Source organism: Ostrea edulis, chromosome 10 (genome assembly GCF_947568905.1).
Source record: "Ostrea edulis chromosome 10, xbOstEdul1.1, whole genome shotgun sequence".
Taxonomy (NCBI): Eukaryota; Metazoa; Mollusca; class Bivalvia; order Ostreida; family Ostreidae; genus Ostrea; species Ostrea edulis.
Genome location: NC_079173.1, coordinates 7,936,805 through 8,008,893, shown reverse-complemented (window position 1 = coordinate 8,008,893; position 72,089 = coordinate 7,936,805). Strand labels below are relative to the sequence as shown.

General features: G+C 35.9%; 2 protein-coding genes across 4 annotated transcripts; both read left to right on the top strand.

Moving 5' to 3' along the window:
- The first annotated feature begins 27,402 nt into the window (after positions 1 to 27,402).
- LOC125666703 (uncharacterized) lies at positions 27,403 to 37,052 on the top strand. 3 transcript variants are annotated; one of them, XM_048899927.2, is made up of 7 exons: positions 27,403 to 30,973; positions 32,675 to 32,823; positions 33,871 to 34,020; positions 34,111 to 34,206; positions 34,826 to 35,029; positions 35,407 to 35,578; positions 36,706 to 37,052. In XM_048899927.2, the coding sequence occupies exons 1-7, from the start codon at positions 30,807 to 30,809 to the stop codon at positions 36,713 to 36,715; spliced, it is 948 nt and encodes a 315-aa protein (XP_048755884.1). In that variant the 5' UTR covers positions 27,403 to 30,806; the 3' UTR covers positions 36,716 to 37,052. The 3 variants fall into 3 exon arrangements, with proteins under 3 accessions (XP_048755884.1, XP_048755882.1, XP_048755883.1); XM_048899925.2 differs by having other exon boundaries at positions 32,660 to 32,823; XM_048899926.2 differs by having other exon boundaries at positions 27,403 to 30,982.
- Positions 37,053 to 37,123: 71 nt separating this feature from the next.
- LOC130051104 (putative uncharacterized protein FLJ46204) lies at positions 37,124 to 38,745 on the top strand (the record flags this gene model as incomplete). The annotated part of the gene is made up of 2 exons (XM_056152457.1): positions 37,124 to 37,281; positions 38,320 to 38,745. Coding segments are annotated over exons 1-2 (504 nt in total), but the record flags the coding sequence as incomplete, so codon positions are not given.
- Positions 38,746 to 72,089: the final 33,344 nt, after the last annotated feature.

Below are 72,089 nucleotides of genomic sequence, written 5' to 3'. Positions count from 1 at the left end.
AATCAATCCTGCACCCCCAGAGCCTTATGGGTGGAGCAAAAATTGATCAAAGTTAAAGCATCTTCCCTATAACCTCACAGGGCTCACGGCGGGTGTGACCGGTCAACAGGGGATGCTTACTCCTCCTAGGCACCTGACCCCACCTCTGGTGTGTCCATGTTTGCCCAACTATCTATTTTGTATTGCTTATAGGAGTTGAGATTGATCACTGTTCGTTATCTTCACCTTTCATCTGTAAGAAAAAACTAAATGCTCTACCGAAATTGTAAATTTTATTATATCCGAGGTAGACGTATTGAATCCAAGACGGGGCCAAACTTGGTATATATGTTTATGTGTTAACCATTTTTGAATATTATTGATAGCATATATCTTCTTTAATGCTTTGCCGTGGACCTCTTGTTAGTTAGATGTTTTAGATGAAATAATTCCAGTTCCATCCCTGCTAAGTTCTGTTTTTATATGTCACTATTGAAAAGATTAATCGGGGACGTGGACCAGAGTGATGACTTTCATAACGCACTAGGATTACTTTTCAATATTTACATCCGATATTCGTGTTTATTATAAATGAAGACCGAATACGTATTTTATATTGGAAAGAATAAATAGATATAGAAATCAACGGGGTTCGAATTGACTGCTACGTAACATGGCTATCTTTAAAAACGAAATTATTTGAAGTTGCGAGTTTTCGGTTCACATGGGGATTTGATAAATGTTTGAACAAAAATATACTGGGGGAATATGCTAGGTCGAATTTTTTGATATTATGATGCAAGAATACAGCGACCTGCGCCGTAAATCGAAGGTTCTTATAAGGGGTGGATCTGTAGCTCTCTGGTATGACGAAATATTTTCTAAGAGAGCTACAGATCTGCGTTAGTGCAGATGTACATGTATTTCCGAATTGTCGGTACGCTTAGCATGCACTGCGTTGTATCTGTGTGTGTTTGATTAAATAAAGCTGTATAACGACTTCATACATTTTTATGATAAAAGAAAACACAAAGCTCCTGCATAATAAACTTACATGTACGTTCGATTTATCATGTTTCGATGACTTTTTGTAAAGTTTGAACATGGATCAATTTATCTGTGCGAGTTAGTATTTTACACCTACAATGTATGTATTCATGCAAAAATTAAATGAATTGTTTTTATTTTTTGATAATTGTCAGAAAATGAAGTTCAGGTAAATGAAGTTCAGGTGGTTTAAAACCTAGCAGGCGTACTATCATAATATTGTAAACGTACAGTGATCTGAACACGCTCACCGTTGCTTAGAGAAATATTACCATATCACTAATAACACTACATGTGGCTCTCTAGCCAAGCTGTAGAAATTCCTTACAAACTGTTCGCTACACTTCCTACGCTCAGGAAAGCTTCGTTCCGAAGCTTAACATTGATATTCTCTGACTTTTTGGCACCTCTTCGGCAAAGGCATCCGCCCTTCACGACGACAACCGCCGTCGTCCCCGGACGAAACCCCGTTCGTACATGGACACAAAGTCCCAGAGATACTCTATCTGAAGCAGGTCTCCCACCAAACATCAGTCACTACCCTGCCACGATTTTGTAACGTGCAGTGGTTTGAACACGCTCGCCTTTGCTTTTGCGTGATCAAGGAGAAATCAGCAAAAAAAAAAAAAAAAAAAAAAAAAAAAAAAAAAGAAAAAGGAAAGAAAACAAGCCAGCTCAAGAGTGAGGCAGTAGAAGTTCCTTGTATAAATGCTAACAAGTGTTGATTGTGAAAGTCGGCCCTTCTCGCTGAGAAATAAATTGACAGTCAATACATTTACTTCTTAGTAATTCCTATATATCTTCGTTGTTTTACGCTCTTCCAAATCTAAATTTAGACAGTTGTGTCTGAGTTATGTACGTCATGTTGGGATTTCCCTCATGCAAGTGGGGTATTTATAGACGCATAGTAGACATAGCTTCAAATCGGCGAGAAATGACATTAATCCTAATAGGACAGTTAAAAAACGAAGAAAGAGAAAAATTAGATAACAGAATTATTTAGACTTTATGCTTCACTATATGATTCGAATATGATGTGCACATGCGCAAACGTTCCTACCACGAAAGGTACATAACCAGAAATCAATCGTTAGTATTCTGCTATTTCCTTAACCACAAATAAACCTCGTATGAAGATCGACGATATCAGAGTCGGTTGCTATGTGTACACAAATATAACTATGATGTCAAAATCGTACGTTAAAATATAAAACGAAAGCTTTCAAATGCATAGATCTATAAAAGATAACATACATATCTGAAGTATTCTATCACTATCAATTTCCACTTGTATGTTTATATATTAGAGTGAGTAAGACGTTAAAGCAAAACAAGCTGTAACTGGCGGCATTTTTTCAATTATCCAATTATGCATCAATTAACTCCTATCGGTATAACTGATATAATTCCCAAGATCTGAAGAAAAAAATCAGCAAAATAAACAAGGGAATATTGTTTGAGAGCATACCTACAATGAGCGTTTCGTATAAACCGCCATTGCGTCGTATACACTGACATGGGAACGATGATTGCCGAACATAATCGGGTTGCTGAGACCGACGTCATATTAAAAGATGAAAACTGACGTGAGTAACTACACGTTTCGTTTGTTTAAAATATTACATCGTTTCATGAATGACAAGAGGTACTATAAGTGTAAAAAAAAAAAGTAATATAAATATGCAAATGTGCAACTCAAATGAAATTTTGATAGTGAATTTTCTATGGAGTTGGCATGTCACTCACACACTGGACTCTGATTCTATTAAGTTGTATGTACATGTATTTAATCACAAATATTTTAAATATTTGTTCTTTTATTTTTCAATTTATTTACCGTCAGTTACAGCTTGTATTGCTTTAATGATAAAATCTAAATAACGCACTATACCGGGATTCGGTTCTAGCCACTTGCGCGCTTCCGGCGAAGAAATACATGAATTTGATGCAATCTTTGCGTCGATCTATGTCCGGTTACGGAAAATGACGAGCGTGATTTGATTGAACCAGAACTATGTTCAAAATTATTATTCATGAGCTCTGACGTCATAATTGATATTGCTTTCAATGAGGTCTGAATGCGCATGTGACGACATCATGAATACAAGTTATTTAGATGCATGTAGCTATGAGAAAGAAAACCGAAACCAAAGAAACAAGGAGAATGAATAATTCAATATCAATCACTGGTATGTAGATTCACCTCTTAAATTATTGTTCAGAATTAGATAAATTACTTGAGACATTGTCTTAATTTGTGAGGTTCATTATTACAACTGTATTTTAAACGAAATTGGCATTAATTCCACATTTGGTAATCGTACTTATATTCCAACTGCCATTTGAAAAGGCGAAATTCTTCGAAATCATGCTTCCATTTTAGACACATTCAATATCCCAGTCTATGGGAAGGATGAATATGAGTTACCATACCTATACTGAATTCATAAACTTCACAATAACCCTTATAAACATAGATACATCGCTGGATCCAGTAAGTGTTCTACAAAGCCCCTATCTTTGCTCCTCACGAAAACATTAACAGCTGTGAAGGAGAAAATGCCACAACATATGCCAGAAGTGGTGTAAATTAAATGTGGATTCTAAACAACTTATAGTCAATTTGAAATCTCAAAACTTTTCTCAAATCAACAACATCAAAACTTATGGCATTTCAACACTTTACACGACCATTCCTAACGATGAATTAAAGACTAGAGTTTTTGACATCATATACAGTTGCTTCGTCAACAAAACTGGAAAACGGAATTATTCATATTAAGTGATCAGTCATCCAAAAAAAATTACTTTGTTAAACACCACTATGATTCCACACACAAGTACACTGAAGTTGAAATTTTAAAAAAAATATGCTGGAGTTCCTCATTGACAATATCTACGTAGTATTTGGTGATCAGGTCTTCCAACTCTCTGTTGGAATTCCCATGGAAAGGAATTGTGTTCCTTTGTAAGCTGACCCATTTTTATATTCCAATGAAGCAGAGTTTGTTCAAAACCTTCTACACAGAACAAAAAAAAAAATTCTTACTGTGGTCTTCAACTCGACATTTAGATCGATCGACGACGTTTTATCTATTATCAATGATTATTTAAATTCATATGTCGATTCGATGTATACCTGTGAACTCGAAGCAAAAGATCATAGAGTCCACATCTGCTTCATACATAGATCTTTTATTGACAGTAATGGTAAACTAACAACTAAACTTTTTGACAAAGGGGCTGATACAGCTTCTCCATCGTCAACTTCCCATATTTCTGTAGAAATATTCCATTATCACCTGCATGAAAGGTGAAGAAAACGAACATTGTTCAATTTCATAACTCTTATAAGGAATACAAAATAAACAGTTTTTGAAACACGGACCCCTGGACACACCAGAGGTGGGATCAAATGTCTAGGTGGAGTAAGCATCCCCTGTCGACCGGTCGCACCCGCCATGAGCCCTATATCTTGATCAGGTAAGCGGAATAATCCGTAGTCAAAATCAGTGTGTAAAGAACGGCCTAACAATCTATGGAACAAGTCGGACAACATTTGATCCAATGATTTAATTTAAGTTAATTTTTGGCAATATGCTGTGAATTTTTTTTTCATTGCCTGTGTGTTGTTCATAATGTCCAATCCTGTTTCTAAATTGAACTGAGAAACACCAAACATTAAATATATACAGTGTACCTATATGATACGTACATCAGATTGCATCTGAGAAGATTATAAAGATCAGCATACGATTTGAAGATGACACGTTTCCTTACATGGGCTTTACTGTATTGATGTGACAGGTAGACGTATGGGCAGACGCCAGACATATTGTCTGCAATGTATTACAGATGACACAAAACATTCACTGGATATGTCATTGTCGCAAACCACACCTATTGTCTCCGTTCACAGGAAGTCAGTGACAGTTTGATGTAGGGTAGGTACTCCCGATCTCAGTAAGCGACGATATGAATAACTAGGTCACCTGTTTACTTCTCAGGTTACAACGTACCTACTGCGATCACCTTTTTCGTATAACATCTCAAGCCTATATATATATACACACTAAACTGACTATGTTAGGCCGACCTTTCAATCTGACTTTAGGGGTCTCCGTGACCGAGTGGTTAGAGCATCGCGCTCTAAATCACAAGGCCTCTCACCTCTGTCGGCGTGGGTTTGAATCCCACTCGCGCCGGTAAGTGAGAAAGTTTCCCAGTTTACTTTCTGAAGGTCGGTGGTCTCTTCCCAGGTACATTGTATCTGGGTTCTCTCTTCCACCAATAAAAACTGGGCGCCACCAGATAACTGAAAAATTGTTGAGTGTGGCGGAAAACATCAATTAATCAATCTGACTTTGACCTCGGATTGCTCCGTTTACCTGCTCACGATTTTGACTACGGATAAATCCGTTGACCTGATCAAGATATAGGGCTCACGGCGGTTGTCACCAGTCATCAGGGGGTGTATACTACTCTAGGCTCCTGATCCTACCTCTGGTATATCCAGGGGTCCGTGATTGCGCTTTTCTTAATTTTCAATTCCTAATTGGAGTTATGAGATTGATCACTGATCGTTATCTTCACCTTTTTCATTGTAAACGTATACTTCTATTATAAATTATGACACAATACTATTTTGTTCTTCTGTCCTAGATGATTAAATGAGAGATTATTGCCTGCAGTACTGCGGGAGGGTTTCATGTATTAACGCTGTGCCAAATTACGTCTACATGAGAATGAATCGGAGAATCTCGGAGACAAATCCGCTTTGAATATATTTGATTTTCAACATTATTTGAAGGCCCCAAGTGAAGGTGAAATTTGCAAGTCGTTAATTTTATTTGATTCTGAAAATCGTCACGTCAACCTTATCGAAAGAATGGATGTAATCATTCTTTTGGATGAGACCGCAAAAACCAAGGCCCCGTATCACAGTAGGTGTGGCACGATAAAGATTCCTCCCTGCTCAAAGGCCGTAAGCGCCAAAGCACAGACCTAAATTTTGCAGCCCGGTGACGTCTCCATATGAGTGAAAAGTTCTTGAGAGGGACTTTAAACAATCACCAGAAACAAGGACTGGGCAATCGGAATTGTAATTCTGCATTTAATTAAGTTTTAATTTTTCTACAATTAGATGCCTCGTAAAGAAAGATTTTTTTTTTCTAACAGACGTCAAATAACAATAGTGTTTTTGTTTCATTTTTGTTGCGTAGTAATCAAACATGTATGCAAATACGGAATAGTTTGACCATTTGTCTTCATAAGACTTTACCTGATTGCATTTTGAATTCCTTTTGTCTTTTTAAGAAATATTTATTAATGAAGAAAACGCATGTAATAATATAACTATGGTACATATCTTACACTTGAATGATTAGTAACTTGCATAATTAATATGCATAATCAATATACATAATTGATATACATAATTAATATGCATAACATATGTTGTATAGAGGCAAGCGGGTTCATTTTGGAAGGAAATGTACCAAAAGTATCGTTACTTAGCAACTAACCATACGTATTTATTAGTGAAATTAGATTCAAATATTTATTCAATTTGTAGATTTTTAGTAGTCAAATATGCACATGCAAGAGGAATTTCTTAATTTGGATTCTGATCAAGTGAGAATGGCCACAACTATACATATGCTTTCTTAAAGTGTCGGATCTAAAATGATACAAGGCCAAAAAATAAAAATTGTAAACGAAATGAAAAGGCAACGACAATTTTGGTTATTTGATCCTAAAATTTTCTACGCAACCCGCATCTTTGATCAAGAGACATATATTATATAAACCAATATCACACACTAGTTACGTCCCCTGATTCCTTTCATTAGTATTTCTGTGCATGAGATGCATTAAAACGTTTTCTAGGTTAATCTTCATCACAGACTATTAAGAGCATCCCCCGAAGCTGTGTTAACGGTTTAGAAAAGTCGGGCAATGGGGGGAACACAATGCTTAGATGGTTTCACGAGATCATACTGAGCCGAACTCGAAAATTGTAGATGATAATTTAATCGTGAATGATATATAGCTCACATCATAAAACAGAACATCAGGGGTTGAGTTAATAAGAGCATCAAACTCGACGTCACCATCTCTAAAACAATTTTAGATAGACATTAAAATAGAAGATTCAAAATCCACCAATGATTTACCTCATAATTTTTGTCCTACATTTGTAAACAATAAATAAAAAAAAAAACACCCAGCAATTTTATCTTACAGCCCATCCTGTGTTTATGTGATTGTACCGTGAGGAAAAAAGATTTTAGGGCGGAGAATATGACGTTTATTTTTCAGCAACAACTTCAATTTCCAAAGAACGGTATGTCTTGATAAAATCTCAGCGTGTGTTGTGTTCTACGAGTATTCTGAGCTTATCGGAAAATATTTACGATATAATGCAGGTAATGATATACGAGTCGTTAATAAATTACAGTATGAAATAAATCTATATTTCATGTTTTGTAAATAACAGACGCAAAAAGATACAGTATCTAAAGAAAAATACTGCGTCACGTTCCATTTTTTTTTTTATTGCAGAACCCAGTGTCTAGGGCTGAACCTCTAAGGTGTACAGTCATCGCAAAATGTCCTTTATTATTATAGTAAAAAGTTCTCCGTCAATGCTAAATTTCCAAAGATCAGTTAACTTTACCGGTAGAAAGAGATTAAGGATGTACTCTACATCGTCATAATGGCTGCCTTCCTTTAAAAACATTGAGGAAAAAATCAATATCAGCAATATTTGATTTTCCCTTTTCAATTTAAATAACTAGCCGAGTAGGTTAGGTTAGCTTACCGACTGCTGAACTGAAGGTCGCAGGTTCGAGTCCAGCAGGGGTTTTAATTTTTCCCCCAGATTATCTTCTACTAAAACTTTATTTTTTGACAATATAAAGTAAATTTGAAAATTTCAACTTCAAAATATTGTTGTACATATCCTCCTCTTTTCATCTACATCAAATTTCTCTGGTGTAGCATACCTCCTTAAGTGTGACTAATCCTCCCTCTAATTTTACACATCGTATTGTTGCAGTCTGATTAAAATCAGACCCCATACTCATTATCATGAGGTCTGATTTTAATCAGACTGGTATTGTTGTTACATTGTCCGCTTTTAAACTTCTAGACTGACTTTTACATGATAAATAGAACGCCTTCTGGAAAGTATGGGAAAACACAACCAGACATAAACTCTTATTTTGCCTATCACTCATGATACCTGTATTCATATATCGACATTCTATTTAAATATACACATTTCATTACAATGAAATGTGGAAATAACGATCAATTCTCATAAATCCAATAAAGGAATACAGAATTAAGAGTGGACTAGACACTAGAGGTGAGACCGTGTGCACGAAAAGGTGAAGATAACGAACTACGATCACTTTCATCACTCCTATAATTAGGAATACAAAGTTGAAAATTGGGCAAACACGGACCCCTGGACATACCAGAGGTGGGACCAAGTGCATAGGAGGAGTAAGCATCCCCTGTCGACCGGTCACGCCCACCGTTAGCCTTAGGTTTTGATCAGGAAAACAAGACAAATGATTAATAAATACAATAAAACGCTTCTTGAAAAGTAAGGAAACACACAACCAGAAATGAAATCTGCATACGAATATAGACATTTCATTAAAAGAGAGACATTGAATTACAATGAAAAGTGGAAATAACGAACAATGAATAATCTCACAAATCCTATAAAGAATACAAAATTAAGACATTTGCAAATACTGATCCCTGGACACACTTGAGGTGAGACCATGTGCATTAGAAAACCTACACCTCTGTTAATGCGTCAACCCCGCCCTGAACGCCAAATCTTGTTCAGATAAACAGAGTAATCCATAGTCAAAATCAATATGTAAAAAAACCGGACTAATACATCAGACAGTATTCGACCTAACGACAGGTTGTATTTGTAAATTAGATCGACACAACAACCGCAGAATACTGACTTCAAACAATACTGTTGAAACCCCAATAGCATCAACTTCTTTATCAGTAGATTGACTCGATTTGGAAATTGATCATACGCAGAACAAAACTTCGCGTATTAAAGTTGCGAGACATAAACACCATATACAGGTGATAATGGAATATTGCTACTGTACAAATATGGGATGATGACGATGGAGAAGCTGAAATCATCCTGTTTGTCATGAAGTTATAATAAGTTGACAGTTCGCTGTTGACATCTATGTTCAATAAAATAGATGTCAAAAAGCCTAGTATTTAATTTACCGTGAGAAATGGCCGTGAACAGTTTTGAAAAGCCATAAATTTTGATGCTGTTGATTTGGGAAAAGTGTTGTGGTTTAAAATTTAGAATGTTTTAGAATCCACAATTGATTTACACCACTTCTCGCATATGTTGTGGTACAATACGTCTGAAATTTCTCATCCAAAGCAGTTAATTTTGTTATGAAGTGGAAAGACATGGGCATGAAAGAACATTTACCGGATCCAATCATTCATCTCTGTTTGTAAGGCTTTTTGTGAAGTTTTGAAATCCAATATAGATACGATATAGATACGTCCGATTGACTGGGATATTAAATGTGGTTAAAACTGAAGCGTGATTTTGAGGAATTTCGTCTTTTGAAAGGGAACTTGGTTGAAGTAGAATTACCAAATGTGAAAATTGTATTGATTGATTGTATCTTGTTTAACGTCTCTCTCGAGAATTTTTCACTCATATGGAGACGTCACCAAGACCGGCGAGGGGTTTCAAATTTAGGCCTTTGCTCGGCGCTTGCGGCCATTGAGCTGTGACGCGGGACATCCGTTTTTAAGGTCATCTCCGACATTCACACCTGATGCCGAGCGTATGGCGATGGAACTGTCACGACATAGATCTGTTGCGGCCGGGATTCGAACCCCGGCCTTCCGCATGCGGGGCGAACGCTCTAACCTCTAAGCCACCGGCGACGGTACCAAGCTCGTTTACAATACAGTTGTAATCATGGGCCTTACAAAGAAAATGTTGTGACAAGCTTTGTCAGCTGGAATGCTCCTTATGTAACCTATCTAATTCTTTGATCATTTCTGGTTTACTAAACGCAGAAGGATAGATGGTACCACTTTTGTTTTGATACGTCTTATTCGATATTTTAATATTCCTCTTATACTTTTTATCCATTCTAACACAGTATGAGGTTCTTCCCATTGTCTGACATAATCCTCAACAGAATTCGTTATAGACAAATAAAATATAGACATTTCATTAAAATATTGACATTTCGTAAGGTGAATATTCTTTTGAAAACAAAATGTAAAGTAATTTCTTTAAACTTTGACTTTCATAACTATGATAAATTTAAAGTGATCGAAATGCAGCAGACATAATTTAATATGCCATAACAGAGGGAAGGCGTGATATCTTGAACTCTATTAGCATTTTATTGAATAAAATATGTACATTGAAATATTACCAAATCAAAGACCTTATTGTAAAGGCAGGTATCGGAAAATACACAAGAACATCCACCATGTCTTGTCCTGTAGGGTTGTTAGCAATGTGTAAAGACTTGTCACTCAGAAAATGCATATAAATTGCAGCATTTAACGTGTATATAATCAAAGTATTTGGTCGGAAAATGAGTTGACATATTATTCACTTGACGAGAAAGGGATAGAGATACTTACAAATGAATAGGAATTAAAGTTGGAGAGTGCAAATTAGTTCATGTGTACTAATAACGATTGTCTGATTTTAATTGGACTGCCTCGTAAAGAAAGACAAAAAAAATCTAGCATTGTTTCTAAAGTCTGAACAAAACAAAGCTTACATTAAAAACAAAAATAAACCCAGCCGACCATCTGCATCCCAGACAGCGGTATATTCGTTTAATGATCTCTTCTTACTTCAAAGCATGCAAACTCGTGTTTGTTGAGTGATAACTGATTATCACTGGTGGTCTTATCGAAATCCTAACGATCAAAAACTGAGCGCCCCGTCACAGCCAATCAGAAAACAATTTTGCTTTCATAAATTGTGCTCACCTCCAGCGATGCGCGTGTTAACAGGTTCTCTTCATAGAGTGTCGTCTGCTACTGATAAAGTCACGTGGGAGGTGGTCGGTCGCTGTTTGTCTGATGCTCGCGGCAATTTACCTCCCGCTCAGGTAACAATGATTTAGATATTATCGCTGTGAGTATATTTCACGTATTCATCTTCCCGCGGTTTTTACGATACTCTATGATAAAATATACTCAACATATATATTTTATCGATTGTCTGCACTGGTTTACCGGGGGGTGTGAGGGTTAATTCCGATCGCTTGTAAAGTATCAGAGAAATCTACACAGCGTAAATTATATAAACAATAGGAAATCATTTACCTAATGGAAACCAACAAAAACGACCTTGCAAGACAAGGCATGCTGTAGGCGTTGTTTTTATTTCATCAACCGGCATTGATCAGGACTGACCCTGACTGGACAAACATCTGTATCTAATCTGGGGATCTCAGACTGCCCGATGTTGTTATTGTGTACGGTTCCCTTTCCTATAAACAATGGGGATCTAAACTTCAAAATCAAGGATCGCCGTCCTTCACAGATTTTGAAACATGCATCTTTCGAATAAGGGTTAATCAATTTCTGGCCTAAGAATCTACTCTAGCAGAAACAGTGTAGTAAAGAGTTTTCTTGCTAAGTATCATAGAGAGCTCCATTATGATCACTGGAAGAGTGACAGGGAAAACTAAAGTATGTTCGAGAGGTTCCGAACGAATCTCACACAATGCCCTGTCCAATCACTGGTGACATGTTAAAGAAATTATATTACGTGTAAAACAGCGTTACGGTCTCTCTTTTCCTGAAAGCACTGTTGAACACTTATTTTCGTGGGTCGAACGTTTCGTGGTAGGAGTGTTGTCGTTCGTCTTGATAAGTATTAATTTAGTGTCTATGCAAACACATTTATGATTCACGTGACGAAAAATGTGTTCCTTCGCTTAGCGAGTGACATTAGAAGGGTCTTTCGGATGACCTTCAAACTGATTTCCCGTGTTACGATAGACATGACACGATACAAAAACCCACTTCACTCCTACAAACTTAAAGTAATTCCACCTTCCTGTGATGTCATCAGATTTTGCAAAATCAATGATTTATTTAGATTTATGCATGATAGGAACATAAATTTTGTTGGAGTCTTTTCCGATAGTTATTGTAAAAAATCCTGTTAAAAATAAATTATTTTAAAATCTAAGTTATAGATGAATAATCAACGATAAGTTTCAAAATATTGAATCAAAGGGCAATAACTCTGTTTTTATTGATTTCTTTATCAAGTCTATTACGCGGTAGATTTCCTATATTTTTAGGTCACCTGAGTAAACTCAGGTGACCTATTGCAATTGGTTTTCGTCCGTCGTCGTCCGTCGTGCGTTAACAATTGAACATTTTTAACTTCTTCTTAATAACTACCAGTCCAATTCTTTTCAAATTCGGTATGAAGCATCAATGGGACAAGGGGGGAATAAATTGTAAATTTTAGGACTCCAGCACCCCTGGGGCCCTAGGGGTGGGGCAAAAATTGCCCAAAATTGACAAATTTTCTTCTCAAGAACCACACACATGTAAGAAAAACTAAATGCATGGTGATGTAGAGCAGGAAGGCCTCTACCAAAATTGAAAAATTCATGATCCCCGGAGTAGGGGTTCTGACCCCAGGGCGGGGCAAATCTTGTTATATAGTGTTTATGTGTAAAACACTTAAATTACATCTTCTTTAACGCTATTGACACTAAATTGAAAGTAAATAGATATTTAGAAAGAACAGGTAGTCCTTTACCAAAATTCTAAATTTGATTATTCCAGGGGTAGAGGTTTTGGTATCAGGGTGGGGCCACAATGGTCAGTTATTTAGTGTGTGAACAATAGACAATTTTTAACTTCTTGATAACTATCATTCCAATTTTTTTCAAATTTGGTATGAAAAATCTTTGGAACAAGGGAAACATAATCTGTAAATTTCAGGATTCTTGCACCCTTGGGGCCTTAGGGGCGGGGCAAAAACTGCCCCAAAATGACAATTTTTCAAAAATCTTCTCAAGAAACACACATATGTAAGAAAAACTAAATGCATAGTAATGTAGAGCAGGAAAGCCTCTACCAAAATTGTAAATATCATGATCCCCGGGGTAGGGGTTCTGACCCCAAGGGCGGGGCCAAACTTGGTATATAGTGTTTATGTGTAAAACACTTAAATAACATTTTCTTTAGTTCTATTGATACTAAATTGAAAGTAAATAGATATTTAGAAAGAACAGGCAGTCCTTTACCAAAATTGTAAATTTGATGATCCCAAGGATAGGGGTTTTAGTATCAGGGTGGGGCCAAAATGTTCAGGAAGACCTCTTACCAAACTTGTAAATTTCATGATCCCCGGGGTAGCGGTTATGACCCCAGGGCAGGGCCTAACTTGTTATATAGTGTTATGTGTAAAACACTTAAATAACATTTTCTTTAGTGCTTTTGATACTAAATTGAAACTAAATGGATAGAGCAGGTAGTCTTTTACCAAACTTGTAAATTTGATTCCCCCCAGAGTAAGGGTTTTGACCCCAGGGTGGGGCCAAACTTAGTATATAGTATTCATGTGTAAGTTTGCTGATACTGTATAAAATCTAAATGCATACTTAGGAATATCAGAAAAGGATGTACAAAAAATGATGAATTTCACAACCCAGTGTTATGACTTTAAGATGAGTCCAAATTAGTCATATCTTTTGATGTTTTAATGCTAATACACCTATTATTTAAAGCCTTTCATCAGTGTATGCACTTTTGAGGGCAGTGAAGTATTAAGAACATCTTGTTTTATACTGTTGCTGAACATTAGAATTTAGCTTAGATATTCAGAACAGGAAATTTTTCTAGATTTCATAGCCCATGGAAGTATTGATACTTTTTCACTAGTATTCAGGTGACCGATAAGGCCTGTGGGCCTCTTGTTTACAGCCATCTTGTATATTTTTGTGAAGAAACAGTTTCATGCAATTGTTATGAATACTTTTATATGGTCACAACCAGGTTGTTTTTTTTTTAAAATTTTGATAACACTGTTTAAGGAAAGTAGCAATTTTCTGACGGTAATATATGATTCTGTATATGTATGTCTCTTATCTTAAAAGTGTGATGACCTACATGTATATATCTTATTTGATAATTTGTTAGTTTTAACTCTAATAAATGGAAATAGATAAACTTATTTCAGATAAAACCGCGAGTATGGAGTTACTTTAAGCGCCATACATTTACATGTCTAGGCCAACACATGACATTTCACCTGCAGCACGTGACTTGAAAATTACTTGAATGGAAGATACAACATTAATACAAACACTAGAACTTTTAATGCAATAGGTCTATCAGAAACATGGAATGAAATTTTTGATACACTCTGCAGCACTCACTTTATCCACGCTCAATCAATGCAATTCTATTTCATTAGAATTAGAATAAAGAAAGATTAATTAAAATGAATTAATTAAGTACGACTGTTGAGCACAGATCTAAAACTTCTTCAACAAAGCTGCCCCTTCATAAAATAAAGTAACTCTTGATTTAACAGAAATTGAAATTCATTTTAGGCTCATACCGTGGTAAATTCTTTATTCAGCCCCAATCTTATACCGGTATTCATAAGTTGGACTTTAAGCAAATACAATTGATATAGAAAAAAAGAACACTGTTAAAAAGTTAACCTGAATAGGAACTTGGTTGGTCACGTGATCAAATCCCGTGACGCCTGAATATTTGATGACGTACTAACCACCAAGTTCATATTCCAGTGAGCGTTGTATACTATTCTTTATTTCGTACATGTATATGAAAGGTGAAGATAACGAACAGTGATCAATCTCATAACTCCTATAAGCAATACAAAATAGAGAGTTGGCCAAACATGGACCCCTGGATATACCAGAGGTGGGATCAGGTACCTAGGAGGAGTAAACATCCCCTGTCGACCGGTCATACCCGCCGTGAGCCCAATATCTTGATCAGGTAAACGGAGTTATCCGTAGTCAAAATCAGTGTGTCAAGAATGGCCTAACAATCGGTATGAAACACGTCAGACAGCATTTGACCCAATGATAGGTTGTATTGGCAAACTAGATCGTTATAACGAACATTAAATTTGCGCGTTTGTCAGTAGCCTGCTTCGATTTAAAAACTGGCCATAAGCAGAACAAGCTCTTGGGTATCGAATCAGTTGAGATATATAAATACCATATGCAGGTGATAATGGAATATTGCTATATAAATATGGGAAGTTGACGATGGAGAAGCTGAAATCATCCCGTTTGTCATACAGTAGAGTTGTTAGTTATCTATCGAATTACGATTCTAACTACCCTTTTAGCTTATATGGATGACCTCTTAACCCTTTTGAAAGTTCGCATTGAAATGATATGGTTTCACATTTAGTAGGTTCACCCAAGGGAAACTATTTATAAAAGTAAACACAGCTGCGCGATATATTATACATTATGTATGGTATTCCTCAACAAATACCGCGAGCATGTCAATATTTTGCAGGACCCAATTAGGCATAGAAAACGTCAAATCGAAATGTATATGTATATTAATAGCGACACATGTTGGCTATTTACAATTTCAAAAGTTTGACAGGCTAGGGAACCCAACACAATTCAAGTCATTTTCACTATCATACTGTGGAATCATTTAAATTTGCGGGAATCAATTTTCAAGGATTTTTTAAATCTTACAGTTTTGTTGGGATGTAACTTCGTGGATGTGGTTTTTGTAATTTGAGAAAAATATACATATATAAATTGTGTATTTGTGTTGCGATTTGAAATTCGCGAGAATGGGGTGTATCCATGAAAAGTGAGCCCCCACGAATTTTAATAATCCTACAGTATGCATGTATGTTTCAATAATTTATTTCGTTTTCCAAGCACTACAGAAACATACTGTAAATCGAGGACAAGCATGAACGGTGAAAATACCGAGCACAGTGATCAATCTCATAACTCCCACAAGGAATCAGGGATGTGACTGAATTCCTCAGAAATCAGAGGAAAACTGGTCAAAAAGGGAGGAAAACACCTCACCCTACCAGGAAAAATATCAATTTCTGCCACTTTAGATCAAATCCAGAGTGTTTCATTTTTTTTCGAAAATTGAGCAAATCGGAGGATTTCCTCTGAAAAGAGGAAACATCACACCCCTGAGGAATGCAAATTAGAGAGTTGGACAAACATGGACCTCTGGACATACCAGAGGTGGGATCAGGTGCCTAGGAGGGGTAAGCATAAAAAAAAAACAAGAGGCCCAGGGGCCTTATAGGTCACCTGAGTATCATGTAACAACCTTCCAATGTTTGAATTAGGTTTGTGTTTAAATATAAGAATTTTACTTTTGGATGGAAGAAACATTGAATAGCTATGTGGTCAGCCCCGCCTTTGCACCAGAACCCCTGACCCAGGGGCCATAAAATTTCAGTTTTGAAAGAAGCATCCTTGATCATCATTATCATACTATTAGTTTGTCTACTTAATACCCAGCAGCAGAGGAGAAGATTTTCAAAGAAATAAAATGCATTTTCACTATATGATCAATAGGGCCCCACCCTAATACCAGAACCCCTGACCCAGGGGCCATGAATTTCACAATTTTGAAAGAGGCATCCTTGCTCATCATAACCATGCTATTGGTTTGTCTACTTAATACCCAAGGACAGAGAAGAAGATTTTCAAAGAAATAATGCATTTTCACTATATGACTTATAGAGCCCCACCCTAGCACCAGAACTCCTGATCCAGGGGCCATGAATTTCACAATTTTTAACAAGAGGTACTGTGAGCAATGCTCACTAAGAATACCCCCCGCTTACCCCAATCTCCCAAAGGGTGTTGGTAATAGGTATAAACTACCTCTTTTCTGAGTGTTGCTACTTCGAAGTCCAGTGCGCATGACCTTTGACCTTTTGACCCCAAAATCGATAGGGAACATCTTCATCCCATGGGTAGTCCATATGTATGATATGGTGACTGTAGGTGGAAAGGATAACGCTTTAGAGCCCGGAAACCATATTGATACTTCAATGTCCAGTGCGCTTGACCTTTGACCTTTTGACCCCAAACTCGATAGGGAACATCTTCATCCCATGGGTAGTCCATATGTTTGATATGGTGACTGTAGGTGGAAAGGATAACACTTTAGAGCCCGGAAACCATATTGCTACTTCAATGTCCAGTGCGCTTGACCTTTGACCTCAAAATCGATAGGGAACATCTTCATCCTATGGGTAGTCCACATGTATGATATGGTGACTGTAGGTGGAAAGGATAACACTTTAGAGCCCGGAAACCATATTGCTACTTCGATGTCCAGAGTGCTTGACCTTTGACCCCAAAATCGATAGGGAACATCTTCATCCCATGGGTAGTCCATATATATGATATGGTGACGGTAGGTGGAAAGGATAATGCTTTAGAGCCCGGAAACCATTGCGTCTACAGACGGACGGACGGACAACCCGATTCCAGTATACCCCCCCCCCCATAACTTGTTGCGGGGGGTATAAAGAGGCATCCTTGCTCATCATTACCATGCTATTAGTTTGTCTACTTAATACCCAGAGACAGAGAAGAAGATTTTCAAAGAATTTCTACATTTTCACTATATGACCAATAGAGCCCCACCCTAACACAAGAACCCCTGCCCCAGGGGCCATGAATTTCACAATTTTGGTAGAAGGCTCAACGCTCATTATAATTATGCCCACAGTTTGGCTTCTTGATGTCCAGGACTAAAGAAGATTTTTTAAAATTACACTCATTTTGATGGTTTTTGCCCCACCCCTCAGGCCCCAGGGGGGACAGGGACCACGAATTTCACAATTTTTGTTCCCCTCCACCCACAGATGCTATATGCCAAAATTAGTTGAAATTGGTTCAGGGGTTTCAGAGAAGAAGTTGAAAATGTTCAAATGTTAACGCACGACGACGGACAAAAACAGATAGCAATAAGTCACCTGAATGAATTCAGGTGACCTAAAAAACCCTGCAAGTGTGTAATGGGAGAGACGGGTCCCATGAAAGACGAAAATAACGAACATTGATCAATCTCATAACTCCTATAAGGAATACACAATAGAGAATTGGACAAACACGGACCCCTGGACATACCAGAGGTGGGATCATGTGCTTTTGGAGGAGTACGCATCCCTTGTCGACCGGTCACACCCGCCATGAGCCCTATTCCTTAATCAGGTAAACGGAGTAATCCGTAGTCAAAATCAGCGTGTCAAGAACGGCCTAACAATCGGTATGGAACACGTCAGACAACATTGGAGCCAATGGAAGGTTGACATGAATTGGTATTGTACTTTTTGGTTTTCTCACACTCTCGTTCTTTAATATTTTTTTTTGAATTTTCAAGAGACACTCGGCAAGCCTCTTGCCTCTTGGAAATTTGTAATATTTCAAAAATATTCGAGTTTGAGAGAGAAATTCGAGAGAAAAATCTATTACTAATTCGCACTTTTTATGAAACCTATATTCCTTTTGATACACAAAAGTCTGGGTGCTGTGTTTCTACTTATCGAGTGAAGCTTACTTCAAAGTCAATTCTTTTCAAGCATGTCCTCTACCGGCGCCCCCATTGATTGAAGTATTCAAGTCGAGACCATGTACATTTAATATTGTTTGACCTTTAGCTGTGACCTTAGATATTGGTGCAGTCACAACACCCTTAGCAGATACCCTAAATGTCACATGGTAAATTTGAGATTGATAACTAAAATTACAAAAACAACCAAGAAAATTCTGTCATGTTTACTAGTGCCGAATTAGTTTGATGATATTTGAAAAATGTAGTTTTTATCCGGGATGCAATAATCTTATCGAACGTTACAAAATTCAAATTTGATCTGTAGTTTGTCACTATGAAACTACAGTGCAAGCTTCTTGTAAGCATTATGACAAAGGGACAGGTGTAAGGTAAACCGAATTTCCTCTATGAATTTTAGAATGATTGTTCGTATCATATGGAGACATCACCAAGACCGGTGAAGGCCTTTACTCGGCGCTAACGACCATTGAGCAGTGAGGGTTATTTAGCGTGCCACACCTACTGTGACACGGGACATCCGTTTTTAAGGTCATCTCCGAGGACCCGTGGTTTTGAACATCTGATGCTGAGCGTTTGGCAATGGAACTGAGACTACCTGTTTTAACGAGTAAGATCTGTCGCGGCCGGATTCGAACCCCGGAGTCCCGTGGGGATCCGGGTTAGGAGTAGGTCCTCAGTACCCCTTGCTCGTCGTAAGAGGTGACTAAATGGGGCGGTCCTTCGAATGAGACCGCAAAAACCGAGGTCCCGCGTCACCGCAGGTTTGGCACGATAAAGATCCCTCCCTGCTCAAGGGACGTTAAACAATATACGAACCCCGACCTTCCACATACGGGGCAAACGGTCTAACTTCTAAACCACCGCGGCGGTAAATTTTATTGTTTGATTGTCTTTTATACTTCTTTCGGACTTGTAATAAAACTATTGTAATAAAGTTTTTCTCCGTCCCATTAGAGAATAGAATACTCATGCAGAGAGGCAACGTTTTTACCTATACATGGCGCTAAAAGCCTTCCCAGTGAGAAGTTGTTTTCATCTTACCAACGCCCACTGTGACCTGGGACTTCCGTGTTATCAGAAAGGCGCGTAAAAAGTTTAACATGCATTTATTTTACGCCATTGAAGTGAAAATCCAGCTTAGTGATTCTGTTGTGTATGATTTCAACATCGGAAGAGTGATACAAGCTCTCAATTATTTTATATGAATCTTTTGTGACTTTTCCTGGAATGATAAAAATGTTGTTTTGTTTGCAAATAAGAGATACTTGAGTCCAAATTTCGCTGTGATTTGGTGCATGATATGAATAGCTAATAAAACATGCCTAAAAGTTTCAGATATGAACTTTCTAGAAAAATATATTTATGAAAATTTAAAACGTTTATTTATTAATATTTTTTAAATCTACGGATAAAATCTTCTCTCAGTTATAAAAGAGATATATCGACGAAATATATTATAAATAAAAATTGAAAATAAAAAAATGACCAAATTTAAGATACTTTAGATATAATCACTATGTTCAAACTGAAGAAAAAAGTACCCATCCCGATCAGAATTTATAGAAATTACTAAAATAATCATATTGTTGCTAATTGTATGCACTGTTCATCAAGAAATTAGTTTCCATTATAAAGTCGTTTAATTTGTAAACCATTTTACATCAAGGGAATGTGGCTTTCTGACTACAATGTTATCTATGACTACTTTTTTATAATTCCGATCGGGTTTGGTTCAAATTAGAAAATTCATAATATTTCTGAATGTTGACCATTTCATTTTAATTTCTTTTCAAAATATGTTTCTCTGATATATCTTTTTTCTAACTGACACTTTTTTTTTGAAGATTTTATTCGTAGAATTAAAAAAATATTAGCAAATAGCGTTTTCAATTTTCATAAATATTTTTTTATTTAAAAAATTGGAACGTCTATCTGAGTCGTTTAGGCATGTTTGCTAACATATTCATATTATGCATCGAATCACAGCGTCTCTAGGAACGAGTACTAACATCTAAAATACATTTTTTTTTATCACTCTGGGATAAATCACAAAAACAAATTCGTATAAAATACTTGAGAGCTTACATCACTTTTTCGATGGTGAAATCATACTTCACAAGGTGTTTGAACGAGCCATTAAATAAAAATTTAGTGTAATGAGCTGCCTTGATTTGAAATCAATTTTAAATTGATGATCGTACGTAGATTTGAATACAATTAACATAAGATTAACAAATGATCAAAGATATCTGAACAAAACTGAAGCGAATTCATGTCCTGTTTCTCGCTTTCTTTTAAATCCGCCGGATAATTATCACGCACTGCGACTGTGTAGATGTCACGTGATCAATACAGTACATCAGAACTTATCATAGATGGACTTCGCCGCGAGTTAAAAAGAAACAGGTCTAACAATTAAGAAAATTAGGGTCATTTTTCCCTTTCTTTCTTCCTACACAAGTATTTTACTAAGAAATTATCAACGTGCCACTATACAAATTTAAAAGAAGAAAATCTGTCCTTGCATCAGTGCTAATACAAATAGGAAATTGATTTCTATTTGCAAGAGAGAGTATGCAAAACAGAATGAGTTTGTATCAACGCAAGCACCCTCGTCTGTAGGGCGCCTTCCGCCCACGTTCGCTACGAGAGTGGCATTTTCTTCAGTAGTAATTCGTTATCAGTACTGATAGGTATCTATTGTTGACACATAACCGGTAGTTGACGGACGATGCCCGGAAGTTAATGACTTTCTATGACCTCTAGCGGTAAGGGTGGAAACTCAGATAGTGTGGGGGTATATATACGTGTTTATTCATGAGATGACAAGGAGAACCTGTCAAGGTCACATCATGCTTTCAGTACCTGCATCTTTGTGAAATGTACAAATTATTTTGTGATAAAACAAAACGCTTGCATAAACAGAAATGAGTGTCACACATTAATAAATCTTGGCAATAAATGCTCCAGAGTTACTTCTTGCACCTTTGATATTGTTTCATATGTGAGACGAAGTTCGTAAGATATAACAGAATCTTACTTGATTAGTAAATATCGAAAATTTGATTAACAAACCTACTTTCGTTTTCTATGAACTACTCTGAAAAAGCAAAAATAAAAATAAAAAAGAGAGTAGAGTGGTGGACACAACTTTTGCGGATCAAAGCCAGTGCAATGTCATTTTATATCTATTGTGATTTCCCGCGGTTGTGCAGGTGATGATCTGATAGCACGAAGAAGAAAAAAACCAAAATTATTTTTCATATGAATAATGTTGGTATAGCATTCGGGCTTGAGTGTTTATTGAATTAATCGCATAGGGTTAAATGATATTGTGGGGAGTGGGGGGGGGGGGGGCGTTGAATTGTATTTGCGATGGGGAGGGGGTCAAATTTCGTGACCTGAGGGGTTTGTTGGGATTAAAAATCGTTAAAATTGTTTTAGAATACATGCCATGGCATGGAACAACGAGACGGTACGAAAGGTAACGTTATGTAACAATTAATGTAAAACTTATACGGTACCAATTTTGATGCACCAGATGCGCATTTCGACAAATAATGTCTCTTTAGTGATGCCCAACCGAAATGTTTGAAATCCGAAATAACAATGAAGTTTTAGAGCTATTTTAGGGGAAAACTGTGTGCCCAAAAAGTGGAGTCAAATTCGTCTAAGGATAAGAGCTATGCGTGAGGGAGATAATCCTTCATTTTGAAATGAATTTCTAAATTTTATAACAGCAATTAAATATACATATACGTATTTTCAAGCTAGTAACGAAGTACTTAGCTACTGGGCTTTAGAGACCGTCGGGGACTAACAGTCCACCAGCAGAAGCCTCAACCCAGGGGTCATAATGTAAAACTTATACGGTACCAATTTTGATGCACCAGATGCGCATTTCGACAAATAATGTCTCTTCAGTGATGCTCAATCGAAATGTTTGAAATCCGAAATAACAATGAAGTTTTAGAGCTATTTTAGGGGAAAACGGTGTGCCCAAAAAGTGGAGTCAAATTTTTTTTGTTAAATAGTGCTGCGCTTTGTAACAAATTATTCCATACTGCGCGGGGACTGCACCTTTTTGGGGATGATTCCGGGAGAGAGAAAACCCAGTCATACCGTGCCATATCAGGTACGTACGAAATGCTTGACGCCCCCACGAAATTAGATTTATTGTACATGTATATAGTACGCGTTAGTTAATTGTCACTTTCTGAGTGGTTTATTTTGTATTTATCGAAATAATTCACCACAAGCCCGGCATTAGAACAAAGTTCAGTAATGTTTCTTTGTTTTGTTTGACGTCCTTACGATAATTTTTCACCCATATTGATACATGTACGTTGTACAACACTAGCTGTAGGTAAGGGTAGCAATAAGGATTATTTAACGTGTCAATGCCTACCGCCACGAGATATGCCATTTTTGAGGAGGTATGCTATACCAGAGAAATTTAATATGGATGAAAAGTGGAGGATATATACAACATTTTAAACCCCTGTTGGTCTCGAACCCGTGATCTACAATTTACATTCGACGTGCTAACCTACTGAGCTACTCAGCTAGGCAATGAAATAGGAAATGAATAGAGAAATATTGCTGATATTTACATGTTTTAAAAGGAAGTCAGTCATTATGACGATGTAGGGTACCTCCTTAAGGACCAGCAACGGAATTTAAACACGCTAAATGGACATATACAGTAAACGTATTTAATTTTCGCGAATTATCAGTTTTGGTTTGGTCCGCTGGAACAAAGTGTTGCTGAGTTGCACATGGCTTGCAGGATATTAGCTTACATGATTTAAGTACGCTGGTAAGAAATTCAACGAATTTAATTTGACCGCGGACATAGCGGAAATAAGTACCGCGTGTAATATTGTATGTTTATAGCAGTTCCGTAGTTTTTGTCAAATCTGCATTAATTTTCGTTGGCACGTACTTTAATGGACGCATGCATGGTCTTCTATCACTACCTCTTTCAGAAAACTTCTGTGATCACTTGATTGCCTGGTATATAGCTTTAGATCAACCTAGAATCGACAAATATTTGACGAATAGTATTGATGTGGTAGTGTGAGTGATATGGCATTCTTACTAGCTCTGGCTAGTGTGTTAACCCTTTAGCTCGATGGGTAGAGCGTTGGACTTGTGTGCCAAAGACCCGGGTTCAAATCCCATCAAAGGCATAAAACTGTCTTTGTTACATTAAGACCATTTCATATCTGACACAAAAATATGCTATATCCTGAAATGTTGTCTTGATTTGCAAAGACTTTGGTTCCTAAAGAATATATGCTTTTCTCTGTTCTTGTTTATATCCAGGGAAGAGGTAAGGATGGACGGAGTCAGGAGTTAAATACTCAAGACACGAAACAAGGATGACGTGTCTCGTTATTTGGTGAAGCCCAGTTGTACCTTTCGTGACTGAGCAAGAGGATTAACTAAGCACAATTTTATATAAAACAAAATATCAAAACAAAACTACAAATTTGATGCAGTCCCGTGGGGATCGGGCTAGAATAGGTCCTCATTACCCCTTGCATGTCGTAAGAGGCGGCTAAATGGGGCGGTCCTTTGGATGAGGCCCCAAAAACCGAGGTCACATGTCACAGCAGGTGTGGCAAGATAAAGACCCCTCCCTGCTCAAAGGCCATAAGCGCCGAGCATAGGTTTAAATTTTGTAGCCTTCACCGGCAGTGGTGACGTCTCCATATAAGTGGAAGATTCTCAAGAGGGACGTTAAACAATATTAAATCAATCAATCAATCTGATGCCCTCGAAAATATATGAAATCACAGCATATCGCAATCCGTACTATACTTCAGATAACATCCTCGACAAATGATTATAGCGATGAAAGATGACGAAGTTTAAAGAACATCATCTTAAAACACGGAATACTTTCAGCAGAAGTATACTTAACAAAATAATTCACTTACGTGTTTATGAATATTTGTACCGCGGTACTTGTAAACATCAAAGGAAACCTACCGGTGATTATTCTGCTATAAACTACTGTTTAATGTAGGACTATTTACTGTTTCATCACCTCGTCCTGTGGTTTTCTTCCTTAACTTGAGGTTTCTTTGCGTTCATGACGCAATGCACATTCTTTGGCAGATAAATGGTGACTTTTAAGATTTTACCCTTCTCTTTGCCATACACTAGGCCTAGAATTGTTTTTATCTTTTCCGTTTGTGTCGCATAATTTTGGCTTGTGAATATGGGCAAGGAAACATTTTGCATTCTAGAGACAAATGGATTTCAATACTTATATATTTTTACTAAAAAAAAAAATTAAAAAAAAAAAACAAAACAAAAAACTTTACAACTCAATTGCTTACTTATGAAAATGGGAAATCTACAATTTTTTTATTTAGGTTTTAATCCTGGACGAACTTGGCGTATATCCCCTTTACTGATATGGCCGGTTATGACGTCATGAAGTCCAGTTGATAGACAATCGAGGAACAACGGAAGCACCCCAAGTTCCCCTTTATCGACTCGCTGAATTTGTCGAACTGGGAAAAATCTGTCATAATAGCTGATATGCCGTCTTATGCTTCGTGGACTCACATGCATTGCTTTCATCTGATTGATTTAAACTGACGAGTCCACGACTGTTGACTCATTAAATTTCATGGGGGATCAATTTTCATGGATATCTTGGATACCTCTTATCCCACGAATTTAAAACCACAACGAAATATACTATCTATTTAATTCATAATATCAATATATAGACTTACGTACATCCCATCGAAACTGAATTGTCGCGAATCCGTGAAAATTGAGAAACCCAAATTTAAATGATTCCACAGTATTGTGATGTCTCTTCGGCCGTGAAATTCTGGGAGGAATGCTACGGGATAATTACGGAAATTCTGGAATTGATTAACTGTTTCACTATAACATGAGCACTGCGTAACCTCGTTTTCCACTCTCAATGGCGAGTTATTTCTTACATAGACGTTTAAAAATGCCATGTCTTTATGACCCGGCGTACACATAAAATCTGTTTATCGCATATTCAAGAGAAGTTTTAATCTTGATGTTACAATAACTTAAGAAAGAATAATTCAACTTCTTTGAAACATTTATAAAGATATTTAGAGAATAATTATTTATCAAAGAAAATTTAAGTTTTAGAAAGAGGATTTGATGGCACGTCACCTTTTTAATTGACGATCTGCAATGCTTTTTCACATATTCCGTTTGTATTGATTAAAAGTAAGTAATCAAGCACCATAAGAATATGAATTTGATTTAATCTTGTCGTAAGAGGCGACTAAATGGGGCGATCCTTCGGATGAGACCGCAAAAACCGAGGCCCCGTGTCACAGCAGGTGTTGCACGATAAATATCCCTCCCTGCTCAATGGCCATAAGCGCCGAGCATAGGCCTAAATTTTGCAGCGCTTCACCGGCAGTGGTGACGTCTTCATATGAGTGAAATATTCTCGAGAGGGACGTTAAACAATATTCAATCAATCAATCAATATAACTCCTATAAAGAATACAAAATTAAGAGTACGACAAACACGGACCCCTGGACACACCAGAGGTGTGGGATCAGATGCCTAGGAGGAATAAGCATCCACCGTTAACCGGCCACACCCGCCGTGAGCCCTAATTTTAATTCACAAATGAACATATTAGTTAATTGTACCATGATAGTAGATCAGAGTATCAAACTCTTTACTTTTGTAAATCTAAGTATCAAAGTTTTCACTATAATAAAAACAGTACAAAAAAAGTTCTTTTTCTACGATAATTCAAAGTACCATGTGTTTTAATGTATAAAATGAACTAGTAATTCACAATTTACTGATAGATGGAGTATATCACATAGACAATAACATGATCAACCAGAACAGCAAAATATAGTATTTCTTCCAAAACCTTGAAAAAAAAACACGAAAAAAAACAACAACCAATGAATAGAAAATAAACAAAGAGACGGATATGGAATTTATGCCATAGTAACCTTCGCTTACCTGCTCAGTTACATTTGATATTTACAATGTCACGAAAATCTGTACAGTAGTGTGGATTTACATTTTAAAAAAATTCAGTAATTTTCTTAGCAATTTCAAATGTATATTGTGAATGGCCGGGCGGGGGTGGAGGACGATAGGAGTCTAACCCTCCACCCACCCACCCTTTGTCAGCTGAATGGCCGGGCGGGGGTGGAGGACGATAGGAGTGTGACCCTCCACCCACCCACCCCTTGTTAGCTGTATCCTCTGATGCCCAACTCATTCAACTTTGTTACAAATTCTAAATCATCTTGTTGACTTTGATTATTAGTTGTAGGTGAGAAACAGAAGCATCATTTTATTATCTGAAACCGCATTAATTTGACTTCGCGCGGGCATAAGCGTGTTGTGAACGGATGAAGATTTTCGACCGTGCGAGCACTGCATTCTAGTCGACCTTCATGACTTCTTAACCTCTGCTATGTCTAACGGTCAATCAGATCGATTAGAGAATCCAAACAAGAGATCTACTACTCTTACAAACATCGTGTAGACTTAATCAAAGTTCTGGGAATTCGCCAGCGATCAGCAGAGTAAGTGCCAAATCGCACACCATTAGGGGAGACTGACGACAGGTTTACGAACATACGCATTATATCTTGTGATATTTTCTTTTCAAAAAAAAAAAAAAAAAAAAAAAAAAAAAAAGAATGATTGTATATTCAAAGGAATATGAAAAATGCAAATATTCTTACCATTCTTGCAAAGTCGTAACATTTATGTAAAATGTATTATAAATTGAGAATATTGTGGATTTACCAAAGTTCGTGAGCATCAGAGTCGTGGAATTGTCAAGTACGTATGTAGCGACTTCGTAGTCGTGGTTTGGACAATCATCGAAAATTGGTAACGAACAAAAAGTGATAAAACCACAGTACTACCTATGACGAATGTATCAAAAACAATAGATCGAAAACTGTACTACATGAATCTATGACGAATGTATAAAAAACAAAGACTATTCCTAGATCGAAAACTACTACAAGAATCTATGCCGAATGTATCAAAAAAAAAAAACTATTTCCAGATCCAAACAACTTTAAAAAGAGGCTCCCTATTTCCCTTACTTGTTCTCACAGAGCACAGATAAGTCATTTTGATATTCGACAATTTCAACACAAATGCACTGAATGTAGTAACCCGATAGTTAAATTCAGTTTACCCCAGTGGTGTTGTCTAGCTATTCATATTTATTTGATAGGAGATTCCTGCACTACTACTTGACGACAAAAGCCGTTAAAGATGAACTGTTAAGTGCTGTCTACGTCTAGAACATTTAGTTCAAGATCGAGACGTTCGATCGAGTATACACAGCAGACACAACAAACATTAAAACGAAAATAGGAGATAGGGTGAATTTTCTGGGAATTTGGAACATAGTAATGGTTTACTAACCTTTCTGCGTCATAGCTTGTGCAGTTGTCTGTGCTGCTTTTATCAATTAAGGGGTGCACGTAATCACTAAAGACTTCGATTCTCAGCCACTAAGTGATTTACAATGTATAAATTATTTTGACATTGGAGAAAACGATCTGGTGTAAGTTTGAATTGTTTTGTCTTGGGAAGAAAATTGTATTTGTACATGTCATTTGCGCCGACGCGAATTTACGCTCTACATCGACGTATCGCTAAATTAAGGGTCACGAAATACATCTATACGGATGGTACAGTGTCGTTTGAACGTTGACTCTTTGGATAATTTTAAGAATATACAAAATTGATGAAAATTGAGCTGTCTTGAATTTTAGTGATTTAACAGCATGTGTTTGTAAGATTTGGTATATTTTAATTTAGAAAAGGATTAATTTAGTGTAACCCCCCCCCCCAACCCATTAGTCCGGATTTGGTTTTTATCTTTACAATAAGCTCACCCATAATCGTTCTAGTTTGTCACCTAAGGCTGAATAAATGTAATTGATTGTTTTGTCAATGCCTTAGACGTAAACTTTTGATAGACCTCTTACAACGATGTACTATCATGATGCATGTACTGTTTATATTTCATAATTTTATAATGGTATGTATCCTGTCTTAATTACTTATAACCCCCTACTTCATATACATTTATTTCACAAGACTTTTATTTTTGGCAACAATAAAACTAGTCACTGATGCATGGTACATGGATTTGAATTATAAATATGGAAATGCGGATATAGTATTGGATGTGTGTCGTTAAAACAATTAGTAACTGTTTCATCGTCGGACGGTCGGCGTTAAATTTGAAAGTCATGGGTCTTTAAGGAGGTATGCTACACCAGGGAAATTTGACATGGCTGAAAAGTGGGGAATATGTAAAACAATATTTTGAAATTGAAAACTTTCAAATTTACTTTATTTAGTCAAAAAATGCAGTTTTAGTAGAAAGCAATCTGAAAAAAAAATTCAATTTTTTTTTACGGATACGACCTTCAAAATGGAGGTGTCTTGTTGCAGTAGGTGTTGCATGTTAAAGAATCAGACCGGTTCCTGAAAACAGTGAGCATGAAGCAGGAATGCACAATTTCTGGATTTTAATTGCTGTTGGTAATTAATAGACTACTAGTATATAATGAGAAATGTGTGTATATTACGATGGAAAGGATAAATGGTATTTTATTGGTGCGTGTCAACGTTGAGCAATGATATATTCCTGTAGGCCATGTTTTTTGTTTTCGTCGCACATGTGCTTCCGTCTAGTAGCGCAGAATGAATGATCATTGTCCTTGGAATAAAATCGACCACGGCGAGGATAGCTCTGTAGACCTATATATAAAGAACGGACGTGCAGTTTAAGTCCATTATTGAAGGAAAATATACACATACATGTAATTATGTCAGATATACAAAGGTGTTGAAACTGCGAAATAAAAAAAAGTTAAAGTGTGGTGTTATGGGGATTCGAACCATGGCCAAACTGCCAGCGGTGCAACTGACTGAGCTATTCTAAGCAAAAGTATTACTATTGTAAAGGTTCCCCTAAATATTTGTCGGTTTTTCGTGAATTTCGACCCCAAGGCAAGGGTGTCCCTAGACATACTATTGTAAATTGTTCCTAAGATTGTAACCTATCAAAATATCAAAACAAATCTTAGGAGCAAGCCAGTCTTGAAGGACTTCAAAGCCAAAATTCATGTCAAAATCGGTGCTTAAATGGGGAAAAAGCTGTTACGGCCAACTTTGAAGATTACTTTAAACATTGTTGACAATAACTTATAGGTTCGAAATGAAAATATGAAAAAGTCATTTATATGTACGACAGAAAATAATTAAACTTATTTAACAATGTGAGTTTTCCCGGAAAAATTATTCTCCCCTACAGGTCTTTTCTTTAGTTACCCTGAATATTGATCCTTTGTTAATTTACTCCGAATTGATCCTTTCTTAATTTTTTGCATGTTTTAAAAAACTACAATCATCACACACATGTTTACACGACTACCAAATAATTTGGGACAAGGAAAGACGCTGCTGCAATAAATCAAAAGATTATAAACACGAAAACAGACAGGCAACCATTTATTTTTAATCTAATGAAACTTTCAATCCTACACTATTTTCTAAGAGTAAATATATGTAATTTTCCTCCACTCAACGGTGATAAGAAATTATGCTGACAGAGTTTGTTTTTTTTGATATATCTATTGATTTTGTAATTCATTTGCAGCACCATTCTAGGTGCACCAGTCGCCCCCGTCACCGACCGCCAAGGTCATATTTATCGGTGTTATTTTCCCCCATAACAAAACCAGACAAACCAATACATCTTCATTGACTAATCCTGCTGAGGCGTGGATAGGCGGAACATTTCATTAATGACCTTTAACCTTTCATTCGTACGTGTGGTAGAATAAAGGCGCGGTAATTATAACGCTATTTCACTTTGCGATTTGAGCTGCAGTATTGTACGCGAACCATGTGTCCATCATTGACAGGCACATCATAATTTACACGACAGAGTGAAAAGTGACATTTTGTTTTCCAAACTTGACTGTGGATCCACTGGTACAGGTGTGCTCTGTCATTTGAAAATTTACATTGACTATCAGTTCGTTTTGGAAATAGAAATATCAATAGACAAATTCCTGGTACTCTGTATTGAGTAATGATGTGCTGTTCAAGACTTTGTAAGTTTTTGGTTGTCGTGATTGTGAGTTGTGTGACAATGCACCAGTTTGTGACTGGAAGTACCACTGAACTTCCACGGGATTCGGATACTACGACTATGTTCTCTTTTCTAACAAGAGACCATATTTCTAGAATGCACCAAAGGTACATCACGTGCGTGTCGTTTTCTTTTCTTTTATTTTCCTATTTTTATATAGCACAATGAAAGAGAATCCATGAGTCGGAATCTGTAGGCAAAATACACGTTTATTCAAATATATTGAATTTTTGTTTTTTTAGATTTATACATTATTTTTATCTACGTTTTTTTTTAAAAAATTCTATTCATAATGGTAAATTTCCGATCTGTCAAATATTAAAATTTGAGATAGTTTTCGTGTTGAAATCATCGGCTTATGGATTCTTACTCGATATCTATTGTATTCTCTAAAAAAAAAAAAGAAGTTAAGTTTGAAACTACATATTACCATGAAACGGACTGAATAATTATGAACCCAGTTACGTGAAAGTCAATGAAATTCAGCTGACAGTAAGACCCAGTCCTGCTATGTGAACGTCTGTGTTCACAGTAAATTAATTGTCAGCTAAATTTCACAAGCTTAGACGGAACTGGATCCAGGTCTATAAAATTCAGACCACATTTTTTCAAATATTTCCGAAATGCTTTACAACCACCTATCCGGTATTGTATTAAGTTGATTTATGGAGATACAATAGATTCTATATTTATGATGCATGTTCTTTAGAATATTTTCCCTCATTTCACAAGAAAATAAGTTTGATTTATTTTTAATACTTTATAATAATTTTCTCACTTTTTCATATTATCTTCATTTTCTTGTCTCTTTGTTGTAATATTATTTGTTGTTATATTTATGCTATTTAATAACATGAAATGCGTGCTGTGGTCTAAACACGTCAAGTCAAACCCTTTTATCTATATTTTCTACTTACCTAACTAATAATAAGATTAACAATAAAAACTATGATATTTCATAATTCTAACTTAAAAGAAATTTTGAAACAGGGGGATATTTTTCTTGAAAAAGCTAACATGCACTCTAACAGAAAACCGTGCACTTTTGGGCAATATGTTTGTTGACGGTATGTTTGTTGTAAATAAAAGCCGCTTGATTATTAACAACTGTTGAAATACCCAAGAGTACAAATGTTTCTACCCCCTTCATTAAACGAAAATTCAGGTCAGAGAAAGACAACGACTAACTACGAATACGGCATCTGTGTGATCTAAATATCCGGATTATCCTCCTATTTCACTAACTACAAAATCCCCACGAAACAGAGGGATGCCTGTCACTACAGATAATTTTGACGCATTCTGTCCTAACATTCAATTTCAATACAACAGCGTTTTTGTTGTTGTTTTAATGTAAAAATTTATAATTAGACTAAGTTTTTGTAAACATTAACTGTATTCCCGGACGACCAATAAAAAAGTTTAACTTGAAACTAATGATGCAACCCATCCCACTAACATTTTTAGGTCGATTTAAATTGTGGGGATTCCCCGAGTTTTACCATGTTGGATGCTTTCCATACATCTGTGATTTAATGTTTCTAACTCAATTTAATAGCCAAGAGATGGGTATCTAATATACAACCCTTCCTTAGTCCTTGGTGTTGTAATTATATTAATTAGCATAACATATTGTAATAATTAAAATAAAGGAATAAATATCGACATAATTGCATTTTTTCTTTTAATTCTTTGATAAATTTTTCCACAATTATACCTAGAGATGATAAATACAAGGGGCGGGGGGAATAAAATCTTACAGTCCCAGACACAGCCTCAATTTCATGTTACAGATCACGTGCTTACAGGAGACAGGAGATCCGGAACAAAGTCCTGGAGTTCTTCGGCTGGACCTCAGTTCCCCAGATTCGTCCCGGAGATCGAGCAAGAATAAACTCAACCCTCGCCAACATTTCATCCTTCCGGGTGACCGAGCGCCAGTGCTTCTACGCTTCTTGTGAGTATAACGAAAATCCATGCAAGCACGTACCATCGATTTTTTTAAAGGACATGGGGCAGCCGGAAGAAAAATTGAAAGTTGGTTTCTCAAAATCTTGATAAGCAAAATGAAATTTAAAAAAAACCAAAACCTAAATTGTCCAAAAATCTTCTACTATACAAGCGCTTAAAAAATTTCCCCAGACATCATTTTCTTAAATCGTTGGGAGCGAGGGTTGGGGGTTGGGAGCGAGGGTTGGGGTTGGGGTTGAAATCTTTTACTCATACTTCGCTTACTAGTATCTATTCTTTCAAGCTTACATTACTCTCCTTATTCTGTTAAGAATATTAAAACTTGTGGGGGGGAAGTTACCCAAAATATCTTTAAGTTTCATCGCAAAATAACAAATATTGGTCATTGTAAAAAAAGTGGGACCCCCCCCCCCCCATTCTACTTGCCTGATACAAAGCAGAGTAGACGGTAAGATAATTTCATTTTAAAAATCTAGTCTTCATATCATGATGAAATGAAGAAGACAGTGATCAATCTCATAACTCCTGTAAGGAATACAAAATTAAGAGTTGGACAAACACGGATCCCTGGACACACTAGAGGTGAGATCAGGTGCCTAGGAGGAACAAACATCCCCTGTCAACCGGTTACATCCGCCGTGAGAACTATATCTTGATTAGGTAAACGGAGTAATCCGTAGCCTTAATCAGTGTGTAAAAGACAAACTAACACGTCAGACTGCATTTGACCCAATGGCAGGTTGTATTGGCAAACTACATCGTTATAACGACCCCAGAATTTTCGAAATGCTGATTTTAAACGAGATTGTTGAACCATTGTAACATCAAATTATTTGTCAGTAGCCTACCTCAATTTAAAAACTGATTATACGCAAAGCAAGTTCTTGAGTATCGAATCAGTTGAGAGACAGAAACACCTTTAACTGTTGTTCGGTTTAAATATTCTTACACGTATCGAAATCTCTTCACGTCCTCCATTCAGGAACCGTATATTTCTCTCTTTACGTGTTACTAACCGAATATAATCTTGTAGGCGATCTACCCAACAGAATAGATGAAAACATGTGGAACGATTCTACCTCCGGAAGTCTTCGACTCAGATTTGACGTTCTTCCTTCCGAGAGCTCAGCATCACCAGAAATAGTCAATGCAACGCTGATGCTGCATTTAAAAGAAAGAGATTGTGAGTGTCTTTCTTGTGTCATCATCTTTTTTCTGTCTGTAATGCGCTGTGCAAGTTTTTATTTTGACCCTTTGACTGCGTTTCTTTCAGTGCGCAACACGGAGAGGATATTAATCAAAGTGTTGCAGTACCTCAAACCTCTGAGAAGAAGAAACAGATCACGTGGACAACCAAACAGACGGAATAGTAAGTGTAACTATGTTCAGGTACAACTTGTTTACAATCTCTTAATAAGTGCTGCGATACCATTTATTTCTGCGGGTTGAAATATCCGTGGTATGAGAAATATAAGTCCGCGGGGACTCAACAATGCAAATGACGCTATCTCAATTTATGATTTTATTTGCGTTTCCTATAGGATTTTTTTTTAATCATGGAAACTGTTTTCACGGAACATGCTGTGAAATATTTATTTGACGGCATCCTATTTTATACTTTAAGAATCAGTAGCATATTCGTGGATTTGATTTCGTTGTATGAGAGTTATCACCCTTTATGGTAGTTTTGTACAGTGTATGAGATTTATCGGCCTTTATGGTAGTTCTGTACACTGTATGAGAGTTATCGGCGTTTGTGGTAGTTCTGTACAGTGTATGAGAGTTATCGTCCTTTATGGTAATTCTGTGCAGTGTATGAGTTATTGCCACTTACGGTAGTTGTGTAAAGTGTATGAGAGTCATCACCCTTTACGGTAGTTCTGTACAGTGTATGAGAGTTATCGCTCTTTATGGTAGTTCTGCACAGTGTATGAGAGTTATCGTCCTTTGTAGTAGTTCTGTACAGTGATGTTTTAAATGCATTGTAGGTATCCGCCAGCGGATACTGTGGACATCACTAGTGGACTGGACCCCTGGGGCTTGGGTGTCCATCCCTGTCCAGCAGGCAGCCAATGATTGGATAGCTCTAAACAAGCGGAACCATGGATTTGAAGTCTTGGTTTTTGACGAGTTTGATAACCCAATCAATACAAGTTCCGTATTCTCTAGTATAGATTGCGATCGACCAGCAGGTTAGATTATTCTTAACTGCTCTAATGATTAGATATTAGTATACCTTTGTAATAATAGTTGATTTTCCTATCAGTCAATTCGGAAGTACATGTACGAATGACAAACATTTATGTATCCCAGATTTAGATATTTAAAAATCCACCAATCTTCGTCATTTTGCGTAGAAATCTAAAACATCCATAGAGATAACACAATCCTTCAAACATCTGAGTGTATTTCTAGAGCCTTTGGTTGCATCTGTTTTCTCCATTTATCGAAAAATAAGTGAAGATGAAAAGTTGTAGTGAAAGTAAGACAAGCGTCAGTGGAACATAGATTTATAATGAATTTATGCGTTTTAACAACTAATTTACACATTTGTATTAATCCTTTTCAGAGGTGGATTGTATGGAGATAACTCATTCACTACCTTTATACAGAAGTGCGACACCGGTTCTACAGGTCTATAAGACAGAAGCACCATTTAGTGGCCATAGACGGAAGCGGGATGTTTATAAAGAGGCCATGTCATTGAGACAACCCGAGAAATCACGGCAGCGGATTGCTGGGTAATTTGCATATTAAATGTCCTCTATTTTTTTAAGTGCTATGAGAATAATGTGCATATCCAGACACCCTTGCAATTTTTTTTCAGGATGGGTACAACTCAAAATGGGTGTTATGTTTAATTTTGATTACAACAGGATCTGCATAGAAATAAGCAAAAATATATCTTTTTAACCAATCTTTCAAAATCTGGACCTCAGAATCTGCGCATGGGCAAACAATTGGTTGTCTCTAAATAAAACATACATCTGATGTACATATTGTGCCTATTTCATCCTATTGACATTTTTTTAAATGATGCCATATTCGGAGCGGTCATTTGTTTGTTTTATTTCCCGTCGAGAATTTTTCATTCATATTGAGCCATCACCAGCTGTAGGTGAAGTAATACACTTAGTACTCAGGGCCGTAGCAGTATGGGTTCTTTATTGTGCTGACGCAACATGGTACCTCAGTTTTAAGACATATCCGAAAGACCCGTGATTCTCACTTCTGAATACCGAGCGTTTGGCGAAGGAGCAGTCACTAGCCTTTGGTTTGACGAGGTCATGACATGAGCTGGGCCCTCCCTGCTCAAAGACTGTAAGCGCCAAGCATATGTCTTAATCATGCAGCCCTTCACCGGCAATGGTGACGTTTCCATATGAGTAAAAAATTCTCGAGAGGGACGTTAAACAATATAAAATTAATCATACGGAATTCCGCTGAGTTCATAGTATACACAATATTTACCTGTGTAACTTGTGTCGCTTACAAGCAAAGGGAGATAACTCAATTTCAAAAACCAACTTTGTTAGCAAATTTACGCTACTTTATTTTTCGGAATTAGGAAAATGTGCACACGAAAGCGGAAATAGGATATACGCAGGAAAAACCTGATATACAATATGCTTAACACGCTATTCTGATTAAAAAACATTCTGCAGGAGTTGATTATAGCACATTTAAGAAATGGGACTCCTTAACGTTTTTTTTATGTTGATTATAATCACACATGATATGAAATTGTATAAACTCAAAATGCGTTGAAATTAAAACGCTATTTGATAAATTCAGTGTATTTGTGAGGGGCCCGTTTTGCGAGGTAGACACAAATTTATATCATTAACTTTATTATCCTCTGTTGCAGATTACATTAAGAAGAAAATTCAACAAAGGTTCCAGAGAGAAAAGTGAGGACACTACTCATTACGATTCGTGATAATGATAAAGAGAAGATAATGCGAAGGTCAAGGACGAATCTTTATCATGTATCGATAAAAATATCAAAAGAGCTTTTAAATTATTGAGATGGCAGTTTCTTTGATGTCTGCTAAAGTCTTTATTGTCAATATATAGGATTATAGAAGATAACATCCAATACATATTAGGTTCTACAAGGAACCGTTTTTGAGGCAGCTAAATTACATTCATGCCTATGATATTGATATATATATATATATATAGTTACATTAAATTGATTAGCCCAAACGCAAACGTTTTCATAAGATATCACTGATTCCCTCATTTTTTCCTATATCAGTTTATCTGTATATCAGAATATCTGTGTATCAGAATATTTGTGCATCAGAATATCTGTGTATCAGAATAACTGTATATCAGAATAGCTTTATATCAGAATATCTGTATGTTAGATTATTTGTATATCAGAATATCTGTATATAAGTATATCTGTGCATCAGAATATCTGTGTATCAGGATATCTGTATGTTAGATTATCTGTATCAGAATATCTGTATATAAGTATATCAGAATACATGTATCTGTATATCAGCATATCTGTATCAGGAGATATCTGTATATCAGAATATCTCTGTATCACAATATCTGTGTATTAGATTATATCAGGATATCTGTGAATCAGAATATCTTTATATTGGTATATCTGAATATTTGTGCATCAATATGTCAGTATATCAAATTCTCTGTATATTAGAACATCATGCTTTTACTAGTACTCTGTATATCAGAATATCATGCTTTTACTAGTACTTTGTATATCAGAATATCATGCTTTTACTAGTACTTTGTATATCAGAATATCATGCTTTTACTAGTACTCTACCTCGACTCATGTCATTGTTTTATTTACTCTGTTGGTCATTTCTAATTCTTAGTCTTTAGGCACCTGTTACACGAGAACAAGTTGAATTTCATTGACAATTACCATCCAGTTATCTTCAGTCATTAATTGTTAGTTGAAGTAACGGTATGTTCAGCTGGGCCCATGTTAGAGTGATTATATGTGGGGTCCATGTTATAGTGGTTATGCGTGGACCCATATTGTGGTGATCATATGTGGGACCCATATTATGGTGATCATATGTGGGACCCATATTATAGTGATCATATGTGTGACCCATATTATAGTGATCATATGTGTGGCCCATCTTATGGTGATCATATGTGTGACCCATATTATAGTGATCATATGTGTGACCCATATTATAGTGATCATATGTGTGACCCATATTATGGTGATCATATGTGTGACCCATATTATAGTGATCATATGTGGGACCCATATTATGGTGATCATATGTGGGCCCATACATTGGCTTTGTCTGGACCCACAGTGAAATTTAATGGAAACATTGCATTTTAAGTAAAAGAAGTGGAAATAAAATCTGATTTATTAAATCAAATTAATAATTCGTTTACTTTGCGTTACCCTTATTCAGGTCCTGTAAATTACAAAATCCGTACATTACATAGAATGTCTCTGCAAAACAAGATACTCTGATTGACTTCATTCCCCAAATTGAAATTTTCATTGCATACATACCTACCTACCTACCTACCTACAAACATACATGTACATAAATACATACATAAACATACATACATTATTTGTCGAAATGCGCATCTGGTGCATCAAAATTGGTACCGTATAAGTTTTACATACATACATGTACATACATACATACATACCTACATACCTAGCTACATACATACATACATGTGCATACATACATACATACATACATGTGCATACATACATACATACATACATGTGCATACATACATACATACATACATGTGCATACATACATACATGTGCATACATACATACATTCATACATGTGCATACATACATACATTCATACATGTGCATACATACATACATTCATACATGTACATACATACATACATACATACATGTATATATATATATATATATATATATATATATATATATATATATATATATATATATGAAAAATATGCATTTCCAAGATCTACTCAAATATTTGTATATTTTGGAAGTACATATTTTCCTGCTTTATATATATATATATATATATATATATATATATATATACTCTTTGTAAATACACATTATTTATTGTAGGATATTGTTATAGAACTATCAACAAGTGGTTTTAGAACTTACATCATACTTGTGAACACAGCCGAATATCAATAATGTTTTCATCATTTTGATATTTCTTTCATCACTCTGTCTTTTGTGAGATTGTAGATGTGAACTGACATTTCAAACTATTTCTTATGATTCTGAAGCCTCTTTATTGAATCGTATACCTGTAAAGTGAAAACGTTTTTAATATTTCAGCTTGTTAAGAATTGATATTGTATGAAGATGTATTTGCTTTCTGCAAAAATAAATGGAAATAAAACCATTGTGATTTTTGTTTTTATTCATTGTTGTAATGCATGTATAGCACTGCAAATTGATCGGATGCAAATTCACACCTGTTCTGTGACGTCACTCATCACAATGCCTGTGTAATTGAGATATAATGGCACTTGTCACTTAATAAATACATGCTTGTAATCCATGGGCAGACGAGACAACTTTTCCGTTCTTTTTAAGGTTCAAACCTACTAAAGATCAAGGGTTATTAAACCATTTTAATTGTATTCGACCAATAATTTTAAGTCATCCCAACGGTAGAACATTTAGCATTTCCATTCCACTATTATATAAATCACGAACCATTTCTTTAAAAAAGTCGAGGAGGTAGATACTAGACCCATTACCAGCTAACAAGGATCGTATCAGTGAGTTTCGAGTTCATGGGGATCACGGGTATTGTACAACGAAAGGTGAAGATAAGGAACAGTGATCAATCTCATAACTCCTATAAACAATACAAATTAGACATTTGGGCAAAAACGGACCCTTAGATGTATCAGAGGTTAGATCGGGTGCCTAGGAGGAGGAAGCATCTTCTGTCGACCGGTCACACTAGCCGTGAGTCCTAATCTGCGAGCTTCCAATATCATTCCGACCCAAACCAATCTATTTAGTTAAAATATAATAAACATCCACTTCGTCTGTAATCCAAGGCGTATACATCAGGTGCTGATTATATACAACATCTGCAGTTTGAGGGAGTTGAGTTTTTTGTCCGGGATCAGGTACCAGCTTAAGTTAAGCGTACATGACTGGAAATCTATGGACCATCATCTGCCTCAGGCAATTCGAGACAAGATATGGACGGGACATGCATTGGTTTGACTTGTATTTTAGAATAAGGGGATTTACACACTGACACTCATTCACAGGAGATTCGCACTGTTAAAAAGTAATTTAAAATGGATAAAGTTTTATTGAAAACAATAACCCAGTCTTTATACATGGACGGTAATATTCATTAATCACATGCCCATCTATTTTAGGAGATTTGGTGGTAGATGCAGTTGCAGAAATTGAGAATTAATGTTTAGGTAACACTATATATATATATATATATATATATATATACTTTTATTATTGGATATATATATATATATATATATATATATATATATATATATATATATCCAATAATAAAAGTCAAGAAACACAAAACTCGAATAACGTTTCACTGTTAGCGCTTTCGGCTTTAATGCCTCTTCAGACAGTTATAAAATGAAAATTATAAAATGAATATGACTTTTATTATTGGATGTATTTACTGTATCAAATACCGAATTCTTTATTTACAAACTATATATATATATATATATATATATATATATATATATATATATATATATATATATATGTAACTGTAAACGATAATTGATATTCCTTCAGCAGTTATTAATTTGGACAACTATGCTTGATCCAAAGACGTCGAAAAATACCGCCCTCAAAAGAAGGATATAATCATTCACTACACAACAGAAGGATATAATCATTCATTACACAACAGAAGGATATAATCATTCACTACACAACAGAAGGATATAATCAATCACTACACAACAGAAGGATATAATCATTCACTACACAACAGAAGGATATAATCATTCACTACACAACAGAACTCATTTAGACTCGACGTTTACCCTACTACCGCGGAAGATTGTCTTAGGTCCTCATCAAGATACTTCTAAGCTGCAAAAAGGATTGTCCACTACCTTATGAGGCAGAATTTATTAAAAAAGTTTGTACATAAGAAGATCTCTTGCAATGGCCTTCAACTCGACATATATAAATATATCAACAACGTTTGATCTATTAACAAAGTAAACAATTTCATTCATACGTCGATTCGATAGATACAAGTGAACTCGAAACAGAAGACACCATAGAGTCCTCCACATCTGCTTCGTACTTAGATATCTTATTGAAAATAGATACTAACGGTAAAATAACAAACTTAAAAGTAATTCCACCCTCCTGTGATGTCATCAGATTTTGCAAAGTCAATGGTTTATTTAAATTTATGCATGATAGGAGCGTACCTTTTGTTGGAGTCTTTTTCGATAGTTATTGTAAAAAATCTTGTTAAAAATAAAATATTTCAAAAGTTTAAGTTATCGATGAATAATCAATGACAAGTTTCAAAATATTGAATCCAAGGATAATAACTCTGTTTTTATTGATTTCTCTATCAAGTCTATTATGCGACAGATTTCCTTTATTTTCACAGACATTTTGTATATTTTTTTGAAGAAACAGTTTTATGAAATTGTTATAAATGCTATTACATCGTCATAACCAGTTTTTATTGAATTTTGATAACGTTGTTTAAGGGAAATTACAATTTTCTGACAGTGATATATAATTTCATATATGTATGTCTCGCAACTTAAAAAGTGTGATGACCTATATATTTTATTTGATAATTTGTTAGTTTGAACTCTAATAAATGGATATAAGTACACTTTCTAAACTTGTATCAGATAAAACTGCGAGTGTGGAGTTACCTTAATGAAAGGTGAAAATAACGAACAGTAATCAATCTCATAACTCCTATAAACAATACAAAATAGCAAGTTGGGCAAACAAGGACCCCTGGATACACCATAGGTGGGATCAGGTGCCTAGGAGTAGTAAGCATCCCCTGTCGACCGGTTACACCTGCATTGAGCCCTATATCTCGATCAGGCAAACGGAGTTATTCGTAGTCAAAATCAGTGTGCCAAGAACTGCCTAACAATCGATATGAAACACATCAGACAGCATTTGACGCAATGAAAGGCTGTATTGGCAAGATAGATCTTTTAACAACCATAGAATTTGCGAAATGCTGTATTGGCAAGATAGATCTTTTAACAACCATAGAATTTGCGAAATGCTGACTTTAAACGAGACTTTTGGAACTCCTGCATCATCAACTTTTTTGGCAGTAGCCTGCCTCGATTTCAAAACTGATCGTACGCAGAACAAACTCTTGCGTATTGAATCATTTGAGAGATATAAACACCATATGCAGGTTATAATGAAAAATATTGCTACATAAATATGTGAAGTTGACGATGGAGAAGGTGAAATGATCCCGTTTGTAGTTGAGTTTTTAGTTTGCCGTTAATATCTACTTTCAATAAAATATTTAAGTATGAAACAAAAGTGGACGACTCTGTGGTGTATTTTATTTCGAGTTCACTGGGATATATCGAATCGATATATGAATTAAAATCATCATTGTTGATAGATGAAACGTCGTGGATATATCTAAATGTCAAATTAAAGGCCACAGCAAGAGATTTTTTCTTCTCATGTAGAAATTTTGGAATAAAATTTGCTTCAGAGAAATATAAAAACAGGTCAGCTAGCAAAGGAGGACAATTAGTGCCCATGGGAATTCCAAGAGACTGTTGGAAGACCTGATCACCTAAGACCACGAAAATATTTTCAATCGGGAACTCCAGCATATTTTTATTTGAACTTCAGAGAACTTGTGCGTGGAATCAGAGTGGTGTTTAACAAAGTAATTGTTTGGATGACTGATCATTAGATATGAATATTTCCGGGTTTTTTTTATTTTTGTTGAAGAAGCAACTGTCTATAATGTCGTATTATATATCACATTTATGTATGTGTTTTATTAAATCAAAACTTTTGCATAATTTTAAGGGTCTCGAGATACTTATAAAAAATTCAAAAAATTCGAAAATCGTTCAATCTTCGTTGTCTTAGTTTTTATGTTTATGTAGAAAACAAAACGACAATAGAATACTCGGTATTCCAAATCCCAATGTTTCTCCAATTCAATCCTTAGTATGTATTTAACTTAAACAAAACGAATCACCGTTAACAAGAAAAATACAAGAATCTGAATGCACAAGAAAACAACAGTAATTCTAAAAAGAAATTGATTGGTAGATTGTGTCACGTCACCCCACGTGACAGGTACTACTTCAATAGTGCCGCCTTCCGTTATTACGTCATCTACCTCTTTGAGTTCGAAGTCCTTCTCTGATTGGGGACTTATTTGTCGTACTTTACTATTCAATCTCCGGAAACATACACAATGCGTGATCCACATAAACGTTTGCCAACACCTTGGTACAGGCTGGTCTCCTTGCTGTTTATTGTACATCCAGACAGTTAAGATGGTCATTAAAACGACAAAGCAGCTAGTGTTGTACTGAATAATGATATTTATGTTGATAAGGCTGACCGGTACAGTATTCGGTAGGCGATCAGCTATCATGTTGAGATACAGAGTTAAAGTCAACAGCATGGTGACTGAGTATGATATTCGCTCTCCTGAAGACTCTGGAAGAAGAAACACAAGGATATTCAGAATACACAGATACACCAGAGGAGCCACAAAATTCATTAAGAGAAACATAGGACGTCTGCAAATATTGAAGGAAAGTGTAATGGTTGGATATGTATAGTACATTCCTGTTTTGCTCATTACGTGTTTTATATCCCATTCATCGTTTTCGATCAGAGCAGACGACCTGTCAGTGAATGTTTGGGAAAACGTCTGTATCTTAACATTTTCGAATGATTCAGCACTCATGAAAATTATTTCGCATTTTTGTTCATCCATTGGGTAATACAACATATTTGCTTTACACTTTGTTACAGTCAAACCCATAACGGTCCATTCCATTGTTCCGTTAGGAGTAAGAAAAACTGTTTGAAATTTGCTATCACCCATCTTTATCCCCGTGTCCTCTGTAACGGTATTGTAAATACGCAAAACAGGACTCCACACTAGAGAGGTGGGAATAGGGATATTGGTAACAACATCCTCTGAGAAGTTTGTCTTCACCAATTCGTCATTCCATCGTTTGTGTAGAATAACTAGAGATGAAAGGGTCCCAGTTGTTTCTTCATACGAAACGACGGAGTGAAGTGCAATATCTATGGAAACTGTAATCGGAGCACTCTGGTTCTTCACAGGTCTTATAAATGGCACGTGATCACTCATCAAGGATTTGTAAAATTCCACGAGATTGTCTACATCGATGGATGTTGACAGTGCCACACAAACAATAAGAATATAAATTAGTACCTGGGGTTTATGAAAACGCTTCATGTGTCTCATTATAACAGATATGGACAATAGTTCTTAATTTGTTTTTTTAAAAAGCCGGGATGAAATTCGGAGGTAGATGTACAAAATAAATGTGTCGCTGGAAACCTGTCTTTAAATGTGTACCTCCGACAAAAGCAGTTGTGTTTACATTATCGGATCAAAGGTATTTAAACAGATAGTTCATTGTATGTTTGATAAGGGAAATGCATTAAAAAATCAATTATACCCGGTAATGTTAATCGAAATAACTCAGAAATACGGGTTGGCTAATAAAACGATTGTTCTTCATCTAATGGATATACTTGAGTTTGTACATAATAATCCCCAGACTCCCGATGAGTGTCTCTATAGATAAAAGAGGTTTTTTAAACAAGCAGTACGTCTTTTTTTATTTAGTATCATCACATTGTATTCGATTGTATTTGTGTTAAGTTTGTACATAATAAATCCAACACTCCTGATGAATGCCTGACAACCAAATCCATAGATAGGAGAGATTTGTCAAACATGCATTACCTCTTTTGTATTTACGTATAATCACATTGTATTCGATTGCAGAGAAATGTTTCATTAGAACAAACATCCACAAGGAAGAATAGAACCTTAATGTCACAGACTGTATTCTTTTTTGTATACTGTTTAATTCACTGCAGTGTCAATACTGAATCATTAAAATGATTCAATATTTCATTGGAAAGAGTAATGGTAAAGAAATTCAGTCTACAGTTTGGTTGCTGCTATGATAATACTGCTATACAAGTTTTACCTACTGAAAAAGACAATTTAAAAAAAAATAATTCTACTTGTACAAATGCTAGCAGGATAGTGTGCGTGTTCAAGCGAAGGAAAATGTAAAAAACAAAATCTCTTTAAAGCACAGCATACTAGATTTATAGCAAAGAAAAATGTTTAGATCTTCATTCTTATATTTCCAATACATAACCTCAAAAGTACAATGTACATTATGGTTGAATGTACATGTAATTACAAACCATTGTCACGCACAATAAACAAGAAATCTCATACCGGTTTTTAGGCCGTTCTTGGGATTCTGATTTTGATTATGGATAACTCCGTTTACCTGATCAACATATAGGGCTCACGGAGGATATGACCGGTCGACAGGGGATATATATATATATGATAAAAAACATTGAAACACTTTTCGAAATATTTCAACCGTGCTACAGGCCTTCATCAGTCGTGTTTATTAAAATGCATAGCAACTAACGATGAACAACGTATTATGACGTCACAATGTACATACTCCTGAAAGGCAACGTCAAAATTGCGCCAAAAACATCCGAAAAATTGCGAGAGTTACTATAATAACCTATTCAAATCATAAATGTAAGTGGACTCTAATTGGTGTAAAGTAAATTTGGAAGTTCTTTTGAATAGCTAAGTACGTTGTTCCTCGTTAGTTGCTATGCACGTTAATAAACACGACTGATGAAGGCCTGTAGCACGGCTGAGATATTTCGAAAAGTGTTTTAATGTTTTTTTAAATTCTTCCTACAAAAGAGAGACTTTGGATATATATATATATTAGGGGATGCTTACTCCTCCTAGGCCTCTGATATATCTAGGGGTCTGTGTTTGTCCAACTCTCCATTTTGTATTGCTTATAGGACTTATGAAATTGATTTCTAGTTGTTATCTTCACCTTTCATTGTGATCTTTGGGATGTGAATCGAATTGTAAAATTTGGTTACATATAGTAAGAACAGCGATCCTGGTATGACTATTCTCGCTACGATTTCTCCAGGAGTTATTTTCCTTCCTATACAGCAGCTCGGTTCCGTCTTTAGCATCTAATGATATACCCATACGTTTCCTTCGTTTTATATACGTTGTTTTATGCACAATTTGAGAACTTTTCACTCATACAGAGATGTCACCAAGGTTAACTAAATTGGTACAAATTTTGACCTACATGCATGTATGACTCTTACGATCACAGCAGGGGAGCTTCTCCATTATGCCAACACCTACCGTGACACGGGTCCTCCAGGTTAAAGGTCATATCCGACAGACACGTGACGTTTACCTCTAACGACAGATCCTTGACGAAGTCATTACCTATGTAAAAGATAATAAGTATGACGCGGCGTCTGGGTCGAGAATGGAACCCAGGACCTCCTTCAAAAGTGGACGCCCTAAGAAATTGATTGATTGCGGTGTATGTCAATTTGGCAATATTTCAGCCATTTTACGACCCCTAATTAATAGATATTATTAGACGCCGCGATTCTATATTGATTAAAAATTTATTTTCCGGACGTTATTATGAGTTTTTACTTGTATCTAGAGATGAGTATCTTCAATACAATTAAAAAACAAGCAAACAATAATGAAACCTTTGTATAAGACCGACGAACATAAAGTGGCAAGAAATGAAATTTACAACATTCTTGATGTTCATCAGTTACAGCCAAAATATTTGTTTTTACAGCACAATGAAAATATCTAAACTTATTGCCACGCACGAGTGAGGACATTTTTCAGCAGTGACTGGGGATATTTAAAATGAAAGATCTTGTGTTGAAATTTAATTTTATGGGGTTTTCTTTTAATTCAATGTTTATTATACATGTATATATAATATACACATATAATTTAATGCAGTTTTGTTCATAATGATGAAAGCGCTGCTAGTAATTGCAATTGATAGTTTTGTGATAATAATATAGTATGCGGAAAACAAAATGCATGAGATATAGGGACATCTTTTCCCCTAAATCGAGTTCCATATACACATACAGCGTTTTCTTGAAATTTTAACCGTACAAATATACTTTAATGAGTTAACGGATCACATACGTGGTTAAATTGAATTTCAAAAAGTTCAACTTACATAAATATTTTGCGTCAGAAGTCGAAGCTACATCTTGATTGAAATCGGGAACTGCAGTTTTCGCGGACATATTACCCGATTATTGTTCTGTGACCAGGTAGATGGATTATAAAAGGAACTGATTATTATACTCCTCTTGTAAACCTCATAATCTTATATTTAACATTACAATTCATTGATACAATAAGAGTAAACCCAAGTAGATGGAAAATCAACTTAGAAATTGGAATTTTAACCCAATGAAAAGTGAAGATAAGGAACAGTGATCATTCTCATAACTCTTATAAGCAATACAAAATAGAGAGTTAGGCAAACACGGACACCTGGATATACCAGAGGTGGGATCAGGTGCATAGGAGGAGTAAGCATCCTCTGTCAACCGGTCACACCCACCGTGAGCTCTACCTCATAATCAGGTAAACGGAGTTATCTTTAGTTAATATCCGTGTGCCAAGAACGGCATAACAATGGAACAGTCAGACAGAATTTGACAAAATGATAGGTTGTATTGGCAAACTGGATCGTTATAACGATCTTAAAATTTGCAAAATGCTGACTTTAAACGAGACTGTTGGAACCCCCTCACAACGAACTTGTTTGTCAATAGGCTGCTTCGATCTAAAAACTGACCATACGCAGAGAAAGCTCTTGCGTATCGAATCAGTTGAAAGATATTAACACCATACGCAGGTGATAATGAAATATTGCTACATAAATATGTGAAGTTGACGATGGAGAAGCTGTTTGTCATACGGTTGAGTTGTCCGTTTGCCATTATAAAATGTCCTCGATATAAGTGCAAATTGAGTTGAAGGGAACAGCAAGACATGTTTTCTTCTCATAAAGAATCTTTGGAATAAATTATACTTGATATGAATATGAAAACAGGAGATGTTATAAGGGAGCATAACTCGTACACTTGAATAGCTTGATTTGGCTAAAAGTATTTAGGCAAAACGTCCGGATTAAAGGCATTGCAAACGACACGCAAGGCAACGACCATTGCTTTGGTTTCAGTTATGCTCTGATTTATTTGTATGTTGAATATCCTTTGATTTTTACGTTAAAGTATTCATTTTTACGAGTTATTCCAAAGGGATTATCCATCTATTTGCAATTGATATGAGTTTCTACCGCACACATATCGATTGATAGAATTTTAATGTGACGTTCACCTAGTGTTTTTGTTTTTTTACTTATTTGTCTAAATGCTGGATTCATTTTATAATTGGAAATAACCTTTCATCTACTACAGTTAACGATTCTAGATATGTCATACTGAATATGTTTTCAACAATGAATGATTCCAATAAAAGAAGCAATGGTTCTGAGGGGATTTGATCACCGGAGGCAAGTCTCACCGAAGTGCGCATGAAAGATTTTTTTTTAGCAGATTAAATACATAACGTCAGCCATTAACTATTTAATTCGTCTCTGATTTTGGGCGTAATTTTAAGCAACATTGATAACAAAACTGGTTATATATTCATTATATGAAGAAGGTGGAATATACAAACCAATACTGATTGATTGATTGATTGTATCTTGCTGAACGTCTCTCTCGAGAATTTTTCACTCATATGTAGACGTCACCAAGACTGGTGAAGGGCTTCAAATTTAGGCCTTCGGTCGGTGCTTACGGCCTTTGAGCAGTGAGGGTTCTTTAGCATGCCACACCTACTGTGACACAGAACATTCGTATTTAAGGTCATCTCCGAGGATCCATGACATTCACACCTGATGCCGAGTGTTTGGCGATAGAACTGTCAGTACCTGTTTTAACGCCTTAGGTCTGTCGCGCCCGAGATTCAAACCCCGGCCTTCCACATGCGGGGCGAACGCTCTAACCCATAGCCCACCGCGGCGGTCAAACCAATACTGAATTATAATAAGGTGTTAACACCTTATTTCAAACCAATACTGAATTATAATAAGGTGTTAACACCTTATTTCAAACCAATACTGAATTATAATAAGTTGTTAACACTGTGAAACGATGAAATTATGACAACCTCTTGTCATTTTCTTTACAATGGCTATAAATGATGAAATGATTATGATTCTATATTTGAACTCACAATACACTGCATGTGTCAGTTACGGTGTAAATGTTATAAATGTATTATGTATAGCTTGATGTTGTGTAAAATGTTATAAATGTATTATGTATAGATTGATATTGTGTAAAATGGAAATAGTTTTGCTAGATGTATGAATGAAACTTTGCCAGTTTTCGAGAATAACGTAAATTGTCACCAATCTTGTACCATTAAATTCGAAAATATGGACCAGTTTACAGGGACTTAATCTACACTCTGTACGTCCATTAACATTGACAATTCAGAGCCGGAGATAAACATTGTCGTACGTAGTCCATTTACAAGTACATAATGTTTTACAAATGAAACCGTAAAATAAAATATTTTTCGCATTATTTCACGGCGACAAAAGAAAAAAGGAGTATACATACTTTTTTTATATTGCTTTCTTCTTTTCACGTCTTTTTCTACCACAGACATAAAGAAATGTTTTACATTTGATACCATATATTCTGGGTATCAGTGTTGTTTGGTGAGGGAAAGATGTTTGTATTTTGAGATTAACTGAGCTATACGAGTCGCTGAACCTATTGTGATATACTGGTTATTCTGAACACCGGATATCATGATCTGAACATTTTAAAACCCAGCTACGAGAATTTTCAAATTTTGTTCATTTTATTAGCAGATTAGTAGTCCTCTGAAATTTTCAAATGACCCGTCATCCATTTCTTTACAATTTTCATTGGTCCCTCAAGATGAGCAAAGAACTTTTGAATACTTTTTATGCTCTAAATTGAAAACTTTTAGTCCCGATTGGTTTAAGATCAGATCTGAAATTTTACAATATTGTTTTATTTTTCGTGACATTTCAGATACAATTCACTTGCATCCTATCTTGTTTTTACAGCAAAAATTGGGGTATGTGAACAAGTCTGCTTTAGAGTTGGCATATCTTAATATTTCTGATAGTATAGAGTACAATGTAATGTACACTTTTGTGTATTACGGAAGGTTGTATGTTTATATTACTAAGTTACTGTAGCAAAGAAGGACATACAAATCGTAATATTAATCGGAGATCGAACCCAAAATCCTCGCAGTACTGGTCAAGTGATCTAACCGCTGAGCTAAGAGGTCGATAAAAGAAATATAATAGTAATATTGCTACAGTATGAAAATGAAACATATTTCAAAAATCATACAAGAACTATTCATGTCAATGAGATGAAAAAATAGTCTTAGAAACAAATGACAGACAGGTCGTGAGTGACCTAAATTATCCCTGTTCAGGGAGGATAGAGAATAAGAAAAAATAATGGCGCACAGACACATAGACCCCCAGGGATATAGATTTTCACAAGATACGATGAACCATTGAAAAGAATAGAACAAGAAACTGAATACATAATATTGCAAATGTTATGCGAAATAAAAACTCCAAGTGACTATTTTTGATTCATCAATCCTTCTGCCACAAAATTTAGTCCCTGCAAAACCTTAGTTTCTTATTTCATAGTTGTAGCATCCTGCGCAGTTGTGCTCTAAACCCCAGGAGCTAACTTCCATGGTCCTGTCATTGACGATAGTTATTGATTGCACTTTGCTTAACGTTTCACTCGAGAGTTTTCCACTCATATGGAGATGTCACTATTGTCGGTGAAGGGCTGCAAAATTTAGGCCTATGCTTGGCGCTTAAAGCATGGACGTATTTTGATCGTATCACAACTCCTGTGACACAGGGTCTCGATGTTTTGCGGTCTTTTCCGAAGGACCGCCCCATTTACCTGCGTCTTATGAGAAGCAAGGAACACTGAGGACGCCCACTGGATAAAAATCTTTAGAAGATGTTTACCAAGCTCTTTGTATTAGTAATAAAAGTCATGAGTTTGTTTTGTATATGACTTTAAAAACGAGTCCTTGTCATGATAATTGGTTGCCCACATTGTTACGGTCGTATGCACCATGCATATGTTGTCATGTCACCAAGGGCGTTCTTTACACACTGACTGTGACCAAGAATTGTTCCGTTTACCTGATCAAGACATAGGGTTCACGGCTGGTGTGACCGGTAGACAGGAGATGTTTACTCCTGGTAGACACCATATCCCACACCTGGTATATTCAGGGATATATGTTTGACCAACTCTTTATTTTGTATTCCTTGTCGAGTTATGAAATTGATCGTTGTTTGTTATCTTCACCTTTATAGGAATTATGAGATTGATCACAGTTCGTTATCTTCACCTTTATAAGAGTTATGAGATTGATCGCTGTTCGTTATCTTCACCTTTATAAGAGTTATGAGATTGATCACTGTTCGTTATCTTCACCTTTATAGGAGTTATGAGATTGATCACTGTTCGTTATCTTCACCTTTATAGGAGTTATGAGATGGTCTTTGGTGATCAGACTCCTTTTTTAGCTGACCTGTTTATATTCATATGAAGCAGAATTTATTCAATAACTTCTATGTGAGAAGAAAACATTTCTTGCTGTGGCTTTCAATCCGACATTTACATATATCGACGACGTTTTGTTTATTAACAATAATAACTTTCATCTATATGTCGATTCGATATATCCCTTTGAGTTCGAAATAAAAGACACCACAGAGTCGTCCACTTTTGCTTCATACTTAGATATTCTATTGAAAGTAAACATTAACGGCAAACTGACAACTCAACTGTATGACAAACAGGATGATTTCAGCTTCTCCATCGTCAACTTCCAATATTTATGTAGCAATATTCCATTATCACCTGCATATTGTGTTTATATATCTCAACTGATTCGATACCCAAAAGCTTGTTCTGCGTATGGTCAGTTTTTAAATCGAGGTAAGCTACTGACAAACAAGTTGATGGTACATGGGTTTCAACAGTCTCGACAGAAGTCAGCATTTCGCAAATTATATGATCGTTATACCGATCTAGTTCGTTAATACAACCTATCATTGGGTGAAATGCTGTCTGACGTGTTTCACACCGATTGTTAGGCCGTTCCTGGCACACTGATTTTGACTACGTATAAGTCCGTTTACCTGATCAGGACATAGTGCTCACGGCGGGTGTGAACGGTCGATAAGGGATGCTTACTCCTTTAGACATCTGATCCCACCTCTGTTATATCCAGGGGTCCATGTTTGTCCAAATCTCTAATTTGTTTTGCTTATAGGCGTTATCAGATTGATCACAGTTCGTTTTCTTTACTTTTCATCAAAGGTAAGGACAATGTTATAGCAGATGATTTATCAAGAATAGCATGACTATGCTCTGTTTTGTTACTTTGATTGATGAACATATGTAGGTGTATTGTGGAGAATCTAAGTTGTCATTGTCATTAAAACTTTTAAGAGGGGAGGTGTGTTATAATTGTGCTTGATTGACACTTGTGAGCTAGAATTTTTCTGGGCTTTCGATGTCTGTCGCTGTGGAGTGATGACGGTTCCAAGGTTCTCATAGGTGGTGCTGGTAGTAGGAATAAGCTCCCACTCCCTATCAAATGCTCCCAATGGCGTACATCTAAGACAGCCTCTGACAACTAAATCCAGCTCCTGGCCTTCTCGAGTGGTTTAGCTAGCAAACCCTGCGAAATTCTTTCCTTTAACAAGAGAAGAGGTGAAAGGCGGACCACTGGCTCCCCAAAACCAGTTGCTTTGCATATGAGGTTCGTCAACCTTAAACGGCAGCTCATTTAGGACAAGGAAAACACTTATTTCGAACCTCTGCTGCCTTTTACTTACGAGAGTCCTTAAGGCGATCTTCTACTGCTTCAAGCAACATTCCAGCAAGTCTAACGACACTGCTGGCGTCAACCTGAATAGGCCTTTCCGGTCCGTTGGATCCGTCTTCAGTGTGGAGGGGGGGGGCTTGCTGCATGAGCAACATTTAGTTCTCCATATCAGCCTGACCTGGCTTGCACCCCGGACATTCCGAAACTGACAGCAGCTACCAAGATATTAGTGGACCAGGCATGCATCATCCATCCACCTATCCGTACTGATTCGATATTCTTCAGCATATTCTGCGTAAAATATATTTTGAATGTAGGCAGGCTGATAACAAATAAGTTGCAACATGGGTTGCGATAGAGGCAGAGAACAATGACAGTTTTTTGACGATCGGAAAGTTTTGGACTGAAACTTTTTTATCAGTGTTCTCTGCTTCTATCGCATATAGAACTACCATTTAGTATTGATGTGTTCCTGAGAGTTTTTTTTTTTCAAATGTTGATATATGTGACAATTCGTTATTAATAACGGTGTTACTTACTCGTTTGAATATTTTCCGTTTTGTCGACTTTCGTCGGCATTTTTTCATGTAAAAGACAATGTTAAAGCCAAACAAATGGCCACCGATTATAGCGCTATTGATTTTTTTTTTCATAAAAGGTGCGGCGAGTTCCAGTTATTGAATTATAGTTGAGACTGAAATAAGTTTAGCTTCTCTAAAAGCACAAGTTCTATAGTCTTATAAAAAGAACTCTCTGTCGATAGTACCTGGGATCAGAAGGAGGTATCATACTATATAAATTATGAAGCACTGTTTCCGTGTTGTTCCCAGGTTCGGTAGTGATTTCTAGGTATTGTTTAAAGGGACTGATTCACGATTTTCCTCCAAATTTTGTATTTCACATTAAGTAACCAAAATCTATAGGCTAATATGTTTTAAAAGGTTTCACAAAAAATTAAGGTTATTCATCATGACGGAAGCTCATTATAGAGAGTTTATTATTTGTTTTGAAAACAAAGATTGAGGTGTGTTATTGTTTACGAGTTTTCAAAAATAAATGGATAGTGATCCAAGTTTATTTAATATATCACATCTCAAGTATGCTATGTAAAATGTGTCATTTAAAAAGTTAAAATTTGTAATTGTACAAAATGAAGATGCTTTGAATTACAAAATTAATGTTTCACTGGTTTGTTTGTTTACATAAAAAGACTCGAGTCTTTGTTTACATAACACAGAATCAAAGCTAAAATATTGCTCTTATCCTTACATTCAGACGGTCCAAATTTTGGTTGTCAACATTAAATGAGCTATATTTTTAATTTTTAACATCACAAATGAAAAATATTTCTTTCGAAAAACGTGAACCAGTTCCTTTAACACCTTATTTGAAATAAAAAGATCTGTAGTGTGTACAAATTTATTATAGCATTATTAATATAGTTTAAGAATAGTTGATAACAAATAATAAGTCTTCCCGTGAAAATGAATCATTGTCACCAGAAAGGAATGTAATATTTACCTAAAATAAAGACCAGGATTACGAAACATATGTACCGTAAAATGAGACAAATCTATAACTAGGACACTATTGAGCTTCCATACACTGTCAAAAACATACAGTTTACTACACCAGCGTGCCCAACCACCTCAAAGTAATACAGCTCAAAGCTAAATATAAATGATGAGGTAGCCTAAATATATAACTACTAAATATGAAAAAATATTCAGGTAAGGGATATCTAATTCTACCCGAACCAAAGTAAACCTCGACTCTGCTAGGGTATCTACATTTTGTCCTAAGGATGTTTCCTAACTCTACGTTAGTTTTACTCGCGGCATGTTGAAAAACCCTACTCTACGTAAACAAAAGAATCGAAAACACAGTTATTTGAAAAGTCGAAGCTAAGTTTTAAACCCTAGCAGAGAGAGAATGAATCTCCCTCGTGACCCGCTTTATATAAGACTGACATACCAATGAAACACTAAAAATAAACTCAATCTGATAAGCCAACATGACGCCTCATAACCAATGAAATTGCAGAAAACAAATAACGTTCAAGAAGATTGACAAAATGGCGGGTATGATGAATTACATAGAACAGTAAAAGATAAACATGTGAAACATCGAAATATTGATTTTATACAATCTTAAATACCTTTCGAAATAAATAGAGACGATTATAAGCATAAAAGACATTGTATATACAATATATACGTACTGTAAATCTAATTAACATCAACTTGTCACATTACCATTGATTATTTCATCTAAAGGTGCGGCGAGCCCTGTTTATAGAATTATACAAAGTAGTACCATAATTTTATCTAAAGGTGCGGCGAGCCCTGTTTATAGAATTATACAAAATAGTACCATAATTTTATCTAAAGGTGCGGCGAGCCCTGTTTATAGAATTATACAAAATAGTACCATAATTTTATCTAAAGGTGCGGCGAGCACTGTTTATAGAATTATACAAAATAGTACCATAATTTTATCTAAAGGTGCGGCGAGCCCTGTTTATAAAATTATACAAAATAGTACCATAATTTTATCTAAAGGTGCGGCGAGCCCTGTTTATAGAATTATACAAAATAGTACCATAATTTTATCTAAAGGTGCGGCGAGCACTGTTTATAGAATTATACAAAATAGTACCATAATTTTATCTAAAGGTGCGGCGAGCCCTGTTTATAGAATTATACAAAATAGTACCATAATTTTATCTAAAGGTGCGGCGAGCCCTGTTTATAGAATTATACAAAATAGTACCATAATTTTATCTAAAGGTGCGGCGAGCCCTGTTTATAGAATTATACAAAATAGTACCATAATTTTATCTAAAGGTGCGGCGAGCCCTGTTTATAGAATTATACAAAATAGTACCATAATTTTATCTAAAGGTGCGGCGAGCCCTGTTTATAGAATTATACAAAATAGTACCATAATTTTATCTAAAGGTGCGGCGAGCCCTGTTTATAGAATTATACAAAATAGTACCATAATTTTATCTAAAGGTGCGGCGAGCCCTGTTTATAGAATTATACAAAATAGTACCATAATTTTATCTAAAGGTGCGGCGAGCCCTGTTTATAGAATTATACAAAATAGTACCATAATTTTATCTAAAGGTGCGGCGAGTCCTATCAATTGAATTGTAGTACCATAATTTCATCTAAAGGTGTTGCGAGTCCTATTTATTGAATTATAATATCATAATTTCATCCAAAGGTGCTGCGAGTTCTATTTATTAAATAATGGTACCACTATTCATCTGAAGGTGTGACGAGTTCTATTTATTGTATTATAGTACATGATTCCTCTAAGGATGCAGTGAGTTTTGTTTATTGATTCAAATACCAGCAATCCGAACTTTGAATCAAATTTCAAAAATTCCGTTATGCTAGACAGCCATTGCTTTTTTGATAATCTTTGTTAACTATAAACATTTCATGGATTGTTCGCCTTAGTTTTGTGTGCTGCAAAACTTAATTCATGCACGTTTGTCTTCTTTATATCATTTGGAAAGGAAACTAGTAAAGGAGAGATCCTGTTAAACTCGATCTTTCATCTTTTTCCATATCTGAATGTACGAATCATTCAATTTTACATGTTACACGCTTTTTATTGGTTAAAAAATTATTGGTATATCGTATCCAACCAAAATATTTGCCGGAACTAATTTCTATTGGAATGTTGGGGATTCCTCTGGATGCTTTGTATTCACAGATATTTATAGACTGGGAATCCTGAAAAGAAAAATTTAACAATTGTATCGATCTATATAAATTTATTCAACAAAAACAAACAAATATAGAATATAAGTAATAATTAATTAGGCAAATTGAAATAAACATAGCTATGTATTTGAAGACCACACCCCGATAACAATAATAATAATAATATCACGCGTTTGCTTCTGCAATTCTGAGAGCCAAATGTATTCAACCGGGGATGAAAATAGTCCAGTTTACACCTTGCGACAACTTCTTTCATGCCATGAACCCAAATGCCAGATACACTGCACACTGCCTCAGATATACTGCAATCTAGTAGCCCTTAATGACAATGGTTTCGAACTTTGGCACCGGAACAAGGCTTCCGTACGACGTTACAACAGTCTTCGAAATTCACTGGAAAAAGTCGAAAAAACTCTCTCTAACACTCCACCTAAAATCCGTGACAACCCTCAAGAGAACTCTACCTGACATCTCACATCATTGTGACAACCCTCAAGAGAACTCTACCTGGCATCTCACATCATTGTGACAACCCTCAAGAGAACTCTACCTGACATCTCACATCATTGTGACAACCCTCACGAGAACTCTACCTGACATCTCACATCATTGTGACAACCCTCACGAGAACTCTACCTGGCATCTCACATCATTGTGACAACCCTCACGAGAACTCTACCTGACATCTCACACCATTATCATGCTCTTGTCCCACGTTTGCCGTTAGAACCGACATCGAACCTTGCACTTAATTCCAGTTCAACTCAACACAATTCCAGTTATTTTTTCTTAACAGTACTTATCTCTAACTCTTTTTACTTTTAACTGCATTCTTCAGTCCACAAGAAACCCGTTTGCTCAAAAGTAAACAATAATTCTTAGAAGCCGGCATTAACGGATTTAGTTTTTCAAGTTGTGTATTCACAAATCACTATACCCATCTCGAAATGACACAGACTGTAGTCCAAGAAAAAATTGTTCATTCCACTCAAATCATATCATGTTTTAGAATATCAAATGATAAGTAAATTCATTATTTTTTCGTTGGATGGAAGTACACCAGGAATAAAAAGACGGAAAACGTTTGCATCATGAGCTACGCGCAATGATGCAGTTTTCTGTCCTTTTTTTTCGTGGTTTATCTCCATCCAACGTAAAAACAATAAATTCATTCGTTAAATATTTCAAATGTAACACTCTTCATCGTGTATTTAAATGACTGTGGGTTTGGAGATGTCATCATTGCATTTAATTTTTCACAAAATGTTTGCAAACAGAAGACACAATGACAAAATATTAATGCAAATTATGCATACCATGAATACATTCTCCATTTTCAAGGCAATATCTTTATTGTTACGTGTTTTAATTGTAGTGGGTTCTTCTGATCCGACAACTGGATTACGTTTCCGTGTTCCTTCAGTGGTAGTCTTAAGACGATACCCAGTTATATCAACTTCTCTCTCATATTGATCATTTTGCTGATCCTGATGGTAAATACGAAGTACAATGGATTGCAAAATAATCGTAACAGCACTTAGAATGACCTGTGTGGTAACGTAGATACTGAACCATGAAAGGTTTTCAGCGGATGACGGCATGCTTTCACGCAACATGGTTGCGTATACCGCAAAGGTAAGAAAAATAGCCATTGACATCCCAATTTTTTCACCCTCTGCAATAGGAAGCACAAAGCAGAACACGTTTATAATAGAGAGTGTGATGATGGGAAACATTACCGTAAGAATCGCTATTGTAGGACGCCGTCGTATCTTTATTGTGAAATTCAGAGAGTAACCCAACGACTGATTATTTGTATTTTGTCTATTTCGAATTATCCTCTCCGTAGACACTAGACTCCATTCACCATTATATATTGCGTGTGACGCATCAACCCAAGAATGACTCTCATTCATTTCTAATTGATGTACTGTTGAAAACAGTGACCTGAGTTGAAAGGTGCATTTCTGTTCGTCGAAGGGATATTTCTGTAAATTGATTTTACACTGAATGGTACTTTTGGCTGTGTGATACAAAACGGCAACCCCTGTGTAACGAATGAAAGCTTCGTTTTCTTTCACAGATTCGTAAGTCATGCACCGCTTACCAGCAAGCTCATTATCTCTACAAATATATGGAACCCATATATTTTTAGCTGGAATCCGAAGATATTCAATTTCATATTCAGATGTATTCCAGCTTAGGTACTCATCTTTCCAAATATATTCCAACAGGATAACGGATGAAAATGTCTGTGATTTTTCGTCCACTCTCTCTATACTGAACAGATAAAGTATCATTCCAAACGGAACATTGGTGGTGATATTCTCTACTGGCTTGCGATACCGATTATATCCCTTGAAAAGTATGTTTTGTAAAGCAGTTTCCGTGTCCAAATCACCGATTTTCTGACCATTAGAAAGTGTTAGAAGGACAAGAAGAGATATTATACATGTACATAGCCCCATATCACTGGGAGACGTACCGGTGCTATTCGTGCATGCCATGCACAGACTAATTTCAATTTTAAAAAAAAAGCAATTGTGTTTCTTATTCATTAAGATAATCAGCAATATTTGAATGAAATACCCAGAGACTATGCCTAATTTATTGACATTATGACTGTTTTACGGACGTTACGTCCCTTTGCGGGATCAGCTAAAGATCAATCGGTATAAAGTTCTTTGCCCTACCAAATGTAGGACGTTACCACTGCGAATCAAAGCAACTTATCAAGTTTTCACACAAGTTAATGGGTTGCCTCACCCTTGGGCATTGTTGTAAATGACTGCAATTGATGGGAAAATAACGAATGATACAGGTCATAAAAATACAAAGGACAACGAAGAGAAATGCGATCTTTCACCGGGAGATGGCAGACAAGGGACGTAACTTTTTCGAAGTGTTAAAACGTGTATTGCATCATAATTTTTTTTAATTTTGCAGTCAAAGTTGTAATGATTATATGAGTCTGTAAGATCTTACCTTAAATTATTTACAGAACACATGCACATTTTTTCAATGACGTATAATATTCTGCTAAAGCGTTTATTATTGGTTCAATTTACAATTGTCATATTTTCGCTTTTTTTCTTGATTTGTAATATTGTTTGTCTTTTATTGTAGGTCAATGTCTTCATTTTCTACTGAATGCAAGGTGAAGATAACAAACAGTGATCAATCTCATAACTCCTACAAGCAATACAAAATAGATAGTTGGGCAAACACGGACCCCTGGACACACCAGAGGTGGGATTAGGTGCCTAGGAGGAGTAAGCATCCCCTGTTGACCGGTCACACCCGCCATGAGCCCTATATCCTGATCAGGTAAACGGAGTTATCCGCAGTCAAAATCAGTGTGCCAAGAATGAATTAGAAAGCAGGTCCCGGTACTTTTTACGAATTTTTCCCATTGTTATTTTCTTTCCGATTGTCGATGCTTTGTAGTATTTGGTCAGTTATGTAAACAAATAACATAAAAAATGAACATTCTGTTTGGTTTTTGTGGTAAAAAGTGAGACATTGTACGTGTCGAAATCCTAGGCTTATTCCGTAAGTCGCGCCTCCGAGATTTTGATTTGACATCACACCCAGAACTCGATAAAAATGGTGCGACGTTGTGTTGTTGGTGGATGCAGCAACACTAACAAGAATGCGTCTCTATACGAGTTTCCTTCGAACATATCTCTGAGAAAAGAGTGGGACTAATTTGTTTATTCCACTTGTTGCAACTGGAAAGATGGAAACAATACGTCTTGACCGTTGTCTGCGGCAGTCATATTTATATTATTACCTCCAGTGGCGAAGTTGACGTTGACACCTGGGGCCATATCATCCACCCGTAGAAATATCTACCCTTAACATCCAAGCCTGAGCAATGCAGACTCGCTGTGCAGAAGAGTGTGCGATATATCTGATATATGTAATGTATGTCACCATGTGTGTACATACGAGTCATGCAATGTCATAGTCGTGACAATCCACACTGTTTTACATCACGCATTTCATGGTTAATTTCAACTTAGTTGTACTATGTTATGCAGCAATACGAATACGGAATCCTACGGGCTTCCTGCCCCTCTAGATCCGCCACTGCATGATTTTTTATGAATGATGACACATGACCATCAACCACTTTTGCAGCTAGCTGTTTCATACCATTAAATGGTCATTTCAAAAAATACTAATTGTTTCTATGTAGCACACTTCTACAGTTGAAAGTGATTCTGACTCAATTAGGACTAAAGTGTTGGATTTACAAAACTTGAGAAGTACGAGTATAGGTAAATTTTCAATATTTATGCAAGCAGTGTTTATTGCTAATAGGTTTGCATGTTTAACTCTTAAAATAGCTTATACTAAATGAGTTCTACTGCTGGATAAGTATGATGATAATAATTTTACTTTTAAGTACTGTATGAAAAGATCTTTGTATTGGACTTTCTCTAATTTTGATTTTCAGTGTATATGTATGGATAATGTTTTAGGTGTTCAGGTAGACAAAAGAGTGGTATTCAGTTTGAAGAGACAGAAATTGAAAATCTTCTATAAATTCTTTGAGGAGACTGTATGCCACAACTTTTAAAACCACTGAAACACAGGGCAGTTCTTAAAATGATGAACCGTTTGTATTACATATACATATATATGCTTTTCTACAACACCCATCTTTACTAAGGTCAAAATAAAAAAAATATCTATGTTTTCGGTTTCCCGACCCTACCTACCTTTTAGCTGCCGACACAAAAATAATTTATTGATGATATGTATATATATATATGATGAATATATATATATATATATATATATATATATATATATGTGTGTGTGTGTGTGTGTGTGTGTGTGTGTGTGTGTGTGTGTGTGTTGTGTGTGTGTGTGTGTGTGTGGCAATACAACCTATCATTGGGTCAAATGCTGTCTGACTTGTTTCATACCGATCCGATTGTTCCTCCGTTCTTAGTACACTGATTTTGACTACAGATAACAAAACTAAAAAAAAAAAAAAGGAGAAGCTAAAATCATTCCGTTTGTCATAAAATGAAGTTGTTAGTTTGCCGTTAATATCTACTTTCAATATAATATTGTCCATGTTTGAACGCAACGGTTTGTTGTAGGAAACAGAACGATTCTTTTGGTGTAGTATTAAGTTTCAGAGTCTGTAGTGTACAATCCACACAAAAAACAAAAGTTTCATTCTCTGTATAGATTGTAAACATACAAAGGAGCCCAAAAACTGAAAAATATGTAACTCAACGCCACCAAGAGTCATCTGTATCCCTTTTCTTTAGCAATTAACATTGATGCTCTTTTGGGAGTAAAGTAGAAAACATGACCAAAAACAACAGCGACATATGCTACCCTATTGATGTTTCCAGAGTGGTACCCCAGAGACCCTGTCACTTTCGTAAAGGGCCACAGGGTTTGACTCACCCATATACCACAACATTCTCACACTTATTGGCTCCAATACCCTGGGCGCTCAACAAATAATTGACTCCCAATGTGGTCAAAACATTCAACTGAAAGCAATGACAAATCCCAAAACACGTTGTATCTCCAAAGATCGATAGGCTTATTTGTTTCTGCATAACAACTCATTTAAAATGAATGCTCAGAACGCTTCCAACCAAACGCAAATCTCAATGGCGGAGCGATTCAATTGCGCCAAGATATCTTCCTTATCCATATAAAACAGACTCACACTCCAACGATGAACCCATTGGGGTATCTTAGTCCGCTCCACATCTTTTGCCCATCGTCTGGCATAGTCTTCGAGAGAATTCATAATAAGTTCTGCCGTCAATGGGGGATCCCTGAAGTTCGGACGTTTAGAATATGATTTTAAGTCGCCATTTTTATGTGGATCAACAGTTATAAAATGTCCAAGTTTACTGTAATTGAAAGAAGAACACGGACAGATAGAAGGATTTTGTTTAAAATGTCACGTTTCTAAGTTTGCATGTAATTATAGAATTGAAGTAAACGTGGATGTGTAGGAAATACAATGTGTAGACTTGAAATATGATGGAATGCAAGATTGATATTTTTTAAGACCAAGAATGTTATTTATTGAAGAGGACCATACTGATATATGGATACTGTAAACTTGGAATTGGTTGATTTTGCTGGAGGCATTTAGGCGAAACGTCCGGTCTAAAGGCATAATTGCAAAATAAACTCAAGGGTTGCGACCATTACTTTGATTTCAGTTATGCTCCGATTTATTCTTATGTAGAAAATCGTTTGATTTTTACAGTAAAGTAATCATTTTCAGCAATCCTTTCAAAGGGGTTACCCGTTTATTTCCATTTGATAGGAGTTTTTTCCTCGCAAAGATCGATTAATAGAATATTAATGTGACATTCACCAATTTTCTAAACCATGGATTTATGTTATGTTTGCAAATAGCCTTTCATCTACTGCATTCATCCATTTGTTAATGATTCTAGATATGTCATACTGAAAATATTTGCACAAATGCTATTTACCATTGATAACATTCATTTCGATGTTGACAAATGTCTCGAGTCTTATATGTTATAGCCACCAGTACATACAAATAGCGATCCAAATTTGGAAATGTAGAGAGGAAAGCGAGTATGAAATCTGCAATCGCGAGTAAATAATTTTTACTATCTAAACACTATTTGGTAAAGTTATTCCTTTAATCATGTAAAAACTTATATGGTACCAATTTTGATGCACCAGGTGCGCATTTCGACAAATAATGTATCTTCAGTGATGTTCTACCGAAATGTTTGAAATCCGAAATAACAATGAACTTTTAGAGCTATTATAGTGAAAAACAGTGTGCCAAAAAAGTGGAGTCAAATTCGTCTAAGGATAAGAGCTATGCGTGAGGGAGATAATCCTTCATTTTGAAATGAATTTCTAAATTTTATAACAGCAATTAAATATACATCCGTATTTTCAAGCTAGTAACGAAGTACTTAGCTACTGGGCAGTAGAGACCTTCGGGGACGAACAGTCCACCAGCAGAGGTCTCGGCCATCTGTAATTAGCGTTGTTTTTTTTTTTATAAACAGTGCCATAATTATTGGATTAGATAAATTATGACATGATGTATGATTGAGGACTAGGTCTATGCCTACTGTCACGGGTGCATTTCGAGAGAGAAAATTAAATCAAATGTATAGTGGACATCATAATACTTTACTCTAATCAAGTAATTTTATTTATCATCATTTTTTAATCTACACGTTGTTAATAAGTGGGAGTGCTGCGTATTGAACGTATTGTTGTTACGTACGCGTTCATTAAAGAAAATGAAAGCATTATAATTCAATTCAAAGTTAGGAAATACAATATTTCATTAATTATAATTGAAAGTTCAATTATTTTTTATCTTTAATTTTGTTTTAAATCTACCAGTTGGTAGAAATTGAGAGCACAAGTTCTGCCTATGTGTTATTCCAAGGTGAATGCCAGTTAGTGCGAGTGTGTAATGAATTTGAAGAGCAGAACAGAATGCATATGCCGTAGGCATACATGTAACAGTGCTTAGCTTCGACAGAACCATTTTCTCTCAGATTATGTACGTCTTTGTCCAACTGTTGATTTGAAAAAGTACAGGGAGAAATGTTATTGGGGGGTTAATGGCAAACTCGTTGTACAGACAAAACAATATTCACGTTTTTTCCATCATACCTGAGAAAACACAGTTTAAATCATTTCTACTGACAACTAGTACACCCCCAAACGGCACAAAACATCCTAATGAGTGTTATTTACAAGCCGTTCATGAGATAATTGATTTTTTATCAATTAAATCTAATCTGTTTATGAAATGGTTAATAACTGTTTTCAAACCTTCTCGCTCGAGGTCGCATATGACGTCACGGATAATGGCGGATAAAATGTCAAAGAAAATATGCATATCGCAAGATTTGAATTTCATCGCTTTCAAACTCAAAAACTACGCAAATTCTTTCATTCAAAACACAAGTAAAGTAGTTTTAGGCATGAAATGAATTAATTTTCCTGAAAAAATTAAAAAGTTTAGAAACATGCGATATGTCCATTAAGTTCTCTCGCCAATCAAAAGATTGGGGATCCCTGAATTTCGGTCGTTTCAAATGAGTGATTTTAGGTCGTTATTTCTATGTGGATCACCAGTTATAAAATGTCCAGCTTGACTGTCGTTGATTGATTGATGGAATGAATATTGTTTAACATCTTCTCGAGAATATTTCACTCATTTGGAGATGTTACCACTGCCGGTGAAGGGCTGCGCAATTTAGGCCTATGCTCGGCGCTTACAGCCTTGAACAGGGAGGGATCTTTATCGTACCACACCTGCTGTGACACGAGACCTCCGATTTTGCGGTCTCATCCGAAGGACCGCCCAATTTAGTCGCCTCTTAGGACAAGCAAAGGATACTGGGGACTTATTCTAACCCATATTCCCACAGGACACTGTTGTTGAAAGACGAACACGGATATGTATTTTGTTTAAGATTTCACGTTTCTACGTTTGCGTATAATTAAAGATCTTGTATGCAAGAGTAGAAGTGGATGTGTAGGAAATACAATGTGTAGACTTGAAATATGATGGAATGCAAGACTGATCTATTTTTTATGACCAAGAATTTTATTAATTGGTGAAGACCATACTGATATCTGGATACTGTAAATTTGGAATTGGTTGATTATGCTCGAGGTCTTTAGGCAAAACGTCTAAATGCATTGCAAAAGACACACAAGGCGACGACCATTGTTTTTGTTTCCTTTTATACTTCGATTTATTTGTATGTAGAAAATCGTTTGATTTTTACTGTAAAGTAATCATTTTCATGAACTCTGTTTGATATTGGTAGGATTGGTTAACTATATATTGTTAACCGAATGGTTTGATTTTTACTGTAAAGTAATCATTTTCATGAATTCTTCCAGAGGGGTTACTCGTTTATTTCCATTTGATATGCGTGTTCTCCACGCAGAGATTGATTAATAGAATATTAATGTGACATTCATTAGTTGTATTTGTAGAAAAAAAATTGCCTAATTGCTGGATTCATTTTATGTTTGCAAATAGCCTTTCATCTACTGCATTCATCCATTTCTTTATGATTCTAGATATGTCATATTGAAAATATTTGCACCAATGAAAGAAGCAATGGTTCTGAAGGGAATATGATCACCGGATGCAAGTCTCTTTCGTAGAGCGTATCAGATATCTCTTATAGCAGAGCTTCCTCCTATAATTTACCTTTGATTGTGGCCGTAATTCTACAGATCATGGATAACAGAACTGGTTTTATATCTGGTACATCAAAATTGGTACCGTATAAGTTTTACATTATGACCCTGGGTCGAGGCCTCTGCTGGTGGACTATTAGTCCCCGAGGGTCTCTACAGCCCAGTAGCTAAGTACTTCGTTACTAGCTTGAAAATACGGATGTGTATTTAATTGCTGTTATAAAATTTAGAAATTTATTTCAAAATGAAGGATTATCTCCCTCATGCATAGCTCTTATCCTTAGACGAATTTGACTCCACTTTTTTGGCACACTGTTTTCACTATAATAGCTCTAAAACTTCATTGTTATTTCGGATTTCAAACATTTCGGTTACGCATCACTGAAGAGACATAATTTGTCGAAATGCGCATCTGGTGCATCAAAATTGGTACCGTATAAGTTTTACATGAGTAGAGAATATTTATATATATTTTGCTCTTCTATCTCGTCGCAAAATAATGTAACATTAACAGTACCAATTTCCATTCATATGTAGATTCAATATATCCCAGTGAAAGTGAAATAAAAGACACCACAAAGTCGTCAACTTTTCCTTCATACTTTGATATTTTATTGAAAGTAGATATCAACGGCAAACTACCAACCCAACATCATGTCAAACCGGATGATTAAACCTCTCCATCGTCAACTTTCAATATCTATGTAGCAATATTCCATTATCACATGCATATGGTATTCATATCTCTTAAATGATTCGATACGCAAGAGATTTTTCTGCGTATGGTCAGTTTCTAAATCGAGGCAAGCTACTGACAAACAAGTTGATGGGGTTTCAGCAGTCTCGATTGAAGTCAGTATTTCGCAAATTCTATGGTCGTTATAACGATCTAGTTCGTCAATACAACCAAGCTATACGAATTGCGAACCTTAATGTACCAGTTATTCTGAACACCGGATACCATGATTTTAACAATTTTTATACCCAGGTAAGGGAAGTATCACCTAATTTTTTATTGGTCATCTTATAGCGTAGCATTATTTAAGTTATTTTGTCTTTTTTGGGGGGAAATGAGACGTTGAGTAATTTAGCTTTGCGGGTACTTTGATGTAGAATATATTATCTGATTTCCCCCAAAATCTTATGTTGAAGATTTCTTTCGTCATTTGGTATTGTAATAAATGACAAATTTTCAATCTCAATCATTCTTTTGTTCAGATTTTTCATGACAGCAAAAACGAGCTACGGTGTGCAGAGTTTTTGGGTAATAGAAGCTGATAAACATAAATGTTTTTTTTTTTTTATCTTTTATAAATACAACCTATCATTAGGCTAAATGCTGTCTGACATGTTTCATACCGAGTGTTAGGTCGTTCTTGGCACACTGATTTTGACTACGGATAACTCCGTTTACCTTATCAGGATATAGGGCTTGCGGCGGGTGTGACCGGTCGACAGGGGATGCTTACTCCTCATAGGCACCCGATCCCACCTCTGGTGTGTTCAGGGGTCCGTGTTTGCCCAATTATCTATTTTGTATTGCTTATAGGAGTTATGAGAGTGATCACTGTTCGTTATTTTCACCTTTCATGGTATTAAATATAATACTAGTATGCAGTGATTTAAAGAGAATTTGTGTTGTATGAAGTTTCCCTTCTCTTAAAGACGCGCGAACTCTACTGCTCGAATCTGAATTAGGAACTTGAGACGTCGTACAGATAGAATGTAAGAAAATTGTCATTTGCAGTATATAAAACTTATATTGCGTTATCTTTATTGGTTACAAGAGCAAAAAAATCCTAGCAGCTACCAAACTGTAGACTGGGTTTCTTTATCATTCCTCTTCCCAATGAAATATTGGATCATTTTAATGATGCATGCAGCATTAAAACTAAAATAAATTAAAATATAAAGAATACAATATGCGGTACTGTTGTTCTATTCTTGTTAATATTTGTTCGAATGAAACATTTTTCTACAATCGAATTCAATGGGATTACATGTACTTCATTACTAGCTTGAAAATACGGATGTATATTTAATTGCTGTTATAAAATTTAGAAATTTATTTCAAAATAAAGAATTAATCTCCCTCACGCATAACTCTTATACTTAGACGAATTTGATTCCACTTTTTGGGCACACTGTTTTCCCCTATAATAGCTCTAAAACTTCATTGTTATTTCGGATTTCAAACATTTCGGTTGAGCATCACTGAAGAGACATTATTTGTCGGAATGCGCATCTGGTGCATCAAAATTGGTACCGTATAAGTTTTACATTCACTATACATTGTGTGAAGAAGATGGAATTTACAAACTAATGGCTTCATTGGGGGTGTTTTAGCTGTAAAACTGAACTAACCAGGTCGATAAAAGAAAAATAATGGTAATAATAGTACGATGTGAAATTTAAACACCTTTCGGCAATCATACAAGAGCATTTTATATCGATGAGATAAAAAAAAATAGTTTTGATGATAAATAATAATAAGATGAAATAAAATTTACATTGCACCTTACATGTATATAAAACAATTTACTCTGCAACAAGAAAACACAGTTTAATGAAATTAGATGACAGTGTGACATAAAAAATCTTATATTAGTAAAATTATCAAAATAAAATATTATTAACATCGATAGCTAAAGTTTTTTTTGTGTAGAGCACTGTGAAAAGAATTTAAAAAGTACTCTATAATACTTTAGGACGGCACGCTAAAAATACAAAGATCAAACTCTCCGAACAATAAACACACTTAAAATACCAAATTTCGAAAACAGTGTGAAAAAAATCAACAAAAAGCTAAAACACTATTGGCATAAATGTTCTAGGGAAAAAATAATAAATACACATAAAAACAAAATCACAGATCATATATTAAAAGCATGACGTAATAGGTGGGTCTTTAAATTTCTTTTAAAACAGTCAAGTTTCTGTATATTTCTAAGTCCACATGGCAGCCCGTTCCAAAGTGACGCTGTCGCTATGTCAAACCTTCTCTCTCCATAAGTCTTTGTCTTGGTTACTGAGACTGTAACTAGACAGACTGATTCCGATCTTAGCGATCTCGCCGGTATGTATGGTGTTACCAGTTCCTACAAATATCCAGGAGCCAGGTTGTGAAGACACTTGTAAACATACAGCAGAATTTTGTATTGAATAAGGCACTTGACTGGAAGCCAATGCAATTGGATCAGAACAGGAGTATTGTGTTCGTATTTTCCTCTCCGCTGAAGTTTGTTCGTGTATTGCTTGTTCCTTCCATTTAAAAAGGCATTTCCATAATCTAATGTCAGTGTTACCAAAGAGTTCACAAGTATCTTACATGGGACCGACAGAGATGAATGGACGAATGCTACCTATCCGACGAATATGCATGTAGCACGGTCGTGCAACGGAACTACACTGCTTGTTCATGGTAATTGACATGTCAAAAACTGTCCTAAGATTTTTCACACAATCGGCCTCAGTTATAATGTTTCCTCCGAACGAAATGTAGAAGTCAAGATTTTCGGATCTATTTCGTTTCGGAACGAACACCATGAGTTCTGTTTTGTCCTAATTCAGCTTTAACAGGTTTGAACCCATCCAGTTGCGAATATCCCGTTATACATGCCACAAGTCGTTCTGAAATATCATCTCAGCTGTCCCGTGGTTCAACCACGATATAAATCTGACTGTCATCAGCGTAGCAATGATAATCCATATTGTGAATATCACATATATAACCGATGGGTTTACTAAACAGACAGTAAAGTCCAGACACGAGAACGGAACCTTACAGAATGCCAATATTTATTTCTTGGGATTCGGATAATTCAGAACCGATGGTCACACACTGACGTCTACCACTCAGATACGACCTGATCCAAGATAAAGCTGACCCAAATATACCGTAAGTATAGTAAATTCGTTGAAAAAGAATCTGATGGTCAATAACATCAAATGCGGCTGGGATATCCGATATTACACGATTACAACAATCATTATCCAAAGCTGCAACTACATTGTGATGCACTTTCATTAAAGCAGTATCGGTTGAGTGGTCAGACCGGTACGCCGACTGCTTACTATCCATTAATTTGTTTCCGTTTAGATGCTTATCAATTTCGCCGAAGTTACTTTTTCAACAATTGTGAACACAAAAGGGAGATTTGAAACCGGACGATAGTTCTTCAGGTTTTCCTTATATAATCCAGGTTTCTTTAAGATTGGTCGGATAGTTGCCTGTTTGAAGATGTTTGGAACAGAACAAGACACTAAGAGATTTGTTGACAAAAGATGTTACTATCGGAATAAAGCTTTCTATACATTGTTTTAAAAGGCATGTTGGTATGGGATCAAACAGGTTGATGGTACAGGGGTTTCAACAGTCTCGATTGAAGTCAGCATTTCGCAAATGCTATGGTCGTTATAACAATCTAGTTTGTCAATACAACCTGTCATTGGGTCAAATGCTGTTTGATGTGTTTCATACCGATTGTTAGACCGTTCTTGGCACACTGATTTTGACTTCGCATAACTTTGTTTACCTGATCAGGATATAGTGTTCACGGCGGGTGTGACCGGTCGACAGGGGATGCTTACTCCTCCTAAGCACCTGATCCCACCTCTGGTGTGTCCAGGGGTCCGTATTTGCCCAACCATCTATTTTGTATTGCTTATAAGGGTTATGAGATTGATCACTATTCGTTATCTTCACTCTTCATCGCTTTCGCAGCTCTTAAAAGGCAAACTCATCAGAGGCTTCCTAATTTAATCAGATGTCTGAAAGAATGCAATTAACGGGTCAAAAATAAATTTTAGATAAGCAGATAAGACATCTGCGGAATTTCCAGTCGTGTCGTTTTAAGATGGTAAAGAAACGAATGGAAGACAGGTCGTGGGTGACTTTAACTTATCCTTGCTCTGGGAGAATGGAGAACATGACAAATTAATGGTGTGCAGACAAACAAATTCCCAGGCCTATAGATGATCACAAAATACGATGAATCATTGATAAGAATAGAACAAGAAACTGAATACATGATATTGCAGATGTTATGCGAAACAGAAACCGATTCGTGGAACTTATCACATCGCTCCAAGTGACTGTTTCCTCTTTTTCGCATCCTGGCATATTGTAGTCTTCCATCTGCTTCTCGTCTTTTTTGCGGTTTTCTGCCTCCTTTTCAAACTGAGGATTGATCTTTACGGAATTTGTTTTTCTACAGCACTTACGATTTGTAATTTGCATAAACACTAGCCAACACTTTGGTACAGGTTGATTATTTTGCTGTTTATTGTGCATCCACAGGGTCAGGATGGTCATCAACACCACAAAACAGCTGCTGTTGAACTGAATGACAATAAGTATATTGAGCAGGCTGATTGTCACGGTATTTGGTAGTCGATCGGCAATCATGTTGAGATATAGAATCAGAGCTAGAAGCATTGTAACTGCGTACGATATACGTTCTCCTGATGACTCCGGAAGAAGAAAAACAAAAAGATTCAGTAAACATATATACGCAAGTGGGATCACGAAATTCATCGAGAGATATAGGGGTCGTCTGGATAAATTAAACGACATTGTGATAGATGGATAATGATGAAACATAATTCCTATTTCATAATGCACATTGCTTGCTTCCCATTCTTCATTTTTAACCAAAGCAGCCGTCGGATCCAATCCAACATACTCAATCAAATACGGTTGTATTACAACATATTTGAGAGGTTCGCCCAGAAAGATTATTTTGCATTTTTGATGGTCCATTGGGTAATAGAATACATCGCTATCGCATTTTGTTACAGTCAAACCCACATTTGTATATATAATTGTTCCGTTTGGAGACAAGAAGGCATTTTGAATACTAATTTCACCTGTTTTTAACACGGTGTCCTCTGTAACTGTGTTGTAAACACTAATAATAGGATTCCATATCAAGGATTTAGAAATGGGAATATCATCGACGAAAGCGGACGAGAAGTTTGCGGTCACCAATTCATCTGTCCACTTTAAGTTCATGGTGATTAACGATGATAGAGTCCCGGTTCTCTCTTCGTAAGAGACAACAGAATGGAGTAGGAGGTCTACATACACAGTAACCGGTTGACTCTGGTTCCTTACCGGCCTAATGTAGGGCTCGTGGTCATTCCTCAAGAAGTTGTAAAATAATTTCAGATCGCCAACACCGATCGAC

What these genes read in the sequence shown, in the direction of transcription:
- LOC125666703 (XM_048899925.2), top strand. Translation starts at nt 30,807, where the DNA reads ATGATGTGCTGTTCAAGACTTTGTAAGTTTTTGGTTGTCGTGATTGTG. An exon ending in CCAGTGCTTCTACGCTTCTT is followed by an intron (nt 32,824 to 33,870) that starts GTGAGTATAACG and finishes ATAATCTTGTAG; the next exon opens with GCGATCTACCCAACAGAATA. An exon ending in ACAACCAAACAGACGGAATA is followed by an intron (nt 34,207 to 34,825) that starts GTAAGTGTAACT and finishes AATGCATTGTAG; the next exon opens with GTATCCGCCAGCGGATACTG.